Genomic DNA, 71,867 nt, shown 5'->3' on the forward strand with positions numbered 1-71,867 from the left:
AGAAGGGTGTCGGAGGTGGTTTGTCGGTCTGGCAGAGCAGACGATGCGGAGGCTGAGGTGGTGAGCCTCGCAGAGGCAGTAGTGGGGCCATTGTATTGGTGATAAGCTCCAGGAGGTTGGAGGAGCTGCTCCCAGTGGCTGGTGTGGAAGACATGGTGCTGGAGGGAAGAGGCACTATTGCTCCAGCACCATGGAGGTGATGGTGTGTCCTGGAGCAAGGAGGAGATAAGGGGTCACGTCTGGAGGGAGGTAGAGGTGCCCCTTATGTGGTCTGGCCGGGGCTCAATGAAGATGGCAGAGATGATGCCCTAGAGGGCAGTGGGAATGGAGACTGTCCTGAAGTGGAAGAGGTGTTGGCGGTCCTGGAAGGTTGAGTGATGCTCCCTGTGTTGAAGCAGGAGCTTGGGGTAGGTGGCATAGATGAGAAGGCCAGATGGCATGAGGAGGTGGTCCAAAGACCGAGGAAGTGGTCGTGATATTGAATATGATGTTTTTTTCATGGAGGTTGTCGGAGTTGGACTGCCAGGCTGTCGGAGCAATGGTGTGGAGGCAGAGTTGGTGAGCCCGGCATAGGCAGATGTGGGCCGCCCGGAATGGTGGTGAGCTCAAGGAGGGTTGAGAAGATGCTCCCAGTGTCTGGTGTGGACTACATGGTACTGGAGGGCGGAGGCACTATTGCTCCAGCACCATGGAGGAGATGTTGTGTCCTGGAGCATGGAGGAGATAAGGGGTTTCCCCTGGAGGGAGATGGAGTTGCCCCTGTTGTTGTTTGGTTGGGGCTCAATGATGCTGGGCTCAATGATGTTGGTGGTCCAGGAAGGTGATAGTGATGCTCCCTGTGGCGAAGCAGGAGCTTGGGGAGTCGGCATAGATGAGAAGGCCTGATGGCATGAGGAGGTGTTCCAAAAGTCGGAGGAGGTGTCTTTGATGGCGGATTTGATGTTTTTTTGTTTTTTGAGCATCTTTTTGGAGTTGACATGCCGGGGTGGCATACACGATGGTCTGGAGCCTGAGGTGGTGAGCCTCGCTGGGGTAGTTGTGGGGCCAACTGTATTGGTGATAAACTCCAGGAGGTTGGAGGAGATGCTCCCAGTGGCTGGTGTGGACGACATGGTGCTGGAGGGAGGAGGCACTATTGCTCCAGCACCATGGAGGAGATGTTGTGTCCTGGAGCATGGAGGAGATAAGGGTTTTCCCCTGGAGGGAGATGGAGTTGCCCCTGTTGTTGTTTGGTTGGGGCTCAATGATGCTGGCAGAGATGATGCCCTAGAGGGCAGTTGGAATGGAGACTGTCCTGAACAGGAGGAGGTGTTGGTGGTCCAGGGAGGTGATAGTGATGCTCCCTGTGGCGAAGCAGGAGCTTGGGGAGTCGGCATAGATGAGAAGGCCTGATGGCATGAGGAGGTGTTCCAAAAGTCGGAGGAGGTGTCTTTGATGGCGGATTTGATGTCTTTTTGTTATTTGAGCATCTTTTTGGAGTTGACATGCCGGGGTGGCGTACACGATGGTCTGGAGGCTGAGGTGGTGAGCCTCGCAGGGGCAGTTTTGGGGCCAACTGTATTGGTGATAAACTCCAGGAGGTTGGAGGAGATGCTCCCAGTGGCTGGTGTGGACGACATGGTGCTGGAGGGAGGAGGCACTATTGCTCCAGCACCATGGAGGTGATGGTGTGTCCTGGAGAGTGGAGGAGAAAAGAGGTTCCCCCTGGAGGGAGGTGGAGTTGGCCCTGATGTGGGCTCGTATGGGCTGAATGATGCTGGCAGAGATGATGCCCTAGAGAGCAGCAGGAATAGAGACTGTCCCTACAGGGAGGAGGCTATGGTGGTCCAGGAAGTTGTGAGTGATGCTCCTTTTGTTGAAGCAGGAGCTTGGGGAAGGCAGCATAGATGAATAGGCCTGATGGCATGAGGAGGTTTTCCAAAGTCAGAGGAGGTGGACTTGATGGTGGATTTGATGTTTTTTTCTTCGAGAAGGGTGTCGGAGGTGGCTTGTCGGTCTGGCAGAGCAGACGATGCGGAGGCTGAGGTAGTGATCCTTGCAGAGGCAGTAGTGGGGCCATTGTATTGGTGATAAGCTCCAGGAGGTTGGAGGAGCTGCTCCCAGTGGCTGGTGTGGAAGACATGGTGCTGGAGGGAGGAGGCACAATTGCTCCAGCACCATGGAGGTGATGGTGTGTCCTGGAGCGAGGAGGAGATAAGGGGTCACCTCTGGAGGGAGGTAGAGGTGCCCCTAATGTGGATTGGCCGGGGCTCAATGAAGCTGGCAGAGATGATGCCCTAGAGGGCAGTGGGAATGGAGACTGTCCTGAAGTGGAAGAGGTGTTGGCGGTCCAGGAAGTTTGAGTGATGCTCCCTGTGTTGAAGCAGGAGCTTGGGGTAGGTGGCATAGATGAGAAGGCCAGATGGCATGAGGAGGTGGTCCAAAGACCGAGGAAGTGGTCGTGATATTGAATATGGTGTTTTTTTCGTGGAGGTTGTCGGAGGTGGATTGCCGGGCTGTCGGAGCAATGGTGTGGAGTCAGAGTTGGTGAGCCCGGCATAGGCAGATGTGGGCCGCCCGGAATGGTGGTGAGCTCAAGGAGGGTTGAGAAGATGCTCCCAGTGTCTGGTGTGGACGACATGGTGCTGGAGGGAGGAGGCACTATTTCTCCAGCACCATGGAGGAGATGTTGTGTCCTTGAGCATGGAGGAGATAAGGGGTTTCCCCTGTAGGGAGATGGAGTTGCCCCTGTTGTTGTTTGGTTGGGGCTCAATGATGCTGGCAGAGATGATGCCCTAGAGGGCAGTTGGATTGGAGACTGTCCTGAACGGGAGGAGGTGCTGGTGGTCCAGGAAGGTGATAGTGATGCTCCCTGTGGCGAAGCAGGAGCTTGGGGAGTCGGCATAGATGAGAAGGCCTGATGGCATGAGGAGGTGTTCCAAAAGTCGGATGAGGTGTCTTTGATGGCGGATTTGATGTTTTTTTGTTTTTTGAGCATCTTTTTGGAGTTGACATGCCGGGGTGGCGTACACGATTGTCTGGAGGCTGAGGTGGTGAGCCTCGCAGAGGCAGTTTTGGGGCCAACTGTATTGGTGATAAACTCCAGGAGGTTGGAGGAGATGCTCCCAGTGGCTGGTGTGGACGACATGGTGCTGGAGGGAGGAGGCACTATTGCTCCAGCACCATGGAGGAGATGTTGTGTCCTGGAGCATGGAGGAGATAAGGGGTTTCCCCTGGAGGGAGATGGAGTTGCCCCTGTTGTTGTTTGGTTGGGGCTCAATGATGCTGGCAGAGATGATGCCCTAGAGGGCAGTTGGAATGGAGACTGTCCTGAACGGGAGGAGGTGTTGGTGGTCCAGGGAGGTGATAGTGATGCTCCCTGTGGCGAAGCAGGAGCTTGGGGAGTCGGCATAGATGAGAAGGCCTGATGGCATGAGGAGGTGTTCCAAAAGTCGGAGGAGGTGTCTTTGATGTTGGATTTGATGTTTTTTTGTTTTTTGAGCATCTTTTTGGAGTTGACATGCCGGGGTGGCGTACACGATGGTCTGGAGGCTGAGGTGGTGAGCCTCACAGGGGCAGTTTTGGGGCCAACTGTATTGGTGATAAACTCCAGGAGGTTGGAGGAGATGCTCCCAGTGGCTGGTGTTCACGACATGGTGCTGGAGGGAGGAGGCACTATTGCTCCAGCACCATGGAGGTGATGGTGTGTCCTGGAGGGTGGAGGAGAAAAGAGGTTCCCCCTGGAGGGAGGTGGAGTTGGCCCTGATGTGGGCTCGTATGGGCTGAATGATGCTGGCAGAGATGATGCCCTAGAGAGCAGCAGGAATAGAGACTGTCCCTACAGGGAGGAGGCTATGGTGGTCCAGGAATTTGTGAGTGATGCTCCTTTTGTTGAAGCAGGAGCTTGGGGAAGGCAGCATAGATGAATAGACCTGATGGCATGAGGAGGTTTTCCAAAGTCAGAGGAGGTGGACTTGATGGTGGATTTGATGTTTTTTTCTTCGAGAAGGGTGTCGGAGGTGGCTTGTCGGTCTGGCAGAGCAGACGATGCGGAGGCTGAGGTGGTGAGCCTCGCAGAGGCAGTAGTGGGGCCATTGTATTGGTGATAAGCTCCAGGAGGTTGGAAGAGCTGCTCCCAGTGGCTGGTGTGGAAGACATGGTGCTGGAGGGAGGAGGCACTATTGCTCCAGCACCATGGAGGTGATGGTGTGTCCTGGAGCGAGGAGGAGATAAGGGGTCATCTCTGGAGGGAGGTAGAGGTGTCCCTTACGTGGATTGGCCGGGGCTCAATGAAGCTGACAGAGATGATGCCCTAGAGGGCAGTGGGAATGGAGACTGTCCTGAAGTGGAAGAGGTGTTGGCGGTCCAGGAAGATTGAGTGATGCTCCCTGTGTTGAAGCAGGAGCTTGGGGTAGGTGGCATAGATGAGAAGGCCAGATGGCATGAGGAGGTGGTCCAAAGACCGAGGAAGTGGTCGTGATATTGAATATGATGTTTTTTTCGTGGAGGTTGTCGGAGGTGGATTGCCGGGCTGTCGGAGCAATGGTGTGGAGTCAGAGTTGGTGAGCCCGGCATAGGCAGATGTGGGCCGCCCGGAATGGTGGTGAGCTCAAGGAGGGTTGAGAAGATGCTCCCAGTGTCTGGTGTGGACGACATGGTGCTGGAGGGCGGAGGCACTATTTCTCCAGCACCATGGAGGAGATGTTGTGTCCTGGAGCATGGAGGAGATAAGGGGTTTCCCCTGGAGGGAGATGGAGTTGCCCCTGTTGTTGTTTGGTTGGGGCTCAATGATGCTGGCAGAGATGATGCCCTAGAGGGCAGTTGGATTGGAGAGTGTCCTGAACGGGAGGAGGTGTTGGTGGTCCAGGAAGGTGATAGTGATGCTCCCTGTGGCGAAGCAGGAGCTTGGGGAGTCGGCATAGATGAGAAGGCCTGATGGCATGAGGAGGTGTTCCAAAAGTCGGAGGAGGTGTCTTTGATGTTGGATTTGATGTTTTTTTGTTTTTTGAGCATCTTTTTGGAGGTGACATGCCGGGGTGGCTTACACGATGGTCTGGAGGCTGAGGTGGTGAGCCTCGCAGGGGCAGTTTTGGGGCCAACTGTATTGGTGATAAACTCCAGGATGTTGGAGGAGATGCTCCCAGTGGCTGGTGTGGACGACATGGTGCTGGAGGGAGGAGGCACTATTGCTCCAGCACCATGGAGGTGATGGTGTGTCCTGGAGGGTGGAGGAGAAAAGAGGTTCCCCCTGGAGGGAGGTGGAGTTGTCCCTGATGTGGGCTCTTATGGGCTGAATGATGCTGGCAGAGATGATGCCCTAGAGAGCAGCAGGAATAGAGACTGTCCCTACAGGGAGGAGGCTATGGTGGTCCAGGAAGTTGTGAGTGATGCTCCTTTTGTTGAAGCAGGAGCTTGGGGAAGGCAGCATAGATGAATAGGCCTGATGGCATGAGGAGGTTTTCCAAAGTCAGAGGAGGTGGACTTGATGGTGGATTTGATGTTTTTTTCTTCGAGAAGGGTGTCGGAGGTGGCTTGTCGGTCTGGCAGAGCAGACGATGCGGAGGCTGAGGTGGTGAGCCTCGCAGAGGCAGTAGTGGGGCCATTGTATTGGTGATAAGCTCCAGGAGGTTGGAGGAGCTGCTCCCAGTGGCTGGTGTGGAAGACATGGTGCTGGAGGGAGGAGGCACTATTGCTCCAGCACCATGGAGGTGATGGTGTGTCCTGGAGCGAGGAGGAGATAAGGGGTCACGTCTGGAGGGAGGTAGAGGTGCCCCTTATGTGGTCTGGCCGGGGCTCAATGAAGATGGCAGAGATGATGCCCTAGAGGGCAGTGGGAATGGAGACTGTCCTGAAGTGGAAGAGGTGTTGGCGGTCCAGGAAGTTTGAGTGATGCTCCCTGTGTTGAAGCAGGAGCTTGGGGTAGGTGGCATAGATGAGAAGGCCAGATGGCATGAGGAGGTGGTCCAAAGACCGAGGAAGTGGTCGTGATATTGAATATGGTGTTTTTTCGTGGAGGTTGTCGGAGGTGGATTGCCGGGCTGTCGGAGCAATGGTGTGGAGTCAGAGTTGGTGAGCCCGGCATAGGCAGATGTGGGCCGCCCGGAATGGTGGTGAGCTCAAGGAGGGTTGAGAAGATGCTCCCAGTGTCTGGTGTGGACGACATGGTGCTGGAGGGAGGAGGCACTATTTCTCCAGCACCATGGAGGAGATGTTGTGTCCTGGAGCATGGAGGAGATAAGGGGTTTCCCCTGGAGGGAGATGGAGTTGCCCCTGTTGTTGTTTGGTTGGGGCTCAATGATGCTGGCAGAGATGATGCCCTAGAGGGCAGTTGGATTGGAGACTGTCCTGAACGGGAGGAGGTGCTGGTGGTCCAGGAAGGTGATAGTGATGCTCCCTGTGGCGAAGCAGGAGCTTGGGGAGTCGGCATAGATGAGAAGGCCTGATGGCATGAGGAGGTGTTCCAAAAGTCGGAGGAGGTGTCTTTGATGGCGGATTTGATGTTTTTTTGTTTTTTGAGCATCTTTTTGGAGTTGACATGCCGGGGTGGCGTACACGATTGTCTGGAGGCTGAGGTGGTGAGCCTCGCAGAGGCAGTTTTGGGGCCAACTGTATTGGTGATAAACTCCAGGAGGTTGGAGGAGATGCTCCCAGTGGCTGGTGTGGACGACATGGTGCTGGAGGGAGGAGGCACTATTGCTCCAGCACCATGGAGGAGATGTTGTGTCCTGGAGCATGGAGGAGATAAGGGGTTTCCCCTGGAGGGAGATGGAGTTGCCCCTGTTGTTGTTTGGTTGGGGCTCAATGATGCTGGCAGAGATGATGCCCTAGAGGGCAGTTGGAATGGAGACTGTCCTGAACGGGAGGAGGTGTTGGTGGTCCAGGGAGGTGATAGTGATGCTCCCTGTGGCGAAGCAGGAGCTTGGGGAGTCGGCATAGATGAGAAGGCCTGATGGCATGAGGAGGTGTTCCAAAAGTCGGAGGAGGTGTCTTTGATGTTGGATTTGATGTTTTTTTGTTTTTTGAGCATCTTTTTGGAGTTGACATGCCGGGGTGGCGTACACGATGGTCTGGAGGCTGAGGTGGTGAGCCTCACAGGGGCAGTTTTGGGGCCAACTGTATTGGTGATAAACTCCAGGAGGTTGGAGGAGATGCTCCCAGTGGCTGGTGTTCACGACATGGTGCTGGAGGGAGGAGGCACTATTGCTCCAGCACCATGGAGGTGATGGTGTGTCCTGGAGGGTGGAGGAGAAAAGAGGTTCCCCCTGGAGGGAGGTGGAGTTGGCCCTGATGTGGGCTCGTATGGGCTGAATGATGCTGGCAGAGATGATGCCCTAGAGAGCAGCAGGAATAGAGACTGTCCCTACAGGGAGGAGGCTATGGTGGTCCAGGAATTTGTGAGTGATGCTCCTTTTGTTGAAGCAGGAGCTTGGGGAAGGCAGCATAGATGAATAGACCTGATGGCATGAGGAGGTTTTCCAAAGTCAGAGGAGGTGGACTTGATGGTGGATTTGATGTTTTTTTCTTCAAGAAGGGTGTCGGAGGTGGCTTGTCGGTCTGGCAGAGCAGACGATGCGGAGGCTGAGGTGGTGAGCCTCGCAGAGGCAGTAGTGGGGCCATTGTATTGGTGATAAGCTCCAGGAGGTTGGAAGAGCTGCTCCCAGTGGCTGGTGTGGAAGACATGGTGCTGGAGGGAGGAGGCACTATTGCTCCAGCACCATGGAGGTGATGGTGTGTCCTGGAGCGAGGAGGAGATAAGGGGTCATCTCTGGAGGGAGGTAGAGGTGTCCCTTACGTGGATTGGCCGGGGCTCAATGAAGCTGACAGAGATGATGCCCTAGAGGGCAGTGGGAATGGAGACTGTCCTGAAGTGGAAGAGGTGTTGGCGGTCCAGGAAGATTGAGTGATGCTCCCTGTGTTGAAGCAGGAGCTTGGGGTAGGTGGCATAGATGAGAAGGCCAGATGGCATGAGGAGGTGGTCCAAAGACCGAGGAAGTGGTCGTGATATTGAATATGATGTTTTTTTCGTGGAGGTTGTCGGAGGTGGATTGCCGGGCTGTCGGAGCAATGGTGTGGAGTCAGAGTTGGTGAGCCCGGCATAGGCAGATGTGGGCCGCCCGGAATGGTGGTGAGCTCAAGGAGGGTTGAGAAGATGCTCCCAGTGTCTGGTGTGGACGACATGGTGCTGGAGGGCGGAGGCACTATTTCTCCAGCACCATGGAGGAGATGTTGTGTCCTGGAGCATGGAGGAGATAAGGGGTTTCCCCTGGAGGGAGATGGAGTTGCCCCTGTTGTTGTTTGGTTGGGGCTCAATGATGCTGGCAGAGATGATGCCCTAGAGGGCAGTTGGATTGGAGAGTGTCCTGAACGGGAGGAGGTGTTGGTGGTCCAGGAAGGTGATAGTGATGCTCCCTGTGGCGAAGCAGGAGCTTGGGGAGTCGGCATAGATGAGAAGGCCTGATGGCATGAGGAGGTGTTCCAAAAGTCGGAGGAGGTGTCTTTGATGTTGGATTTGATGTTTTTTTGTTTTTTGAGCATCTTTTTGGAGGTGACATGCCGGGGTGGCTTACACGATGGTCTGGAGGCTGAGGTGGTGAGCCTCGCAGGGGCAGTTTTGGGACCAACTGTATTGGTGATAAACTCCAGGATGTTGGAGGAGATGCTCCCAGTGGCTGGTGTGGACGACATGGTGCTGGAGGGAGGAGGCACTATTGCTCCAGCACCATGGAGGTGATGGTGTGTCCTGGAGGGTGGAGGAGAAAAGAGGTTCCCCCTGGAGGGAGGTGGAGTTGTCCCTGATGTGGGCTCTTATGGGCTGAATGATGCTGGCAGAGATGATGCCCTAGAGAGCAGCAGGAATAGAGACTGTCCCTACAGGGAGGAGGCTATGGTGGTCCAGGAAGTTGTGAGTGATGCTCCTTTTGTTGAAGCAGGAGCTTGGGGAAGGCAGCATAGATGAATAGGCCTGATGGCATGAGGAGGTTTTCCAAAGTCAGAGGAGGTGGACTTGATGGTGGATTTGATGTTTTTTTCTTCGAGAAGGGTGTCGGAGGTGGCTTGTCGGTCTGGCAGAGCAGACGATGCGGAGGCTGAGGTGGTGAGCCTCGCAGAGGCAGTAGTGGGGCCATTGTATTGGTGATAAGCTCCAGGAGGTTGGAGGAGCTGCTCCCAGTGGCTGGTGTGGAAGACATGGTGCTGGAGGGAGGAGGCACTATTGCTCCAGCACCATGGAGGTGATGGTGTGTCCTGGAGCGAGGAGGAGATAAGGGGTCACGTCTGGAGGGAGGTAGAGGTGCCCCTTATGTGGTCTGGCCGGGGCTCAATGAAGATGGCAGAGATGATGCCCTAGAGGGCAGTGGGAATGGAGACTGTCCTGAAGTGGAAGAGGTGTTGGCGGTCCAGGAAGGTTGAGTGATGCTCCCTGTGTTGAAGCAGGAGCTTGGGGTAGGTGGCATAGATGAGAAGGCCAGATGGCATGAGGAGGTGGTCCAAAGACCGAGGAAGTGGTCGTGATATTGAATATGATGTTTTTTTCATGGAGGTTGTCGGAGTTGGACTGCCAGGCTGTCGGAGCAATGGTGTGGAGGCAGAGTTGGTGAGCCCGGCATAGGCAGATGTGGGCCGCCCGGAATGGTGGTGAGCTCAAGGAGGGTTGAGAAGATGCTCCCAGTGTCTGGTGTGGACTACATGGTACTGGAGGGCGGAGGCACTATTGCTCCAGCACCATGGAGGAGATGTTGTGTCCTGGAGCATGGAGGAGATAAGGGGTTTCCCCTGGAGGGAGATGGAGTTGCCCCTGTTGTTGTTTGGTTGGGGCTCAATGATGCTGGGCTCAATGATGTTGGTGGTCCAGGAAGGTGATAGTGATGCTCCCTGTGGCGAAGCAGGAGCTTGGGGAGTCGGCATAGATGAGAAGGCCTGATGGCATGAGGAGGTGTTCCAAAAGTCGGAGGAGGTGTCTTTGATGGCGGATTTGATGTTTTTTTGTTTTTTGAGCATCTTTTTGGAGTTGACATGCCGGGGTGGCATACACGATGGTCTGGAGCCTGAGGTGGTGAGCCTCGCTGGGGTAGTTGTGGGGCCAACTGTATTGGTGATAAACTCCAGGAGGTTGGAGGAGATGTTCCCAGTGGCTGGTGTGGACGACATGGTGCTGGAGGGAGGAGGCACTATTGCTCCAGCACCATGGAGGAGATGGTGTGTCCTGGAGCGTGGAGGAGAAAAGAGGTTCCCTTTGGAGGGAGGTGGAGGTGGCCATGATGTGGGTTGGTATGGGCTCAATGATGCTCGCAGAGATGATGTCCTAGAGAGAAGCAGGAATAGAGACTGTCCCTACAGGTAGGAGGTGATGGTGGTCCAGGAAGTTGTGAGTGATGCTCCTTTTGTTGAAGCAGGAGCTTGGGGAAGGCAGCATAGATGAATAGGCCTGATGGCATGAGGAGGTTTTCCAAAGTCAGAGGAGGTGGACTTGATGGTGGATTTGATGTTTTTTCTTCCAAAAGGGTGTTGGAGTTGATTGTCGGTCTGGCAGCTCAGATGATCCGGAGGCTGAGGTGGTGAGTGTAGCAGAGGCAGTAGTGGGGCCATTGTATTGGTGATAAGCTCCAGGAGGTTGGAGGAGCTGCTCCCTGTGGCTGGTGTGGAAGACATGGTGCTTGCTGGAGGAGGCACTATTGTTCCAGCACCATGGAGGAGATGTTGTGTCCTGGAGCATGGAGGAGATAAGGGGTTTCCCCTAGAGGGAGATGGAGGTGCCCCTGTTGTGGGTTGGTTGGGGCTCAATGATGCTGGCAGAGATGATGCCCTAGAGGGCAGTAGGAATGGAGACTGTCCTGAATGGGAGGAGGTGTTGGTGGTCCATGAAGGTGATAGTGATGCTCCCTGTGGCGAAGCAAGAGCTTGGGGAAGTCGGTATAGATAAGAAGGCCTGATGGCATGATGAGGTGTTTCAAAAGTCGGAGGAGGTTTCTTTGATGTTTTTTTTTTTGAGCATGTTGTCTGAGTTGCAATGCTGTGTGGCGTACACGATGGTCTGGAGGCTGAGGTGGTGAGCCTCGAAGGGGCAGTTTTGGGGCCAACTGTATTGGTGATAAGCTCCAGGAGGTTGGAGGAGATGCTCCCAGTGGCTGGTGTGGAAGACATGGCGCTGGAGGGAGGAGGCAGTATTGCTCCAGCACCATGGAGGTGATGGTGTGTCCTGGAGCCTGGAGGAGAAAAGAGGTTTCCCCTGGAGGGAGATGGAGTTGGCCCTGATGTGGGTTGGTATGGGCTCAATGATGCTGGCAGAGATGATGCCCTAGAGAGCAGCAGGAATAGAGACTGTCCTTACAGGGAGGAGGTGATGGTGGTCCAGGAAGTTGTGAGTTATTCTCCTTTTGTTGAAGCAGGAGCTTGGGGATGTCAGCATAGATGAATAGGCCTGATGGCATGAGGAGGTTTTCCAAAGTCAGAGGAGGTGGACTTTTGGTGGATTTTATGTTTTTTCTTCGAGAATTGTGTCGGAGGTGGCTTTTCGGTCTGGCAGAGCAGATGATCTGGAGGCTGAGGTGGTGAGCCTCGCAGAGGCAGTAGTGGGGCCATTGTATTGGTGATAAGCTCCAGCAGGTTGGTGGATATGCTCCCAGTGGCTGGTGTGGACGACATGGTGCTGGAGAGAGGAGGCACTATTACTCCATCACCATGGAGTTGATGGTGTGTCCTGGAGCGTGGAGGAGAAAAGGGGTTCCCTCTGGAGGGAGGTGGAGGTGCCACTGATGTGATCTTACAGGGGCTCACTGAAGCTGGCAGAGATGATGCCCTCTAGGGCAGTAGAAATGGAGACTGTCTTGAACTGGAAGAGGTGTTGGTGGTCCAGGAAGGTTGAGTGATGCTCCCCGTGTTGAAGAAGGATCTTGGGGTAGGTGGCATAGATGAGAAGGCCTGATGGCATGAGGATGTGGTCCAAAGACAGAGGAAGTGGTTGTGATATTGAATATGATGTTTTTTTCGTGGAGGTTGTCGGAAGTGTATTGCCAGGCTTTCGGAGCAATGGTGTGGAGGCGGAGTTGGTGAGCCCCGCACAGGGAGATGTTGGCCCCACGGGATTGGTGATAAGCTTCAGGATGATGGAGGAGATTCTCCCAGTGGCTGGTGTGGACGACATGGTGCTGGAGGGAGGAGGCACTATTCTTCCAGCACCATGGAGGAGATGGTGTGTCCTGTAGCATGGAGGAGATAAGGGGTTTCCCCTGGAGGGAGGTGGAGGTACTCCTGTTTTCGGTTGGTTGGGGCTCAATGGTGCTGGTAGAGATGATGCCCTAGAGGGCAGTAGGAATGGAGACTGTCCTGAACGGGAGGAGGTTTTTGTGCTCCAGGAAGGTGTGAGTGATGCTCCCTGTAGCGAAGCAGGTGCTTGGGGAAGGTGGCAATGATGAGAAGGCCTTATGGCATGAGGAGGTTTTCCAAAGTCAGAGGAGGTGGACTTGATGGTGGATTTGATGTTTTTTGTTTGAGATGGTTGTCGGAGGTGGATTACCAGGCTGGGTGAGCAGATGGTGTGGAAGCTGAGTTGTTGTTGTTTTGGAGGCCTGAGCCCTGCACAGGCAGATGTGGGCCCAACTGTATCCAGGAGGTTGGAGGAGTTGCTCCCAGTGTCTCGTTTGGATGACATGGTGCTGGAGGGAGGAGGCACTATTGCTCCAGCACCATGGAGGAGATGGTGCGTCCTGGAGCGTGGAGGAGAAAAGAGGTTCCCCCTGTGTGGAGGTGGAGGTGCCTCTGATGTGAGTTGGCCGGGTACAATGATTCTGGCCGAGATGATGCCCTGGAGGCAGCAGGAATAGATACTGTTCTGATTGGGAGGAGGTGTTGGTGGTCCAGGAAAGTCTTCTTGATGCTCCCTGTGGCGAAGTAGGAGCTTTGGGAAGTCAGCATTGATGAGAAGGCCTGATGGCATGAGGAGATTCCAGAATTCGGACAAAGTGTCCTTGATTGTGGATTTGATGTTTTTTTCCCAGAAGGTTGTCGGAGGTGGTTGACGGGCTGGAGGAGCAGATGGTCTGGAGGCTGAGGTGGTGAGTGTCGCACAGGCTGATGTAGGCCCCACTGGATTGGGGATAAGCTCCAGGAGGCTGGAGGAGTGCTCCCAGTGGCTGGTGTGGAAGACATGGTGCTGGAGGGAGGAGGCACTATTGCTCCAGCACCATGGAGGTGATGGTGTGTCCTGGAGGGTGGAGGAGAAAAGAGGTTCCCCCTGGAGGGAGGTGGAGTTGGCCCTGATGTGGGCTCGTATGGGCTGAATGATGCTGGCAGAGATGATGCCCTAGAGAGCAGCAGGAATAGAGACTGTCCCTACAGGGAGGAGGTGATGGTGGTCCAGGAAGTTGTGAGTGATGCCCCTTTTGTTGAAGCAGGAGCTTGGGGAAGGCAGCATAGATGAATAGGCCTGATGGCATGAGGAGGTTTTCCAAAGTCAGAGGAGGTGGACTTGATGGTGGATTTGATGTTTTTTTCTTCGAGAAGGGTGTCGGAGATGGCTTGTCGGTCTGGCAGAGCAGACGATGCGGAGGCTGAGGTGGTGAGCCTCGCAGAGGCAGTAGTGGGGCCATTGTATTGGTGATAAGCTCCAGGAGGTTGGAGGAGCTGCTCCCAGTGGCTGGTGTGGAAGACATGGTGCTGGAGGGAGGAGGCACAATTGCTCCAGCACCATGGAGGTGATGGTGTGTCTGGACCGAGGAGGAGAAAAGGGGTTCCCTCTGTAGGGAGCTGGAGGTTCCCCTGATGTGGCTTGACCGGGGCTCAATGATGCTGGCAGAAATGATGCCCTAGAGGGCAGTAGGAATGGAGACTGTCTTGAACGGGAGGAGGTGTTGGTGGTCCATGAAGTTGTGAGTGATACTCCCTGTGTTTAAGCAATAGTTTGTGGAACGTGGCATAGATGTGAAGGCCTCTTGGCATGAGGAGGTGTTCCAAAGTTAGAGGATGTGGCCGTGATGGAGGATTTGATGTTTTTTTCTAAGAGGTTGTCGGAGGTGGATTGCTGGGCTGGCGGAGCAGATTGTCTGGAGGCAACCTGGTGAGCCCTGCGTAGGTAGATGTGGGGCCCCCTAGAGTGGGGATAAGCCCTAGTAGGGTGGAGCAGATGCTCCCAGTGGCTGGTGTGGATGACATGGTGCTGGAGGGAGGAGGCACTATTGCTCCAGCTCCATGGAGGAGCTGGTGTGTCCTGGAGCGTGGAGGAGAAAGCAGTTCCCCCTGGAGGGAGGTGGAGGTGCCCCTGATGTCGATTGGCAGGGGCTCAATGAAGCTGGCAGAGATGATATCCTATAGGGCAGCAGGAATGGAGACTGCCCTGAACCGGAGGAGGTGTTGGTCTAGGAAGGTGTGAGTGATGCTCCCTGTGTTGAAGCAGGAGCTTAGGGAAGGTGTCGTAGATGAGAAGGTCTGATGGCATGAGGAGGTGTTCCAGAAGTCGGAGGAGATGACCGTGATGGTGGATTTTATTTTTTTCGAGAAGGTTGTGGGAGGTGGCTTTCCGGTCTTGCGGAGTAGATGGTCTGGAGTCTGAAGTGGTGAGCCCCGCACAGGCAGATGTGGGGCCCACTGGAGTGAGGATAACCTCCAGGAGGGTGGAGGAGATGCTTCCAATGACTGTACTGGAAGACATGGTGCTGATGGGAGGAGACACTATTGCTACAGCACCATGGAGGAGATGGTGTGATCTGGATTGTGGTGGAGAAAAGGGGTTCCCCCTGGAGGGAGGTGGAGGTTTACCTTTTGTGGCTTGGCCGGGACTCTATGAAGCTGGCAGAGATGATGCCCTAGAGGTCCGCAGGAATGGAGACTGTCCTGAAAGATAGGAAGTACTGGTGGTCCAGGAAGGCGTGAGTGGTGCTCCCTGAGTGGAGGCAGATGCTTGGGGAATGTGGCATAGATGAGAAGGCCTGATGGCATGAGGAGGTGTTCCAGAAGTCGGAGGAGGTAGCCGTGATGGTTGATCTCATGTTTTGTACTAGGAGTTTTCTATTCTGCCTTCCCCATGCTCCTTGTGTATGTAGCCATTCGGAATGACATGTTTCTGCCTCAGTGCCCCCCTACCGTGGGGGTGTAATTAAAGTTTAGAAGATTTACTGGATAGGAGGGGGAGAATTGAATGATGTGCATGTTCTGGAGAGCCTTCTTAACGTTCTCTAGTGCCAAGGAGGCTTCGTGGGTTAACATACACTTTGAGGAGGGCTGTTTGTTTCCTTTTAACAGATCTAAGAGTGGTTGCAGGCAGCTAGTAGACAGATAAATATACTGCCTAAGCCAATTCAAATTTTCACGGAGTATCACTAAAATTAATTTCTAAAATTTGTATAGCATTTAAATAAACCATTCAGTTTTTTTAAAGTTTTTAAAAAATATTTATTTATTCCCTTTTTGTTGCCCTTGTTGTTTTATTGTTGTAGTTATTATTATTGTTGTTACTGATGTCATCATTGGATAGGACAGAGAGAAACGGAGAGGAGGGGAAGACAGAGAGGGGGAGAGAAAGATAGACACCTGCAGACCTGCTTTGCTGCCTGTGAAGCGACTCCCCTGAAGATGGGGAGCGAGGTGCTCTAACCAGGATCCTTATACTAGTCCTTGCACTTTGCGCCTCCTGCATTTAACCCGATGCACTAAGCCCGACTCCCAAAACATTTAGTTTTTATGAAGTTATTCTATAGTTTTTTTTCTCTACTTAAATATTTATTAAAGGCTGATTAACCAGTGGACTTGTCCATGTTAAACTTTACTGGTTATGTATGACCTTCGCATTTTCAATGCTCTCTGTAGTCATGATTTTGGAAGACAGAGTCTTAGTTTCCTTTCAGTAACCCAGGGATTTTAACTTTTTTTTTTTACATGATCTTTCTGATTGTTTATAAGCCAGCAACACATTCTATCATGTGCAGTGCTCAGTTTTCTCTATTTCTTTCAATGACTGTTGAAAGAGTCCCTGGAACACGGCTCCCTAGGGCTGGTGGCTGGGGCCTCCCAAGGAGTATTCGGCATAGGCGGTCCCGCTGCAGCCGCAGGGCACAGTTCTGGAAGATGCACAATGGCTGTGTAGGTATCATAGGAACTGGATGGACAGCCAAGGTCTAAAATTCAGCCCTGTGCCTAGAGTGGGTGCATGAACTCCCCAAGAGCAGAACGGGGCCAGGAAATCCAGGCTGAGGCCAAACTGCACATGGAAATTCGGGTCAATGTCACGACTGCACCTGTGAAAAACCGTGATGGCAGAGGGTCGGTCAGTCTTCCTGGGAGGAGAGGAGGAGGCACCGCAGTGGGTGGAGCTGGTTCTAAGAAGGGGACGGGAGGAGGGAGGTCTGGGGGCTTCACGCTTTCTTCTCAAAGTCAGTAGCTGAGTGCAATTGGCTGAATTGTGAGTTCCTTCAAGTCTGGTGCTGGAGCCCAGACTTCCAAAGTGTGCTATTTGGAGGAAAGGGAGGCAGCTGGGTGAGGGCAGAGGAGGGGCTGTGCTGTTGGGGCCACGCTGGAGTGACAAGACTCTCTGGCCGCATGGTGAAAGCTCAGAGGGACATGGGCCACCTGTCAAGAGGAGGCTCCTTCCCAGATGCTAGCCCTGCAGACACCCTGCTGTTTTTTTTTTTTTGCCTCCAGGGCATGAATCCACTGCTCCTGGAGGCCATTTTCTCCATTTTTGTTGTAGTTGTTATTGTTTCCATTACTGCTGCTGCTGTTCGATAGGACAGACAGAAATTGAGAGAGGAGGGGACAACAGAGAAGGGAGAGAAAGAAACAGAACGGCTTCACAACCTGTGAAGCAACCTCCCTCCAGGTAGTGAGCTGGGGGCTTGAACTGGGATCCTTACGCCGGTCCTTATGCTTCACCATTTGCGCTTAACCAGCTGCACTACTGCCCGTCCCCTGGCACCCTGCTTCTGAACTTCCAGATTCCAAGATGGGGAGGTCCCCGTCCCCGTGCCTGTGGCAGAGTGCCACGGTGCCAGAGCTGACCCAGGAGCTGCTCTGAGGTCACCACTGCAGAGCATCAGTGAAGCCCACATGGACTACACAAGGGCGTCTGGCCCCAGCTAGGGGCCATCTCTCGTGACACACCACCACCGAGTGGTCTGTAGGAGTCCCTGCTCACTCCCACACCATCCTGCCATCATTTCTTTCCATCAAAGGGGAAAGAAAAGAAAGAGGATGTCAGAGAACAGGGGTATGGAGGATCCAGGGGTCTGCTGGCAACAGTCTCTTCTCAGCCATGCTGTGATTCACCTGTTCCACTTCTGGGGGGTAATCCTCACCACTTACCTACTTTCAGGGTATTGTGAAAATGTGTTAGAAATCATGATTCTGATCTTCTCTGATAAAGGGGCTGTGTTTGCACAAAACACTGTATTAGATCAATCACAGTCAAATTGGCTTTTGCTTTCAACAAGGCCAGAATCGTGGAGGGTAGAACAGTGAACGTGGACTGAATTATGCAATTAGGGCCTCTTAGCATGGCTGACAAGAACCCAATCCACGCCTCCAGCTAGGAGCAGAGGACTCTGGAAATGGATCCTGAGCCACGAGACACAGTTCTGTCCTTGTAGGGAGTGACCAAGTGCTCCGGACTTCCTGCACTCCATGTGCGTCTGTGGAAGGAGTAGTAGGGGGCCGGGCTGGACATACGCCCCCCTGCCTCACGGGGCCACTGACCCAGGACACTGATGGCAGAGGTCACTTAGTGGATCTCAGCTGCTCAGGTTGAGCTCAGGCAGACAGGAAGCTAAGGGAGCTCCTGGGGGAAACACCCCACGTGACCCACCTCAGCAACAGGCCCTCCCTGCTGTGCCCTGGGGGGCTCATCCTTGGTTAAGAGTGACATCTGCCCTCTAGGCCTCCTAATGGAGGCTGCTCTTCACCTGGGAAGACAGCATGGGACCTAGAGAGTTGGGGGGAGTCTTGGGGTGAGAGAGACTTCAAGGAGCATCTATGGAAGCAGGTCAGGTGTGTCAACCACAGGCTGCCGCCACGGGTGTTTCCGTGATCTCCTTCAGAGACTTCCTCTTCAGTGGTCTTCCTGGATGGGGTTGTGTGAGTAAAGCTTTACTCCGTATGTTTCTGGGGACTGGGGGGGGGGTCCCCAGATCAAGGCTCTGGGTCGTGTCCGGTTAGGACCCACTTCCTGGCTCACAGATGCATCCTCATAGTAAGTTCTGATAACTAGTAAAATCCCCCAAGTCTGCACTGAGTCTCTGAGTCTCTAATTGCCAGCATTTTAAATTCCAGATTCAAAGCCTTTTTGAATTTCATTTTGATCAGGATATCTTTAAATCATTAAAACAGTCCAACAACTCTTCAGAACAGTATTGTCTGCTCTTTCTAACAAAGGAAACACGAGGTCTCGTTTTGAAAAGCTGGGTCAAGAGAAAAATTAAAATGATATTTAGGGATCCCATAAATAATTCACAAACTTTAGTCTTTTTTAAAACGATCCAGCCTTTATGAAAATTAAATAACTTGGAAGTCAGATTGATGCTTAATTTGCTGTAGATTTATTTTTAGTAATTGTTTCATCTTCTGAAGCTTGTGCCAAAAATGGGGGAAAATGCATTTTCTAAATAAACTACATAGAAATCGGGTCTACTTGAATAATAGCTACACTCTGTGTTTTCTTGAGCAATTTATGCCAAAACTCAAGACTCTCACATATTGTCAAAAATTTGCCACGGCTGTCTGTCTGATGGAGTTTCGGTGCTTCTGAAATGTACCTTGATCACGGCTGTCTTTCAAGTGCACAGAAGTGCCCTGTGTGACCTGCCTCAGAATCAATAGGGTTGAACTGGGGGTCTGCAAGACTGAAGAACTGGCTGTGCCAAGCACGACGACAGATAGTGTTCATGGAGAAACAACGATTCTGACTCTCAAGAGTAGCACAGCAGAGAACAGTTAAAGCAGGATGAGATAGCGGCCTCTCCGTAAAGAGATGTAAGAACAAATGCTGCGCCAGCCAGACCAGAGGGTCTTGTACCCTGTATGCACAGGTCCCTGCCAGACAAGCCCTTTCTTCCTTTCTAGAATAGGTGTTTCATGTGTCAGGTGTCTAACATTCCCTTTCATTTATTATCCACTGCTCTCAGGATCTGTGGATCTTATGTCAGTCTCAGCCTCCATGTTTTGTCTGCACAGACTTGTTTTGAGTCACGAGGGCAAACAGTGATATGTTAAATGTTCAGACATGGGGCCAGAGAGGGAGCCCACTGGGTAGGGTGTCTGCACTGCTATGTGAGCCACTCAGGTCTGAGCTTGGGCAGCACATGGCAGGTCCTATGGCGATGGGGGAAGCTTCTGTGTTGTGGCACGTCTACACCCCCCCTTGTCTCCACTTAACATCTGAATGAAAAAAAGTGGCCCAGAGTGATGAAATATGTGTAAAGTCCTCCCAGCACATAAATAAATAAATATGTACTCAGCAGTGGCTATACAGCCATCAAGACAGAGGCCAGAGGCTTCCCACACACTCCTGGGACTCTCCCCAAAACCCCACAAGGGACATGTGGTGAGCTCTGGGCATGGAAAGGCTATCAGAAGAGGAACGTGGAGCTCTGAGAATGGGTGAGACCACCGCTGTGGGACGGGGGGATATACAGAGGCCAAGTCTTCATTCTGACAGAGGGCCCTTGGTTTGGGGGATTACAGAGGGGAATGCCACAGCCTCGGAGGAGGGGAGGTTCACAGCACAGCAAGCACGAGCCAGAGACCTCTAACAGGGGCTGGGCAGTAGCACAGCGGTCCCGCCCAGCCCCTGTAAGTACACACAGTGCAAAGCTCAAGGACCAGTCTAAGGATCCCGGTTTGAGCCCCCAGTTCCCCACCTACAGGGGGGTCGCTTCACAAGCAGTGAAGCAGGTCTGCAGGTGTCTATCTTTCTCTCCCCCTCTGTCTTCCCCTCCTCTCTTAGTTTCTCTCTCTCCTATCTAACAACAGCAGCAGCAGCAACAACAAACTGTAGCAACAACAGCAGCAATGGAAAAAAGATAGCCTCTAGGATCAGTGGATTCGTAGTGCAGGCAAGGAACCCCATCGATAACCCTGGAGGCAAAAAACAAAAGCAAAACAACAACAACAAAACACCTTTCACAAATATGGGTGATGCCAGGCTTGGGGTTCCCTGGAGTCTCTGGTCCACGGAAACAGGAAGCAGGATGATGGGTGCCAGGTCTGGAGGTGGGAGAGGCAGTGCTGAAGGGGGACAGAGTTTCAGCTTCGCAGGATAAAGGGGTTCTAGAGACTCGCTGTCCAACGATGCAGTTAGTTAACACAACTTCCCCGCACACTTCACATTGTCCTGATGCCAAGTTTAGGTTTTTATCGCTCACAGAGATTTAAAGAGACTCTCCTCCTAAGGAAACAAACCAACTTAAAAGCAAGAGCTCAAACCATCCTGCTCCTTCCCCTGCCAAGCTGGTCACTGTGTAGCCTCTAAACAGCAGCCCTAGAGAAGCCATCCATCGCCCACCGGTGGGAAGAGCCTCACTTCCTCTGCCCTGAGCTGCTATCCCGGAGAAGAACCATCCACAGAGCCCTTTGTCCATCCTAGTTCCGCAGCTGCACGTGGTGCCAAGCTTCGGGGTTTGTTCCTGAGAACAATGCTGACTGGGCTCCTTGGTCACACCTGTACCACCTGCTGGCCTGTGTCCCTGCCAGGTGCTCCCTGGTGGTCTGGCCTCTTTCCCTGGGGCTCCACTCAATCCTCCCAGGAGCACTGCTGCGGCTTTCCTCCTGGGGTGGGGGTGGGGGATCAGGTCTGTGTGGGGGTGCAGCTGCTGCATCTAGTAACATTTGTTTCTTGAATGTCCAGCAAGTATGTTGACTCCAAGGGACCAAAGGGGTACAGCTGGGTCAGCAAAGTAAAGCTGGGGACAGCCCCACATGCTTGGCTTTTGCCCCCATGTTAGAGTTGACGGCATCAGAGTGCTTGGCTGACTCCAGGCCTGTCTTCACTGGCACTGACACCCTCTGTCACCCAGATCAGGACTGCGGTTCTGGAGCCTTCATGTCTTTATCTACCACCAACCCCTGCTGTTGGGAGCCCAGAAATCTGAGACCTCACAGGGGGCTTGGATTAGGCTTTGCCAGGAACATCTGACTTGAGTCTTTAAAGGGAAAAATTCTGTTCTCCAAAAGACAAAAACAAAGACAGACAAGTTGGGGTGGGGGAAGTTCTCTCCCTCCCTTATTTCCTTCCTTCCTTCCTTCCTTTTTTTTTTTTTTTTTTTTTTTTTCCCCCAGAGCACTGCTCAACTCTGATTTATGGTGATACTTGGGATTGAACCCAAGACCTGTCAGAGCCTCAGGCACAAAGAGCCTTTTGCATAACTATTATGCTATCTCTCCGACCCCGAGGGAAAACTTTAAGAGCCTTTCTAGAAAAGTATGATATTCTGTACATAGGACCAAGAGCTAGCTCAGCAGGTAGGGTGCCTGCCTTGCTATTCGTGCAGCCTGGGTTAGGATCCTGTACCACAAAGGAGTCTCATAGCACTGGGGGAAAGTCTGGTGACTCCATGAAAAAGCCACCAGTGCATATGTGAGGCCTCAGCACCAGCAGAAAAGCAAGAGTCTGCATATAAATTCATGGCTTATTCTTTCCTGAACATTCTGGAGGGATGCTGTGTGCTGTATGTTAATATCTGTTAACACTTCAAGTGCTTCCCCTTAGCATTTATTGGGATGAACACCTTGCTGGACTTGGGGCCCATGTGGGAGCTGCCTCTTTCTCTGCACTGAGGTCCTGACTCCCCAGCCCACCTCCCCCACCCCCACCCACACACACATAGTCTGGGCTCCTCTTTCTGGCTCTTCCAGGATGCCTGTGTCTTTTCATGGCTTGAGATTCATGGTGACTCATTAAGCTTGCTCTTAAAGGCTCTGCATCCCCAGGGCGAGTTCACTAAGAGTACCACTCTGGTTCACAGAGGGACCTTTTCCTTTGTGTTTGATTCTGGGATGTGCCCAGGCCACAGAGCCTCAGCAGGCTGGTGTAGGAGCCCAGCAGGACAGGGACTGCAGGTGATCTCAGGCTAGACAGAGCCTGGGGGAGAGGAGTCCAGGACCACCCATTGTGCAGAGCTGCTGGTCCACACCTCTGGCCAGCCTGTACCCACCTCCCCTCCCTAAGAGTCACCTTTAAAAAAATTTTTTTTTAATCTTTATTTATTGGATAGAGACAGCCAGAAATTGAGAGGAAGGGGGAGTCAGGGAGACAGAGAGACACCTGCAGCCCTGCTTCACCACTTGTGAAGCTATCCCCTTGCAGGTGGGGACCAGGGGCTTGAACCTGGGTCCTTGCGCACTATAACATGTATGCTCAACCAGGTGCCCCACCACCCCACCACCTGGCCCCCCAACAATCACCTTCTACCCTCTTTCTTTTTTTTTTTTAGGGGCAGGTTCAGCTCCTAAGGTTTTTTTTTTATATTTTATTTTATTTTATTTTATTTATTTATTCCCTTTTGTTGCCCTTGTTGTTTTATTGTTGTAGTTATTATTGTTGTTGTCATTGTTGGATAGGACAGAGAGAAATGGAGAGAGGAGGGGAAGACAGAGAGGAGAGAAAGATAGACACCTGCAGACCTGCTTCACCGCCTGTGAAGCGACTCCCCTGCAGGTGGGGAGCCGGGGTTCGAACCGGGATCCTTATGCCGGTCCTTATGCTTTGCGCCACCTGTGCTTAACCCGCTGCGCTACAGCCCGACTCCCTTCTACCCTCTTTCTGAGCCTCCTACTCTCTCACTCCACTCAGAAGTGAGCTTCTTTAGTTTAACACCTCCAGGTCCAGCCTTAATGACATCCCCAACACTTCCTTCTTTTCTAGCCTTTATGAAACTTGAAGATTAAGAAATGAGAGGCTGGGAGAGGGAGAAGAATAATTACCTTGAGTCTGACTGATTTTTATAGACTGTCAGTATCTTTAATCGAACTGCACATACTGCTTTGTAAGGTGGCTAGTCTTTTTTAAATTTCTTTTTTTACAATTTTAATTTTTTATTATTGTCATTTATTTATTGGATAGAGACAGAAATTGAGAGGGAAAGGTGGGATAGAGAGGGTGAGAGACAGAGACACCTGCAGCCCTGTTTCACTACTTGTGAAGCTTTCCCCCCGCAGGTGGGGACTGGGGCCTTGAACCTGGGTCCTTGCGCATTGTAACATGTGCGCTCAACCAGGTGTGCCATCACCTGCCCCCCCCATTTTAAAATTTCTTTATTGGGGAATTAATGTTTTACATTAGACAGTAAATACAATAGTTTGTACATGCATAACATATCTCAGTTTTCCATATAACAATACAGCCCCCATTAGGTCCTCTGTCATCCTTTTTGGACCTGTGTTCTCCTCCCACCCCCACCCACGCCAGAGTCTTTTACTTTGGTGTAATACACTAATCCCAGTTCAGGGTCTATTTGTGTTTTCTCTTCTAATCTTGTTTTTCAACTTCTGCCTGAGAGTGAGATCATTCCATATTCATCCTTCTGTTTCTGACTTATTTCACATGTGGTTAGTCTTTTATACTTGCTTTAGAAATAATTACATAGCCAAGGGAAGTTGCAAAACTAGTCCACAGGTGCCCTAGACTTACCTTCCCCCATGCTGTCATTTTACACAGGGCAGACCACGCTCAAAACCAGCCCATGACGCTGGGATCAGACCTCATGAACCTGAACTGACCTCTATGACCAGCAAGTAGTCAGAGACTTGACGTGAACTTGCATTCACATTGAAAAAGCAATTGGTTGAAAATATTCACAGTTAGAAAAGGGGGAAAGGTGCATAAATATTGTTGAATGTAAACCCCATCGATTTGATGTGATCTGGGGCCCATATTCACCTTAGGAGCCTGTGTAATCTCTGCATCCCTGTAGATCTGAGCAGCTCACTTCTGTGGTCATGAGTAGGAAAGTTCTAGCTGCCCCAATTTCAGGACCCATCTTCCTGAGGTGGGACATAGAGTATGTATGTTGTCCAGCCTCCCTATGGAGGATGGAACATTCTCTACCATTGTTGATCCAAGTTGAGGGCAAGGTCCTATAGGGGCCCACAAAGGGGTCTATTGTGTTGTTGAGATGGCTGGTAATATTGGGGAGAGGGATTTATTCGAGATCTAGGCCCATCATGTCTGTTTGGGAATCTCAGGACTTCCTGAATAGGGCCCCACCTGATGGGGTAGCCTGATAGTGACTAAAGAGTCATCATTAAAGTATGCTAGTCTTTTGCCCTTATTCAGCTTTTGTAGTCCTTACTTTGATAAGGTTAGCTTTGGAGTGAGTGAGGGAAGTGTAACAGGATCTACTCTCTTCCCTGATCCAGCTTTCTGGTCCTTTTTGCAGCCATGACATCATCTCCCCAGACAATAACTTGGATCCACCTGCATATCAGGTTTCAGGCTTAGGGAAAAAAACAACTAGTATAGTCATGGGCCCTTTGGAATATAACTAAAATAGGCCGACTAGCTATCTACAAAATGGAGACCCCCTAACACTTCATCTGCATTATTCCAGCCTTTAGGTTCATGATTAGTCAACAATTTGTTTGGCTTTATATGTAAACTCTCTTTTTAGCCACCAGGTTCCAGATGCTACCATGATGCCAACCAGACTTCTCTGGACAGACAACCCCACCAAATGTGTCCTGGAGCTCCACTTCCCCAGAGCCCTGCTCCACTAGGGAAAGAGAGAGGCAGGCTGGGAGTATGGATCCACCTGCCAACGCCCATGTTCAGCGGGGAAGCAATGACAGAAGCCAGACCTTCCACCTTCTGCACCCCACAATGACCTTGGGTCCATACTCCCAGAGGGATAAAGAATAGGGAAGCTACCAGGGGAGGGGATGGGATATAGAGATCTAGTGGTGGGAATTGTGTGGAGTTGTACCCCTCTTATCCTATGGTTTTGTCAGTGTTTCCTTTTTATAAATAAATAATAAAAAAAGAAAAGGAGGGAAAAGGAGGGAATCGGTGCCTATATAGGGGTAGCTATAACCCTCCTCTTCTCCAGATAAATCCTGAATCATAGTCCTACCAATTGCCAAATACAATCTTCTGGAGTAAAATTTGATCTTAAAACTAACACAGTTGAGCCATTTGGTATTCGAGGGAAGTTATGATCCTAGAGCGGGGTTTGGAAATGAAGAGATTCACTCATGGAGAACAAGTGAAGAGACCTGAGGTCTGGAATCAGTCCACTTGGGTCTGAACTCAGGCTTTGTGATTTCTTTGGTCTGTCATAAGTCTCTTTACTTATTGCTATTACCACTAGTCCTGTCATTCCAAAATGTGTTGAGAGCTGTTGAAATACGGGAAGACAATCAGATCCCATAGTTCTTATCACCCCCTTGAGCTCTCCCTTGAGGCTCTAGAACGTTCACAGGTTTCTTTCCCCACTAAGATAGAGCCACTTTGATTTCCTCATTCCTACTCCATAGTCCTGAAATATAAGTTTATGTTCTCATTTAACTACACGCTGTGAATATTTTCTGTTGTCATGAGGATGTTGAGTGTAAACACGGGAGGGTAGTATCTGCAGGTATGTCATGTTGTGGGCAAGGAACCAGGAGCTGCAGAGAGAACAGAGGCTGTGGAGGTAAAATATAACAGGAAACACTGCCCCCAAGGTCTTGCAAAGAATCCTGAAGGCTGTGCTCAGGTGTAAGACACACACACACACACACACACACACACACACACACACACACACACACACACACACACACACACACACACAGGTGTGGATCAACTATTTAAAAAGGGAGAGGAGGACAAGAGGAGCCCAAGAGTCTTAGCTGAGAAGAAAGTGTTATGAAGAGTAATTAATCATGACTGGTGAGGATGGCAGTGCTAGTCCTGGTTGCTTCTAATACCATTCAGAGTGGGGTCTGTGGAGGGAGTCGGTCAGCCTTCCAATGCTTCCAGACCTGTGACTAGTCTGAGTAACTGATACTCTGAATCAATTATTTCCCTGTCAGGAAATAGACTCACACGGAGGTGTCTGGGCTGTGGAGACGTATATACACTGTGCAAACAGGCTAGGTCTTGAGCTGTGGGGTTTTCCACTTGGATCAGCAGGGAGCCAGCCCTGTGTGTCTCAGTGACTTTCTCTAGGTCACATGTCTGTGACACCCACTCCACCCTTCTGGTCACTGATCAGTAGTGTTTCTCCTTTGCTTAAGAAACAATGGGGGGCTAGGCAAAGCATAGGGACTGGTGCAAGGATACTGGTTTGAGCCCCCGGACCCCACCTGTAGGGAGGTTGCTTCACAAGTGGTGAAGCAGGTCTTCAGGTGTCTTTCTCTCCACCTCTCTGTTTCCCCCTCTTCTCTCAATTTATCGCTGTCCTGTTCAACAACAATAGCAACAACAATAACAGCAACAATAATAGCAGCAGCAGCAGCAACAAAAGAAAAAAGATGGCCTCCAGGAGCAGTGGACTCAGTGTAGGCACCCTGCCCCAGCTATAACCCTGGAGGCAAAAAGAAAGGAAGGAAGGGAGAATGGGTCAGCTAGAAAGACTTGCATTTCCATAGACAGTTGGATTCCCTTAAGTAATTTTGTAGAACAACATTAAAACTTTCCAGTCTTGTATAATCACTGCTTTTACCTATTTTAAAAAAAGCCATAGGGGTTGATTGGGTGGTGGTAGGGTGCACGTTATCATTTGGAAGACCTGGGTTGAAGTCTCGTGTCTCTACCTGTGGGGGTAGGGTGGAGTGGAGGGGAGCTTCCTGAGTAGCACAGCAGCACTACAGGTGTCTCTCATTTTCTTTGTCTCTCTCCCTATCTCTGTCTCTAACAAAGAAAAAAAAAAGAAAAGAAAGAGTAAAAAAGCAGCATCTGCAGAGCATTGTGTTTCTGCCCACTGCTAGGTCCTGGCGTGCTGGGTGGATGTGGACAAGGCCACGGGTGAGCAGGGCAGTGATGCTGGATTCACCAGTGAGGCCGTGACCCCGTGCTCAGTGCCCGCCAGCCTCTCCAGCCACTGCACAGCCTCGTTTTATTTAATCCCCACTCTGGCTGTGGTCGGAAGCCCACCATTTTCTCCTGGAGATACATTAGTTGCCATGGAAACTAGATGTCCCCTGGGCAGATAAGGTCTAATGACAGCTACAATTGCAGAGCTCGGGCCTGCGGGCAGAGTGTGTTGGCTGGAGAAGCACCAGGAAGCCAGGAGGAGAGGACACGATACTCAGCACCAATGCCGGGGACTGGTCATCAGACCCCAAGTTCTAGAAACCAGAATGGTTTCTAGAACTCACTCACAGATTCTGGCAGCTCTATTTCAGAAAGTAAACACGAGGCCTGTGTTCCATGCTGGTGATGTCTGCATGTAGAGACATGAGAAGAAGTACAAGCATTTCATTTCAACCAAATCTTGTTTGTTGGTTTTTTAAATTTTTTCAATGATTAAAAATCTCTTTATTGGGGAATTAATGCTTTACATTAGACAATGAATACAGTAGTGTGTATATGCATAACATTTTCCAGTTTTCCATATAACAATGCAACCCCCACTAGGTCCTCTGTCATCCTTCTTGGATCTGTACTCTCTCCCCCACTCCCACCCCAGAGTCTTTTACTTTGCTGCACTACGCCAACTCCAGTTCAGGTTCACCTTGTGTTTTCTCTTCTGCCAAATCTTGTTTTTTGTTGCTTTGTTTGTTTCCGCAGTGGTACGGGCTGTGATGGTAGACGTGCCTGAGACTTGCAGGGGACTTGCATGTGAACTTGCTTTGTCAGAAAACAACTGATGAAAGCTGGCAGAAGTGAGAGGGTCCCTAAGTTCAGACCCGAGTCCTTCAGTGTCACTGCTGGTTTCTTGAGCAAAGGGTCCTACAGGGATCAGGCAGAGACCCTTGGTCTCTTTTCTGTGGCTCAATCTGCTGATCCCCAGCCCCTCCCCTGAACTCTAGCTCCCCAAACCCTAACCCACTGGAGTGCAGGCAGGTGAGCACACAAGACCCAGTGAGTGAACCCCGGTCTATACTGCCTCTCCTCCTGAGCCATCCGCTTCACACACTGCGTGCTATTTATTCCTTTAAATTTGTCAGTGTGCAATAAAGCAGCTACTCCATCACTTTCCTGTCTTCACGTGATGCTGGTTTTATGAGCAATTATGTGTGCTCCTTCATGCACTCTTTGTTCCTTGATACTCGGCAATGCACAATAAAACCATCGCTGTCACCATCGCTGTCATCGCAATCAAGGTCCCATCTGGGGCTTGATTGACCATTTCCTGCAGGACAGAAGGCTAAGACTTCTCCTTTTAATTCTCAGTAGGGATCTTGGTCTGAGAGATATACTCACTTTTCATTGACTGACTGAAAAGCCTTTTTCCTGGGACCCCAACCATTTGACCTGTCTCTCTGCGCTGCTCTCCTGACAGCAAGGCAGTTGGTCACACTGCACAGAATGTTGAGCATCTGTTAGTAGCATTATCTCTGTGTCCTGGACTCTGAAAAGTGCTTTACATAAAACATCCCATTGACTGTGTCCAACTGTACTCTGAGGAAGCTAGCTAGATACTCCTTCTTTTTCAAGTTCAGCAACTGAGAAGAGAGGGTTTGAATTGGTAGTAAGTGTCTGCCTGTCCTGCCAGACCAACAGTCTTTTCTCCAAAGCTATGGCTATCAGTCCTGTCTTTGTATGCTTCCACAGGAGTAGGTCCAAGGCCATACCCGCCCTGTTGTCTTCACCCATTACCCAACCAACTCATGTTTAGCCTGTTCACTCCCTGGAATGGGGTAGGAGGTCAGTCCCAAATTGCTAGTGAGTAACCACAGCCCCAAAGCACTGCAGCTGGCATCATATTTCTCTTTCTTCTGGCTCCTTGCTTTGGGGGACTCCTGACAGGGTTTCAGGGTGATGGCAAACCAAGAGAGGTGTGACATACATCCATTGAGAAAACTGAATTCAGGCCAGAGAGTGTGGAGAAGCATTTTGCCTTTCTCTGGTGTTTAATTACAATGTAGTGGATCCACAGCTGGACAACAACTTACTGGTTGGAGATAAAAGTAAAATCTATAAACACCCACTTTGGTCTATAAGGGGGAAACTCCAGCTGCCGATCCCTGTGACAAGGGTCTGCTGTTGGGTCTGGTGCTTTGTTACTGGAGTCGTGGGTCTCTGGCCAGGATTTGCATATAAAATGCAGTTAAGAAGAGACTTCATTGTATGAGTGGTGACGTGAGGAAGAAGGGAGACCATGGACTGTTCAGGATAGAGACAGACTCAGCCAGGGTCCCAACTGGTCCAGTTCACTGGAACAGCACATTTGCACACACAGCTGTGGGATGGAAATGGTATCCCCACAAATATAATACTGTGTTGTTAATAAATTAGTTGGTGAAATAGTTAAGCGAAATGGACCTAACTAGGGTCCATAATTTTTTTTTTCTTTTATAGAAGACTACTTAAAAATGTAAAATGTATCTGAGTTTCCTTCACTTGGCCTTTTTAAACAGGGAGATTTTGGCAGACAGAGCTGTTGGTGAGGGTCCAGGCTCAGAGACGTATTTAGGAACTTGATTACAAAGGCAAGGGTAACAAAATAAAAGATAAATACATGGATGACACCAAATTGAAAAACGTTTGTATAATGTAAGAAACCACCAGACAATGAAAAGGCGACCTGAGTGGGAAAAGATATTTTTTCCCATCATACACAGCAGATCTGAAAAGACACCCTTTCTAGAGAGGACACACGGATGGTCCACAGGAATGTGGAACATGTTCAGCATCACTGACTGTTAGGGAAATTCAAATCCAGACTACAAGGAGCTAGCACCTCACACCTGCAAGAATGATCCATGTCAAAGAGACTGGAAACTGCAAGTGCTGGTGAGGCTGAGGAAGGGGACTTCTGATGTACAGTAGGTGGGGATGGGAATCAGTGCAGCCTCCTTCCTTTCCCAGTTGAAAAATGGCATGGAGGTTCCTTTAAAAAATAAAATAAGAATAGAAATACCAGTTGGTATGATATGAGAGAAGCATGCAGGAAAGTGAACCCCACCCTAGAGGTTCCAGGACTGAGAGATGTATGGGCTTTACAGAGAAAGGAGAAGTTTCCTGCTATAACTAAAGTATTTGGCAGCTGGGTTAACTTGGAAAATCCCATTGTTAGGATTTGCTGTATCATACAAGACCTCACCATAACTTATATCCTTTTTATGCTATTTATATATAGCTGTATCTTATAAAGTAATATCACCAGTTGCTTCTATTCTCCCTGGCCTAAGCTTTTTGGAGACAATATTTCCAAGAACAAGTCATTATTAGAAATGTCTTGGAGCCCTGCCTCCCCAGATCCCTGACTCACTAGGGATCTTCTTCAGTGGAGAAGATACCAAGGGAGGGGATTGGATACAAAGCTCTGGGGGTGGGCACTGTGTGGAAATGTACCCCTCTTATCCTGTAGTCTTGTCAATATTTCCGTTTAATAATAAAAAAAGAATAGAAATACCATATGATCTAGCGACTTCAGTCCTGGGCCTTTAACTGTAACATTATACAAATGCTTCTTTGAAAACGATATGCACCTCTGTGCTCACTGGAGCCAAGGCATGAAAACAACTGGAGTCTCCACTGACAGATGACTGGGTGAAGAACTTATAGCCCAGGCACACCAGGGAAGACCATGCAACTATAAAATGATGAGCTCTTGTGCTTTCACAAGGCTGCAGGTTGGGGTGACTATGGCAAGGAGAATAAGAAGGTGAAATTCATATATTGGAAGCTTTCATGTGTGGAAGGTAAACAGACAAGGCAAATTAACTGACAAATGACAACAAAAACAACTCTCTGACTGAGAGAAATATGGTGGTGACCAGAGGGGCAGGAGGCTGCATGGGGAGGAGGGGGAGAAGGGTCATTTTGATCGTGGTAAACAGCACTAGAAATACAGTGGTGGGTACAGTGTGGGCAGGTGCACACAGAGGTAAGTGAAGCTGTACTCGCGAAACCTCAAGTATTGCAAACCAACGGTAAATCAGTGCACAGTCTATTAGAAAAAGAAAGCAAACAGTAATCCACCTATTCCAGGTCCACCCACAACTAACAGTATGTTAGCCTTCAGACGTCACTCCTGTCAGTGTTCAGGGATTTTAAGTGCAAAACACAGAATTAACTTCAAACTGCAAGTCTTACGGAGTCTGTTGGCCTTGGCCCAGGCCTGGGGGTGGGGGTGGGCAGAGCTGTGGCCTATCTCCACCCAGGGGGCAAAGGGTGTGGGGTGCCACTACCCAAACCCTGAGTAGTAATGCCCCAGATGGAGCTCCGACGCTCCTCCCGCCCTTGCTCACGCCACTTCCCTGCGCCTACAGCTTTACTGAACATCTGTACAGACGCTTCTCCCATGTGAGGTTGCACATAAATGTTAGTACCTTGGAGACCAACTGAGGCACAGACTTCCAACACTGACTCCTGCAATTCATTTGACAAGGCATATTTTATCTATGTTTGAAGATGATTGAATCATTCAGAATAATTTAACAAGACATGACCCAAGATTTTACAGCACAATTGGATACATGTGTGAGCAATGGCTTAAATGTCTGTAGAGCTATGCAGATATCTAGAGGGAGGACATCTGTGGCCCAATATTCGGGGCTCACTCATTGCCCAGTAGACTGCCAGGGTAATGGTTTAAGCAGATGAAGTGCCTCGCCCACAAGGCCAGGCTCGCCCCAGTTAACTCCTCCTGGCTAACAAGCACGGTGAGCGCTCACACAATTGATGTGGATTTGTCAAAAGATGCAAAGTGACAGGTAGTTGAGTCTGAATTAGACTGAACCAAAGATGAAAATGTTATTATGACAGGTTGCTGAAACTGTTTACTGTGGAAAATTGGCATTTCAAGGGTGATTTATAATGTTCTACGAAACCGACCTTAGAGGTTGAGGCAGTTTAGAAATGCCAGAGCAGGCCTTCCCCAAGAGGCCCTCAGGGCAGTTGAGCGCAGGAAGGTGTGAGGGCCTCTGACCCACACACACTGCCTTCTGAAAATACGGGGGAGTCCCACCTGCACAGAAGGGGTTGCTCCTGACTGCAAGGAGCAAAGTCAAGGAAGGGGACAGGGAAAAGGAAACCATAGGCCTAGTGAGCTCATCACTGGAACACATAATTGATACGGAACTACCCTGCATCCCTTCATCCCTGGAGCAGGTCTCCAGCACAAGCTCCAAGTCCCCACACCCAGACCCTGTGGGACGCCAGGAGCCTGTCCTGAGGTGACTTGCGGGGCTTTGCCTCATGCCCACCGCCTCACACCCTGACCCTCACAATCTCTGCATCTCCATCACACCTGCGGCATTTGCCCAGGCCTGCACTTTGGGAAGCCACAGACACTGGGTGGGTGCAGGACACTGAGTGCAGGGCGCATCCTCTGGCCCACTGTGTCCCTTTGCTCTCTGAACATAAATGTGATATTTGCTCTCAGACTCCAGCCACCAAAGTGTCTCCTCAGGGGTGGTGGTGGGGGCACTCTCCTTTCTATCACATGCCCCTGCTGTGACTCTGCTGGGCTGCCAGAGTGGCAGAGGGAGGAAGGCCAGACTCTGTCCTGTGCTGTCTATTCTGCTTTCCCAACAATAAGGCCTGCACTCACAGAAGCCTCCACCCCCTAACAGTCAGGCGTGGCATGCAGGGACAGTGGTGTCTGCAACTCTCCACACTTGCTTCCACTCACAAAGCCACCCCCACAGCCAAGAGCTGTTTTCCAGGGTAACTCCCTCAGTGGAACTTAAACCAGGAGAGGCCGCTTCAGTGAGGAGCGTGGAGATGACCTTCCTGAGGGACGAGGAAGAGGACAGAGGCAACCTCACATGATAGAAGGCGCTGGAAGTTTCCTGAAAAGATCCTCTCTGCCCCAGAAGAAAAACAATGAGGTTGCTAAACGTGAACATGCAGAGAAAGCAGCAGCAGAAAGGTAGACTGACTCAGATCCTGGTGTGTAGTCTCTAGGAAGGGGTACACCCCCCCAGCCTTTCCTTCAGTCAGACCTGTGCTTCTCCTTGGAAGGCTGCGACCACATGCAGGGGACTGCACCTATCCAGGAAGCTGGTAGGTGCCCCACCCCCAAAGGGCCCTGCTCTTAGCAGGTGGGGAGGCAGTCTGCCTGTGTTGCCCTAAGCACCTCTGGCAATAATAGTAAAGATGCACACAGCTAGGCTCTTTTAGTGATTGTTGCTTACAAATGACAGCATTTGACTTTAGCTCATGACTCAAGCTAAAAGGACCAACCATGTCAAAACTTAGAGGGGGCTGGCGGGTAGCTACCATGTTTGAGGACCTGGTGTCAGAACCCTGTGCTGTACAACAGACAGAGAAACACCTGCATCAGGGAAGCTCTGCGAGTGGCGGAGCAGTGATGCAGTCTGTCTGTCTGTCTGTCTCTCTCTGGGAAAAGAAAACTGGGCCGCAGTGAACGGTGGAGTTGTGCAGGCACTGAGCCCAGTGATAACCCTGGTGACCCCAAACAAAAGCAACTTACAGCACTGTCACAGGCTGTGCAGGCAGACACTAAATTGTGTGTGTGGGGGGAAGTGAGGGTTGAGGGGTCCTCCCTGGAATGGACTTTGCTTTTTTAATATTTATTTATTCCCTTTTGTTACCCTTGTTGTTTTATTGTAGTTATTATTGATGTCGTTGTTGTTGGATAGGACAGAGAGAAATGGAGAGAGGCGGGGAAGACAGAGGGGGGAGAGAAAGACAGACACTGGCAGACTTGCCTCACTGCTTGTGAAGTGACTCCCCTGTAGGTGGAAAGCTGGGGGCTCGAACCAGGATCCTTATGCTGGTCCTTACTTTGTGCCACCTGCGTTTAATCCACTGCGCTACCACCTGACTCCCTGTACTTTGCTTCTTTGGGGGCTCTCTCACCCGAGGTGTATCTGGACAGGGAAGTCTGCTTATGTGGTCTGGGGTGTGGCTTTTGCACGGTGCTTGATGCCCATCAAGCTTTTTGATGCAGTGCAGGAACTCTTGGTGTCAGAAACCCAGAGTTCTAGTCCCATGTGGGTGGGAACTAGTCATGCCCTCTTGGGCACATCTCTCACTCATGTCAACCACACTTACGAGCAGGAGACACTGCAGCCAGTATTCTCTGTTGGGGACAGAGTCTGATGACACAACAGAGCAAACTGAGGCCACCAGGAGATACTGTCTTTTGGTAAACAAAATATAAAGGTTGCTGAGGATATGGAGAAATAGTAAGAGAAGAGAATAAATTACACATAGCTAAGAATGCTCAAGATTTTAAATTGAACTGCTTTGGGCAATTTCTCCCTGAATCAAATTTTTGCCTATGAGGAGTGTCATTTTTTTATTTAAAAACTTGTTATTAATAGTTTGTTATAAAGATTATAATGTATAATCCCACACCACACCTACCACCAAAGTTCAGTATCCCTTCCCTTCCACCTCCCAAAGATAACCACCATAATTCTCATAAGCTTTACAGTTTGCTTGTTTTTGTTTTGTTTGGATTTTTTTTTTTTTTGGCAAGTTAATGTAAGCCAGACTGAAGGGTGTCATTTGTGTGGCCATGTTCTTGGACTTTGCTACCTATTTCATTTTGGGTTGAAGGCTTTTTCTGTTAATATTTTATTTTAATGAGAGATGCAGATAGACAGACATACAGGGGGACAGAGAGAGAGAGAGAGGAGGCCAGGCCACACTTTTCAGCTCTGGCTTCTGGTGGTGCCAAGGATTACTGTTGAAGTCCTCATAGAATTAAGAATTAATAAAGCTCTTAGTACTACTGACTAAGCCTGAGTTAAAGTCCTAAGAGTCATCTTCTCCACGGGGTTTGACCTTGGCCTTGATCTTGGCTGTGGGGTGCAGTCAAGCAGGAATCCTGCTGGTTCTGTCTATGAAGAATTCCCCAACCTTGTCATCTGGTCAGATTTCTCTGCTACCTGCCTGCCTTCAGCACGAATCCCCTTGAGTTGGCGCGGCAGGAGGGCCCAGACCTGATTCTTCACAAGAAGGCTTGGAGCTGTGTGGCCAGAGGGGCCTAAGGGAGGGTGTGGTGTCTGTGGTTTCCAGTTAAGACTCCTGGACACCTGTGGTCCCCAAAAAGGCCACTGTCCCCTGGGGTAATGTGAGGATCTCAGCAAGAGTGTAAGAACACTCACAGGATTGGGCTTCTGTTGGGTGGTGTGGAGGTGTTGAAGGAAGTGGGAAGGACCCTCTGGACTGGGTGCTGTCAGGAAGGGGGACAGCTCCATGACTGGGTGTCTTTGTGAATCTTTTCTAGGAGGAGGGCAGATCAAACTCATGGCTAATGAGAGCATGACTACCTCCCTCTCGACCAGATAGCGGCATACCTGGACATTTTTGTGGCTTGTACATTGTCCAGATTTTGTCTGTGTTCAGGAATAATGACACTGAGGGCTTGTTTTTGTCTCAATCCATCCAGCAGTCCTGGAGTAGAGTGGCCCTGCTGGATGGCGGCATTTGAAGGAGATTAGCAAGGCCTAAAAGGCCGCACGAGGTTAAGGGCACAGGACTGGCTTTCTTGCTTACCGGGGACGAGCGAGGGTTCAACCAACAGCTCCCCCTTGTGATTCAGACGGTGGCCCAGAAAGCAAAGCAGGAGGAGCACTGGAGAAAGCACCATCAACTCTTCCCTCCTTCACAGTGAGATTAAAAACATGTCCCTAGAGGGGAAGCCACACGGAACACAACAGAGCAAAGGGAGCTGCTGGGGGCGGCTGCCAGCAAAACGCAGGTCCCTGTGTGTTGGCAGCTAACGAGGAAGGTTCTGTTGGAGTCAGTCACGTGACTGGTGCCGTGGGGCTGAGACCAGGAAGTGCCAGCTTAAGGACACACTTTTCAAGAGGCCTGATCTCTTATCAAGACTCCAGGCTCGTTTTCGAGAAGTCGCAACGATGTGATAGCATCTTTGTCTTTCTTTCAGTGGAATTTTCCATTTGGCCCAGGTGACTGGTTCTCGTGACCTGCTCTGCCCAGTTGGCTCTTGATGAAGCTGGAATCTAACATTCTTGCTTATGCTCAGACTCACAGAGGCTCTGCCAACCGTCCTGGCAAAAACGGGCCTCATGCTTTCAAGAACTTCCCAGGCATGATTTTCTCAGCCCAGAGTCTCGAAGTTCCTACAAGTGTCATGGTTACTGCTCTTTCTCGGGTGCCTGCTCCTGTCTTTGCACGGGGTGGGAACCTGGCTCTTCCCTTGCACGGGACCCCCTTCCACCCTGAGTGCACCCCCCCCTTTGCTCCATCCTGTATCCTGCCCCCTCTCAGGCCCTAACACATAATGCACAGGACCGTCTGTCTGTTCCTGCACTTGCTGGGGTGGTGAGAAACCTGGTCTCTCGGCCCCTTCTGTCCCCTGGGAGACCCCAGGGTGCCCCACTGTGGGTGAACTCGGAGAGGAAAGTGCAGAGAGGGCAACCTGGCACAGAGCAGGGGCTGCCTCTGGGTCGGGTCCCAGCCGCCTTCTGGGTCCCTTTCCCCTGGGAAAAGCCTGCTGGGGAATGTGCCATGGGGGGTGTTTTCAGACCAGGGCTCTCGCGCTTTCTTTGATGGACCCATTAGTTCTGCTCATTTTGATGTAGCATTTGAAGTGTGAAGACAGTAAGCACAGGACTGCCATAATGGAGCTATTGTGGCCCCGTTTCTTTAGACCAATAGAGACGGAGGCCTGTGGCCCTCCGGCTGGGCCCATGCCAGCAACACCCTCAGCCCCTCCTCGGCGGGTGTCCAAGAGACAGGAGCACAGGGGCCGGGCGCTTGGAGTCCTGCACCCAGCCAGGATGGTCTGTGTGGATTAGGAAGCAGGCCTGGAGCCTCCCAGATATTCCCAGGGCACAGACCACAATTGTCATTGAAACGAGGGCTTTTCGTGACCCCCCACTGATCTGAGCCCACAAGCCGCGTGCTTCTTCCAGCCCGGTGCACGCTTGCTGCAGGGCCAGACTCACAGGTCACTTGTCAGCTACTGACACAGCTAAGCAAGGACTTGCATATGTCATGAGAAATGGCTACAGGCTGCTCACACGCATGTCAGCTGGCTCCATTTCCTGTCCCCATGGCCATAGGCAGAGGAACTTTTGAGTTCTGCTGGGTAACTGGCCCTAGATTTAAACATGTGGGCAGGAACAAGCTAGTTACCATCAGTAGACTCGCCTAGTCCATGGATTTCCACACGGGTGACAATCAGGGCCGTCCTGGCACCTGCTGCCAGCAAGCTAAGGGGGTGCTCTCAGGGCCCCCGAGAAGGCAGCCTGGTGTGACTCACAGTGTGTCTGCAGACCCTTCTAGGGCTGCTTTGGTTTTTACTCTTCAAACGCCTCCAGGCTCACTGCTTCTCTTTGGAGAGTTCCATTCAGATCCAGCAGGTGGAGAAAACGTGTTCATGTTATGTGTTAGGGAGACTCGTGTTGCAATATGTCCACATTAACAAAGACAGGCATTCATTCAGACACAGGGGTGTTCATTCTAGGAGACGATGCATTCCTGAACGTGAAGTTCAGGTCTGCCATGCGAGGTCAGCGTTACTAAGTGCAAACCCCACAACCAGACAAAGGAAGGGACGGTGTGTGGGGAGAGAGAGAAACAGCCATGAGAGTAGAGGCCTGCAGCTTCTCTCTCCGTTTCCCCTGCTCCCCTTAGTGGTTTGCAATTTCCTGTTTAAAGGCTATTCTCTCCGTACTTGTACTCCCCTAACACCACAACTTGAAGGCGTCCCAACAGATACCAATTCTAGAGGAGATCATCTGGCATTCAAAGTGGGGGACCCAGCACCAGTTGGTATCAGAAGAACCCCGGGAAGTCTGTAAATGACCCACAGAGAAACTCCAGAAAAAACCATTTCCCCAGACTTTATCTTTAGCCCACCTGCATGTTAGCTGTCAGGTTCAGGCAAAAATTAGTAAAGTCACCGGCCACTTAGTATATACCTAAAATAGACCTACTAACCTCTTCCAAAATGGAGACCCCCCAATTTCATCTGCTATAGTCTTACCTTTAGATTCCTGATTAAAACAATTTGATCTGCTTTATATCTTAATGCTTTTTCAGCCACCAAGTTGCAGATGCTACCATGAAACCAACCAGACTTCCCTGAGCAGAGGCTTCACCAATGTGTCCTGGAACCCCCACCTCTCCAGAGCCCCGCCCCACTAGGGAAAGACAGAAAGAGGCTGGGAGTATGGATTCACCTGCCAACACCCATATCCAGCAGAGAAATAACTACAGAAGCCAGATATTCCACCATCTGCACCCCATAGTGATCCTGAGTCCATACTCCCAGAGGGATAAAGAATAGGGAAACTTCCAGTGGAGGGGAGGGGATATGGGAGTCTGGTGGTGGGAACTGTGTGGAATTGTATCCCTCTTAACCTATCGTGTTGTCGATCATTATTAAATCAGTAAAAGATAAAAATAAATATATTCTGTGAATGCAGTACTGTACCTTTTCTCTCATTTTACCTGTAAATTCTGTTTTAGAATTACACATTTTAAAGTAACGTTTAGGGATAGAGCCTGCTTGAGCACACACATTACCATACAGAAGCACAGGTTCAGGCCTCTGATGGGGAGTAGAGCTGAGGGGTGGGGTAAGAGACAATTCACTAGCAGTGGAGTAGGTCAGCAGGTGTCTCTCTGTGGCCACTGTGGGTGTTCATCTCTGTACTTGGGGATAGAAAAGATCACTGACTCGAAGGAAATAGAAGAAGCCAGCACATTCACCCCTCTGGCTTCAGCTATCGTTTGCCTGCCCCCCATCCTCCCTCTTTTCTTCTTTCTCTCTTTCTCTGTTACTATCTTCTGCCATTTCTTTCTTTGCAGAGCACCAGTCAACTCTGTCTATTGGTCATGCTGGGGCTAGAACCTGGAACCTCTTGTATGCCAGTACTGTGCACTACCAGTGTGTTATCATCTCCCCAACCCTAGCCTCAACTATTATTGAATGGCTACAAAGGTCACATGCTGAAGTTGAAAAGTAATTAGATTTTTTTCTTCTGGTTTCAGGAGCATACAGAATACTGCAGGCCCTTATTAAGTATTTGATTAGAAATGAAGAAAAAACATGAGTGTATGACTAAATTAATACCCATGTTTTGGAACCCTGATTAATTAATTAAACTCAGCCCCTGTCTTAAGAAATTTGCAATATGAAAAGAAAGATAGATTCTTTGCAATTTTCTTCAGTGCCAAACAGAACAATCACAATATCCTAAATAATCCTGAAGTTGGCAGGAGGGAAAGACTAAGTATGACTGCCTCAGAGAAGCTCTGTAAAGAAGAGAGGACTTGAGTCCGTTTTGAAAAAAGCTGAGAGTGAAGCAGTCTTGAAATATTCCAGAAAACTGGGCTTGGCGGATACAGGTACCAGACAGAATGGCAGAGATGAAGGGCTGGGGGTTTCTCCTCCCACCAGTAGGCCAAGCTGACGGGACCAGCTCTGTGTGCAGCTGTGCTCAGGGTGGTGGGTCAGGGCCAACAGCATTGGGGACAGGTCTCAAACAACAGGTCTCAGACACTTGTTTCAGGAGCACAGGGCACAATGCAGTGGGAGGGCAAGTCTGGCACTGTGACACACACCTCAGTCTAGGTTATCAACAACAGGACTTTATGCTCACAAGCTTGGAGCTGGAAACCCAAGGTCGAGATACGGGCAAGCTCCTCAGCACACTTTGGTTATATCATATTCGGGAAGCAGCCTGGGAGACAGATCACCTGGTGGGGTGCATCTTACCAAGCATGAAGCCCTGGCTTTGAGCCCCAGGTCCCCACCAGGGGAAGCTCCAGAGACTGGCACAGTCAGTGTCAGTCACAGTCTCTCTCTGCCTCAAATAAAAGTATTAAAAAAATGGCCAAGGTGCATGGGACCCCACCACGGTGAAGAACACATTTGGGAGGGTAATTCTTGGATGCCTGTGTGACCAGGACCTCAGGAGGAGTGACAGTAATCTAGTGGCACCAATCAGATTTTCAGAGACCCAGCAGAACGTGTCCACTCTGGTGTGTGGGCTTTCCTAAACCAGGAGACCGTTTCAGCAAGCGGCTCTTCTCAGGAGGGGGACAAAAGGAATGTTGCTTTTTTTTTATTAAAATTAAAAAAAAATATTTACTTCCTTTTGTTGCCCTTTTTTATTGTTGTTGTTGCTATTGATGTCATTATTGTTGGATAGGACAGAGGGAAATGGAGAGAGGAGAGAAGACAGAGGGGGGAGAGAAAGATAGACACCTGCAGACCTGTTTCACTGCCTGTGAAGTGACTCCCCTGCAGGTGGGGAACCGGGGGCTTGAACTGGGATCCTTATGCTGGTCCTTGCACTTTGCGCCACCTGCGCTTAACCCGCTGCACTACCGCCTGACTCCCGGAATGCTGCTTTTTAATGTAACCATGCCAGGACTTCCAACTTACACAGAATGTTGTTAAAACCAGACATCTATTTTTTTATTACCTGCGTTCCAGCCACTATAGCGCTGGGTCCCTTCTGTCACAGACAGGGGAGGTGCACCCAGTCTGACGGAACAACTTCACCAGCTCGAGAATTCCTGCCAACCCAGGGCACCTTCCTCTGCTGCTCTCCCACCATCTGACCCTTCCCAGAAAAGGAGACCTGAGAGGCTTCTCAGGAACCAGACTCCATGCACAGCATCAGCGCACCATTTCAAGCACCCGGCTCAATGGCATCAAGTACATGAACAGCTCTGTTCAAACCCCACCACCGGGCACCTCCAGAACTTTTCTCCCCCCCACACAGAAGTTTTACCTCCATTAAATAATAGGCCCCCCACCCCCCAATTCCACTTTCTCTGTCTGCATTCGACTCATCTAGGGAACTCCCATGAGTGGAATCAGGCAGCACTGCCCTTGTGACTGGTGACTTGGCCTGGGCCATGTCCTCGGGGTATAGCCATGTCGCTGTGTCAGACGTCCCTCCCTCCCTGTGTGAGCAGCCGCTCTGAGCTCCTTACCTGCAGGCAGGCACCTGGGCACGTCCAGCCTCGGCTCTGTGAACAGTGCTCCTCTGATTACAGTACTGCTAGCATCTGCTTGAGACTCTGGTTTGGTTCACTGGGGCTTTTACCTGAAATTGAAATGTCTGGATTACAGGAGAGTACCACTTTTAAATCTGTGAAGAATCCCCACGCCATTTTCCATGGAGGCTGCACTACTCTGCAGTCCCACCCACAACACTCAAGGTCCCGAGTTTCTCTGTGTCCTGGCTAACGCTCACCTTCCTTCTGTGTTGAGTGAGAGTGGCTGTCTTTCCAGGCATGACGGTGTGGCTTCGGTTTGCATTTCATGGTGACTCCTTTTCACGTGTCAGGAGACTACTAAGTTCACGTTCCTTTTGGGTGGAAAGCAGTATTCTGAGGCTGGCTCACACCCCACAAGGGCAGGTGTTCACAGGCTGTAGTGCCAGGACACAACACTGGGCTCTGAGTCCCCTGCTGTGGGCTCGCCCTTCTTAGGGTTCTCTGACTCTCTCCTCCCATGGGAAGGGGGCTCTAAGAATTCTACTCGGGACCATGGCAGCAAAGTGATGTCACAATGCAAGATCCCCACCAGGCTCTGAGACCCAGGAGCGCCCCCTTACACAGCACATTTCTAAATGTGTGGCAGTGAGGAGAGAGTCAATGGCAGCTGCTCACTGCCTGCTGGGCCAGGGCAAGGTCCAAGCCTCCACACAGGAAAGGGGGGGGGGCACTTCTGGGACTTGAGAGCTGGACCAACCCTGCAGAGTGGAGGCTGACTTGAGACTTCCCCTCAGTGACAGAGGGAGGACAGGGGCCTTGCTTCTTGCCTAGCACTGGCCTGCTCTGGTGGCCGTGTCAAAGAAAGACAAAGGTCGAGTAAAGAGGCTTCAGTGCTCAGGCACCTGGCCATGGTTTAAAAGAAGTCACCATTCAGCCTCGGAGACCCTGCTATGATGCCCGCACCTCCCAGCACACACTGCTGGGTGTTTCCCTCCTCCCTGTGGGCAGCGGCTCCTCTGGGCTCTCTCTGCAATCTGGCGAATATTAGATTGTTAAGGCAACAGGGCTTCTCCCACTGCATTTTATTTACTGCCACGCTCGGGGTGGTAACCTTCACTTACAGCCTGGGTCTAGTTGGCCACATGTCAGACTCCTCCAGCTCCATCCTGGGCTCCTGCGTCAAACACGCAGTGGGCTGGGGATGGAGCGCGTGGGCTTCTGTCCTGTTTCTGGAGGAGGCAGTTCTCTGCTATTCGGCCAGTGCCCCAGCAGCTGTTCTATCAGTGCCACTGTGGTGGCTGGGTGTCCAGTTTGTCACCAAAGGGCACACCCGAGTGCCACACTGGCCATGCTTCATCCCAGACAGCCAATACCCCCTTGAAGCACCTGTCCTGGCCGCCTGCGCCTCCCCACCTGCTGTCCGGGTCCATCCCTTTCCAACACAAGCCAGCCGCTCATAGCCCATCCCCCCCCCCCATACCCTTTCCCAGCCTGAGTCACACGGTCCCCAGGGCAAGTCACACAGAACAAGGGGCCAGAACACCAGGGATGGCCCCATGCCCAAGACCCCGAGGCTTTCCATCCACCCTGCAGAAGCTGGCCACGCCCGCCTTGCCCTTCCTTCCCCACTACTGGAGCCCCGTAAAGGTTCTTGTCATAGTCTCTCTGTGTGTCCCTCTGCCTGCTGAGGACGCTGGTGCTTTCCCATGTGGTGTGAACCCCAGATAGCTGGCCGCCAGCTCCTCTGGTTACATGGACCAGCCAGTGTCTCTATGCTCAGTTCTGTTCTGGGCTCCAGGAGTGTAGAGGAGCCACAGTCAGCCTGTCAGGGATATCGTATCAGGAAGGCAGACTGAGTGAATCAAATGAGAGAAATGGCATAAACACATTTGGGAGGAAATCTGCTATCTGTGTTAGATCATACCAAGTTCACCTACCAGCTACCTGATATTAGAGAGAAAGTCCATGTAAAGGGTCACTTAGGGTAGAAAAGTGAACAGAACCTAGACGGTGTGAATATCTACAGACAGACTGAACATGGCTTACTTTCTTCCCCAAAGCAATTGTCAGGCCAGCAAAAGGGGGAGGGGGAGGAAGTGAGAGAAACTGAGAGGGAGAAACTGAGAAGGGACAGAGACACAGCTGGTGACTTCATGAGCTGAGAACTCCCTGGTCACCCCTCACACCAGAGACACTCGAAGGCTGTCAAGGATGACCACATTGACTTTCTCTGTGCCCCTCAGATCCAGCACTTTCTTGTGGGAACAGAAGAGGATAGAGACTCATACATAGAACTGACTTGTCCACTAATGAAAAGCCAGAGTCTCAGAGCCCTGAGAACTCCAACAAGTCAGTGGAGTTTACCACAACTTAACCGCTGAGTCCCCCATATCCAAAAAGTATTATCGCTCACAGCCTTCACAATCTCTATTGTCTAGTAAGTTTAAAATGACTCTGCCCACAGTGGCTTCTGCGCAGAGGGAGAGGCCCAGGCCTGCCAAGCCTCTACAGAGGAAGAAGAAACCACCTTCTATAATTCACTAGAGGTGTCTGGCCGTCCCAGTGAAGGAGTGAATGAGTGGGTGGATGAGTATGAGTGAATGTGTGAGTGTGTGAGTGTGAGAGACAGTGACTAAACTAAGACACGAATAGAACCCACGCCCAGCCAGCCAGCCAGCCAGCCCTGTTGTACCCGTGGTTTGGCGGCTGAAAGCAGGTAGGAAATCAACTTCAGTTGTACAGTTGGAGGGCACAATGTTTTTATTTTAAGAAAATCAGGGATGGGTATTTTCTTGGGTTGAATCAAGATTACTCAGTTTATTCTTCCTGCCCTGGAATTAAGAGAAGGACCCAGTCAAGAGCCCCAGCAGCCCAGACGAGTCACCTTTTGGAAACTCCAGGTGGGCAGGGGCCAGGTCAGTGCAAGTTCACCCTAACCTTGCTGGGTTCCTCCTCCCTCTCTTGGCGGGGCCAGAGCTGCTCCCTTGTCACAGCCAACACCACTAACTCCTTTATGGCAACTCGTCTCTGACCGCAGAGCTTTCTGTCTCCTGTCACCTTTACTGGGTCTACTCTGGCAGAATGTCCCAAAGAGCTAATCCTCCCCACTGTGGACATGCCAGCCAGCCCTACCTGACAGAGAGACTAAGGAAAGATCAGACATTGAAAAAACAGGAAATAGAAGTATCATTGTGCTCCACCATATGATAAAACGGACACGGAGTAGATTTCATCTCAAAATGTCGTCTCCAGAGAATACTGCAACGAGGATGATATTATGTTAGGGCAGCTGAAATTCAGGCTTACAGGTCACCAGTGAATACGCAAGCCTGTGTCTTCACAGCGGTTCAGCGAGACCCCAGGTGTGGTATGTTAGCACCAATTTCCCTCCTCCTAGCACACACTGTCTCCCCTCATAAAGTCTCCTGAACAGTGGGGCAGCTATTAAGCTCATGAAAGAGAAATAACCTGGAGATGACTATTATTTCCAGTCCCTGAATCATTTCAAAGGCTTTTTCCAGAGCAAACAGACGATGGAGCTGTGTCCTCTCAATAACACACCTGCAAGGTAAGTCACGTGACTTCCCGGATCATCTGAAGTCTGCAAACAGTCACTCACTCACACACACTGCTGTCAAAGACCCATACGGTTCAGCTTCCATGGGACAAGCATTGGCCCGAGTTTAGAGCTAAAAGTGGTGCTTGTGCTAAGGAAACATCCCTGGTTTTACTTTACCAAAGCTGTTAGTATTGCAAACTTCCCACACATAAAATGCTCTAGTAAAAATTCTTTTGGTAAACGGCAGTCTGCATGACATAAAACCGATAAAAACAGATTAAAAATTAAACATTTATAACCCAAAGAGCTGCTGAGCAGACGATGCTGATGGGAGCATCAGGGACCAGAAAGCCCTGGGTCCTGACGCTGTTAAGTATGTGCCTATTGCATATACTTAATTACCATGCATGGAAGGGTGGCTACAGGCCCCTGATGGGACAGTGATTCAGTCATGAAGATACTGCTCCCTAGGCAGGTTTCCTGTGCAAATTGGGGGGGGGGGAGACCACAATCAAATACCCCAGGCTGAGTCCCATGACTATTAAAGGCAGCCACTTGTACAGATAATGAAGTCTAAGGAAAAGGTAAGACAGCTGTTACCTCCTCTTATGTACCTTGGGGAGTCATCTTAAATGTCTAATTCCTTCCTTCCTTCCTTCCTTCTTTTTTTTTTTTTCTTTCCTCCAGTGTTATCTCTGGGGCTTGGTGTTTATTCAACGAATCCACTGCTCCTGTGATGATTTTTTTTTTTTTTGGATAGGACAGAGAGAAATTGAGAGAGGAGGGGGAGATAGAGAGGGAGGAGACAGAGAAATACCTGTAACCTGCTTCATTACTTGTGAAGCGACCTCCCCCCCCCCCCTGAGGTGGGGAGCCAGGGGCTCAAACCAGGATCCTTGACCGGGCCCTTGCACTTTGTATATGTGCACTTAATCCATTGCACCATCGCCTGGCCCCCAATGTCTAACTGTCTAATTCCTTAATTTCTTCCTCTCTCTCTCTCTCTCTGTATGTGTGTGCCTAATAAGTAAACAATGCAGCTTTTGTTCATAGGAAAGGGGATTTAGGGTATGATGGTCAGCTGGGCCTTTCTCTTCCTCAGAGCCTGACCCCTGGACTCTGGACTGCAAGTGTCTAGCAATTAAGAACCACATTCCCCTTATCGCAGAAGCAGCAGATTCACAACACAGCAGGTCTCTAATAATGTCATTTCATCCAATGCTGTGTTCTTAAAATGCTGCTGTAAATGAAAGAGAGAGAAAAAGAATGCCCTGACTTTGAATGCAAAGAAATGGTTTGAGGACCTGCTTTTTTATGTTGTTTTACTTGAAGTCATTATTATTATTATTATTTGCCTCCAGCATTATTGCTGGGGCTTGGTGCCTGCACTACAGATCCACTGCTCCTGAAGGCTTTTTTTCCCCTTTTGTTGCCCTTGTTGTTTTTATTGTTGTTGCTGTTGTTGGATAGGACAGAGAGAAATGGAGAGAGTAGGGGAAGACAGAGAGGAGGAGAGAAAGACAAACACCTGCAGACCTGCTTCACTGCCTGTGAAGCGACACCCCTGCAGGTGCAGAGTCAGGGCTTGAACCAGGATCCTTACACCGGTCCTTGAGCTTTGCGCCACGTGCGCTTAACCCACTGCGCTACCGCCTGGCCCCCTGAAATCATCATTTTAAACAGGTGATCCATGAGGCACGCTGAGGACCACTGCCACACTTACTCAAGTGAGCTGTGGTGAGCTACACAGGTTTTGCCCGATTCTGTCCACATGTTTGTGATTTCACTTCCGAGTGGCAAATTCAAGATATTCCTGTTTCGAAACTACCGAGTTCAGCATGGTTCTTAATGAAAGACTGTTGCTCATGTGTGCTGAGCTTCTGGGTCTCTGGGCTCAGAAGGACAAAGAGTGCCTTTCTGAAGTAGAGGCAGCTCTCAGCTCCAGTGCTGGCACCAAACATCTGTGTGTCTCCTTATAATTCTCACCGTTGTAACTCATCATTTGTCATCCTGGGAGGATGTCATGAGGATGAAGATGAGAGGTGTGAGACTGTTCTCTAGGTCCGGTGTGCGCTACACAAGAGTGTTACATCTGTCCCATTTGGATCAAGAAGCATTTCCATGCTGCTGAATTATGCAAGGATTATAGGAAAATGCATCAGATGGAATGAATCTCAACCAGAGGTTGGGGATGACAGGCAAATTCTTCTCCTAGATTTGTTCCCCAAACAAACACAACTCCACAAATATTAATGCAGTACGTAATAACGTGCCACACCAATATGGTGACACAGGGCCACTACGGCACATCAGTCTCGGGTGTGAGGATAATGAAGACCATCATGAAGTGACAGGAGGTAAGTTACTGGAATCATATCCGGAGATGGATCTAGCACATTATTAAATGTCTTGGTGTGTGCCCTCTCACTCCATCGAGAAAGCAGCGCTGCCCTGTGCAAGGTACAATTTGGAGACGGATGCTTCTGTCCCCTCATCAGTTGAAAAATAACAACCTAACATCGGTGCTTGGCAGAGTGATTCTTGGCTCACCTGAGGTCTCCAGTTGATTGGGTTGGCTTATTTCTCCACCCTGCTCCCTGAGTAGAGAAACTGTCAGATATTCCATAGGGTTGAATAATTTCAACTCAATTGCACAACGGTAATCTGAATTTTGGCCTCATCCAAGCACTTATGAAATCTGAGACTAGGAAAGAACAGTGGGCAACTGTATCCAACAAGCCTGAAAGAAAGCGTCTCTGGTTGTGAGAGAGCTGAACACAGTATAGGGGCCGCAGGATTCACAGGAGGCCAGACCCCTGCCTGTGGGGGGATAGGTTCAGCCAGGCATGCTACTCGGGGCTACTTATGTTTGTCACAAAGGGCTGGACCAGTCCCAGGAAAACTCAGACACTATGGCCAGTGTGGTGGGCTGTTCAGCTGCTCCAGCCCCAGGACGCAGGTCACAGTGAACACAGGTGTGCTGACACCTTCTTCCAGCCCCCAGAGCTGGGAGATGAATGTCTGTTGTTTCAGGCCCCTGTCCATGGTACTCAGTTACAGCAGCCAGGACAGACTAAGGTAATCGGTTCTACAGTCATTATTCACAGATGAGCCTGCTTGTTCTTAATCTTTATAAGGTGAGAATAAAATTACCGCTTAATCTTCCACTTCAAAAAGTAAAATGCATGGACAGTGCCAGCATGCATATGAAGTATATACTTTATAGACACATTGATCCTCTAAATCCTTATAGAAGAAATGATTTAAACCAGCCCTTTCAAAACATTTTTACATATTGATTTGCATTTTATCAAGTCATCAGATTTGCAAAGATTTTTATTAATGGAAAGGAAATGGGAGTGACCATATTTTCTGTAAATCAATCTCTTTGATGATTGAGACATAATGAAGACACATATGTGGTGTTTATTTTACTGGCTCTGAAAATATTTGCACACCCCCCCACACCTCCCAAGCTCTCTCTACTGACATATTCCCATAGCTTTGTCTGACTTCAGTTAGTCTTTAGCATTTTTTTTTTTTTTTGCCATCCGGGTGTTGCTGGGGCTCAGTGCATTCTTGTGGCTATTTCCCTTCTCTCTCTTTTCAAAACTTCTTTTTTTGTTACAGGATGAGATACAAAGAGGTAAAGGTGGGGGAGAGAGAGAAAGAGAGAGAGAGAGGAAGAGAGAGAGAAATTAGAAGAAGAAAAAAGAAGAAAAAAGAAGGAGAAAGAGGAGAAGAAGAAGAAAAAGACGAAGGTAGGGGAGGAGACCGCTGCACTGCTTATTCACCTCCTCCTGCAGGCGGCACTGGGGGCTTGGCCCAGCTCCTTATTCAGGGTCCTGTGTGCACTGTACCAGGGGAACCACCACCTGCCCTCAAGTTCACAGCGTGTTTAACAGGTGGATCTAAATAATTTTTTGTCTTTCATGTGTAAGTTGAAAAATACATGTTTATGTATTGAGTCAAGGCAATGCTTGGATGTTCCCCATGTCTCCACTGACCTCAGTACAGAGACTCAGTATCCTCAAGAAATACGAGCAACAAAAGGAAGGAATTTTCAGGAAATGGAGGTGATACCCACAGTCAGGAAGAGGATGGCCGTCTAATGAGAAGAAACATCTAGTCATTTACGGAAACGCGTGCTATGTAAAACAGAACACTTGCGTCTGAATCATACACCTTGGCTTCCGCTTTCATCACTGCACCAGCCTTTGCTATCTAACATCAGCACAGAGACATCGGGTCACGTGAGCCCCCTTTGGAGGACTTAGGGAGACAAGGGGTAGGAGGGGGTGGGCGGAGAATGCCTCTCCCTGCACCCACTGCTTCTCAGTGTTTGGTGAGTTGGGACACGCTGTGTGGGCCCTGGGCCCCAGCATCACATTGGGGGGTGGGTACATCCCAGATTCCAACAATCAAGTTTGCGGGGCACAGGCTCTAAACTTCCACATTTCTTCCTCAGTTCCATCACCTCACAAATGACCACTGCATTAAATGGCATAAAGCAACTCCCTCCACACTCCCCCACATAAACGTATTTCAAAGGCATTATTCCACCAAACAGTAAGTTCATATTTCTTAAATTTTCAGGTAAATTTGGAGCATGTTAGGGAAGAAAACATAAGTAAACCACTCTGATGACTGATTCATGATAAAAATATCTCCAGTGTCTTCTATTTTTAGAAGTGGTCCAAAATTAAAAGAGAAACACGATTCTGTGTTTGTTTTTTTCTGTGATAGCTCACAATGAAGTAGGAGTATTCACTTTTTTAAAAAAAAATTTAAATAAATGGGAAAAAATTATCTCTTCCCTAAAAAGTATCCACACTCCCAGGTTGAAGTATTTTCACACCAAGCTCATCCTCAGCTGGTCCAGTGCTGCTGAAAATTGACTGAGTTGTGTTTGGAAGGACATTCCACTGTTCCAGCCATGTGTGAAGCTGGTAAGCACAGTGGGCATCATAGCACGCCCCCATTGCCACCTGTATGGGATGGGGAGGAGGTCCTGGGACAGAGCAATCACAGACAGTCGCTGCAGGAGGAATGAGCAGTTTGGGGACATTCCCTAAGTATGTCACCAGTGACCTTTAGCCAGCCCAGCTGTTTCCACAGAGATGAGAAGTCAGTTGTAGGTACTAAATTGCCATCAATCGCCATAGGTACTCCCACACTGTAGCACAACCCCACAAAGCATTACTCCACCTTGTTAAGGGCACTCAGATAACAGTACTCTGCTGTTTTGTGTGGGCTTTCCGAATTGAGAAACTCCTTATGATTTATTATGCAGTCCATTATTAGGCTGAACCAATCGATATCCTATTAATTACTAGTCTCTGTTCTACACACATGCTAAAAATATCTGAACCCAGAAAGTTGTTATCTCACCCAGCGGTCAAAATTATACACATTTTTCATAAATACAAAGGGCTCATTTCATCTAAAGAGGAAGCCATTATGCCAAGAAAAATTGAATGCAATTTATCCAGGAGCAGACAGATTACTCTGCGTGAAAGGAAAAAATCATTCAATTTGTTGATCATATCCTGTTCTTGAGGAGCAGGGAAAGAGACTGTTTGTGAGACCAGCATTAACTCCCTGGTAGATAATATTTCATAAGAATGAGCATGGCCCACTCTTTTTCAAGATGTCATCATTCAATTGAGCACCAGTCTTCAATGGATAAAATCAAACTTCCAGCACAGTGGGATTTGCGGGTACCCGCACTCATACGTCATGGAGATTTGGACACGTACACCCCGTGGGTAAGTCGGGTCTACCCTGATAGATAGGAGTGATTTAAGCCTTAGGGCTTCTAAAATAAATTGCTTCCAAGACCAACAATTCCCCTAATGAGGCTGGCAAGAGTGATGGGGAGAACGGCTTTGGTTGCTGCTAGTATCTGGCTTGCATTCAATTAAGCTGAGTGTTACGCTGGGTCGGACGTGGACTGGGTGTCAGTGTGTGTTTGGATCTGGACATGAACTCTTCTCCCCCCAATAAGAGAGGAAGTGCATTCAGGGAGTCCTAAGTCCTTGTGGCAGAGACTGAAGAGGAGGGAAAAGGGAGAGGAAAATGTACTCTGATTATCCTGTGGGTGAAGATGCCCTTCTGCTCGCTCAGGCTTTTACCCAGTAACCAGGAAAGGCACTTTGTTCCTTGGTTCAAATTTCTCAGGGGACCTGTAAGCCAAGCCTGCCATTGGATGGAGGGAAACGATGGTCAGGGTGTCTCGATGGGAGATTACCATCTCCGCTGAGTCAGAGTGGCCACCCAGGACCAAGTGCCTCCCGGAGCCTGGAAGAATGAGAAGGTGACTGTGGGAGGTGAGAGCTCATGATGGGATCCCTGTCCTCACAGAGAGACCCCATCCAGCCCCCTGTCTTTCCCCAGGTGAGGACATAGAGATCCAGGATTTCTTTACCGGGTGTTCTATTGTAGCCACTTGAATGGACAAAGGCGGCAGGGGCAGAGAAGAAGAGAACTTCCAGGATTTGGAGAGACAGGCTGCTCCTTGTGGGTGAGCTGTCTACAGCACTGGCTCTTATCAAGCAGATGCAAAGTGCCTAATATCTGACACAGAGAAGGAGGGAGAAATGGAGGGAAGAATGGAAGAGAAAAGATAAAACAAAGAGCCAAGCTGATCCCCAAGCTCTCCTCAGCCCCCACCCCTCAACAGTGACCATCTCCACTGAAGCACAACGTGGGTAGGATGTGTGCTTGCCAGTCTGTCATCAGATCACTCTGACAGGAATCTTGTAAGCTTCCAAGAGGAAAAGCGAGCAGAGTCAATATTTCTCCCACTTTGCTTTACGTGGCTACAATGTAAACAGACATTTGTAAAGGAGGGAGGAGAAGCGAATACTAAATATTGCTCATTAATCTGGAGATGGAGTGGGAGAGATGATAACACCAGATTTAGGAAGGCTCTTCAGTGCCTCTGATTTACCCTACCCAGAAGTGTAGGGACAAAAGGCAGGTGATTAAATGAGAAGCCAGCTCACTGAAAACAGATAATAGGAACATGATACTGTTTACTCACACATAATTATCTTGTAAAAGTCTTCACTACAGGGTATTACTGTCACACCTAAGTTCATTTCCCACGTCTACGCTCGACCGGACTTGCCAATATACGCGGATATCTTCGCCCACCCTGTCCAACGCTTGACGTCTCGTCATCCAATCTGGTCCCCTACGCCTACACTGAACTTCTCTGTTCCAGACTCTTGGAAACAGAGTTGGCAGTCAGCTGAGGTAAAGAACAAACACCTCATCACAGACCCCTGCAAGCGTCAACCCGGCTTTGACCTGGCACGTTATGATCGGGCCCTCCTCAATCACTATCGAACAGGCCATGGCCGGTGCGCCGCTATGTTCCATCGCTGGGGAGCCAGAGACGACCCGAACTGCCCCTGCGGCTCCAGACAGACTATGACCCACATAGTCAATGACTGCCACCTCTCCAGATTCAAAGGAGGTCTCGAAACTTTACATCAGGCTCAACCTGACACTGTTGACTGGCTACGGAAGAATGGCAAACGCTAGAAGAACTGTGACAAACAGTTTCAGCTAAGGATTAGGCATTTGCAACAGTAAGAGCACATGTAGACACAGTGGTCAAACCAAATTATAAGCTTCCCAAGCCTCAGCCTGAGGAGGCCACAGGGAGCTGGAAGAAGTGGAGAAAGCTCCCCACGCAGTGCCCTCCAACACACGTAGCCTCAGTTTGGGTGTAAAACTAGCATTTTGCTTTGCTTGTGAGTCTTGTTATTTTCTGTCCTGAGTCAATTCTATTATTTTTTGAATAGATTAAAAACACAGAATTTCATCCAGTTTCATGTTCCCCCATGGTTTTTGACTAAATTAACTAAGGCATAGAGAAATGACAGCAGACAGGCCCTGTGGTGGTGCACCTGGTTGAGTGCACATGCTACAATGTACAGGGACTGGGGTTAGTCCCTAGTCCCAACCTGCAAGGGGAAAGTTTTGCGAGTGGGGAAGTAGTGCTAGGTCTCTCTCTCTCTCTCTCTCTCTCCCTCTCACCTCCAGGGTTGTTGCTGGGGCTCTGTGTCTACACTATGAATCCACTGCTCCTGGTGGCCATTTTTCCCATTTTTTGTTGCCCTTGTTGTTATTACTATTATTGTTGCTATAGATGTTGTTGGATAGGACAGAGAGAAATCAAGAGAAGAGGGGAAGACAGAGAGGGGGAGAGAAAGATAGACACCTGTGGACCTGCCTCACTGCGTGTGAAGCGACTCCCGTGCTGGTGGGGGGCCAAGGGCTCAAACCAGGATCCTTAGTCAACCCTTGTGCTTCATGCCATGTGCGCTTAACCTACTGCGCTCGTGCCAGGCCCCTTCCCCCTCTCTATCACCTCCTTCCCTCTCAATTTCTGTCTCTATCCAATAAATAAATAAATAAATAAATAAATAAATAAATATAATAAAAAATTTGAAAAAGAGAATTGACAGCAGACAGTACACTGGGCATTTTAGATGGTCCAACATAGCAGCACTGGCCATAAAATTGTATAATTTGTTCTCCTAAATTCTTTGTGATAATTTCAGGTTGATTGTCTACACTGAGAAAATGTCTCTGATGATTACTAAACTGTGGTTTTTCATCATTTCATGTGATTATACTCCAAAGAATTTTTTTTTTTTGCGTCCAGGGTTATCACTGGGGCTCGGTGCCTGCACTATGAGTCCACTGCTCCTGGAGGCCATTTTTCTCATCTTGTTCCCCCTGTTGTTGCCCTTGTTGTGGTTGTTATAGCTGTTGTTGCTTCTGGATAGGACAGAGAGAAATCGAGAGAGAGGAGGGAAGACAGAGAGGAGGACAGAAAGACAGACACCTGCAGACCTGCTTCACCGCTTGTGAAACAACCCCCCTGCAGGTGGGGAGCCGGGGGCTTGAACCGGGATCTTTATGCCGGTCCTTGCGCTTTGTGCCATGTGTCATGTGTGCTTAACCCGCTGTGCTACTGCCCAGCCCCCAAAGAAATGTTTTATCTCCAAGACGTTGTCCTCTGAGTGGCTCTAAATTTTGTAGGGACACCTGCCCTGGCTTGCATACAGCTAGAACAGTCCCCCCATCTTCAAAGTCTGGGTATAACAAATGCTAAACCAGTCAAACTTTAGTCAAACCAGTTGCTTGGCATTATAAAAACCACAGAAGCAACAAGCAAGATCCCAGATATTTGTTTTTATAGTACTCAAATCTGTTATACTCAATCAATTTAGTTAAAGCCCTTTGTATATTTGGCTCCAACCTCACTAAGCCTGGTTTGCAGAAATTCTATGTCGAGCTATAAAATTTACCTTATTCAGAGTGTGTGTATGTATATACTTATGAGGGGAAACGAAATGCACATATCTAAACATGTCTGTTACGGAGCATAATTTGGCATGGCTCCTCTAAATCTACCTTTAATGTTAACCAGATGCAACAGAAAATAGCGTTTTTTTTTTCCTTGAAGTTCACCATGCCTTCCATTGCTCCTTGAATGTGTTACTGCTTCTTCTGTTGATCTGAATATAAAGGAAATAAAGTCACAGAACTAGCCCAGGGAACCTGGGAAGTGAGCGAGCAAGGCCGATGACAATCGCAAAAACGACCACAAGAGAAGCAACAGCAGCTGCGAAGTGCCGAGGGCCAAGCTGCGGAGCTGTGAGTGGCAGGGAGGGAGGGCTGAAGCCAAGCACCTGCCCTGACTCCCGGAGCTCAGGAGTGTGTGTAGCTTAGCACGAGTCTGCAGCCACACACTGGCCAGGATGGGGATCTTATCTGCAGACTCCACTAGGGAAGTTCCCACTTCCTCGCTCCTGTTCTCATTTACCAGCAGAATTCATGCCCCAGGGCTGGTAGCCTCAGGGCCTCTGTTTCCACTGGTCCTGGGCTGCAGGGCCCCTCTGTTCTGTGCCAGGTGGAGGCAGGACAGGGCAGGCACTGGGAATAGTTAGAGACCTCATCACAGAACACACCACCAGACACATTTGGAGCATGTTACTAAGGTCATAAGCATCAGGGCCCAGGTCACTGCAGCAAGTCTGTGCTCTGTCATCCTGGCTTCCTGGACATGCACGCCTATGATTCCCTTATAACCATCCCTCTGAGGGTGGAGACACTGGGTACAAGGTCAGGAACCAGAACTAAAGCTGTCTCAGGGGGCCGGGATCGGGTGCGAAGTGTCCTGGCAGCTCACGCACACGTTTGGCTAGTGCCTGGCTCAGCCACACATGGGTGTTGCCGGCTCCCTTGAGGCTCTTGCTGCGGCATCTCTGGCTCTTGGGTCAGGTGTGTGCTGAGTTCTGTGTTGTGGGGACACCCCCGTCCTGGACAGCAGGGGGCAGAGAGAACAAGGAGGCTTCCATAGTCCTGCAAGGTTGCAGCCTGAACTCGGGGTCCCCTCTTGTAGGTCTTCCCCAACCACAGCAGCTGTGGCCACATGCTGGGGCTGCTCCCCTGGCCGGGGCTGTGCCTCTCTCTGTCTGCTCCCGGGTGGTCACTCCTCACTACCTTCCTGCACGCGGATTTGGATCCTCCACTTGTACTGAGGGTTCAGGACATGCTTTCCCCAGACAGAACACCTCTGCATACTGAATATTTCCAGCTGGAGGACTCTGACCCCTGACCTGGCTTCATAGACCTGGAGGGATGGAAGGATGAAGGGATGGAGGGATGGAGGGATAGAGGACTAGAAGAATTAGAAGTAGGTTTGTGCATCATTCTGTTTCCACATGAGCTCTCCCTGCAACCTGTCTGTTCCCCACAACTTTCTCCTCTTAGTCCGATCTGACATCCAATGCCAGGCCTGACCTTTCTTGAGCTTTTCATTTCTGTAGGGGCCTTCTGAGCCCAGAGACTCTAGTTTGGGCACTTCATCTGCTCTGTCACAGGGTCCCAGTAGAGAAAACAGACATGTGAAGGCAGATGCCCGCCAACAATCCGCCCACATCTTCTCCTCTGCCCTTCTCCCCTCCGGTCCCTCCATGCTGGAGTTTGGGGAGCAGCCGCTCCCCTTCGAGGTCATTGTATGAGCAGGTGAAACACTTCCTGAGAGGACACGCCTTCTACCTTCTTAGGGTCCCGTGGGGGGCCATGGAGTCGACTGTGCACAGGTGCACAGGAGAACGCAGGTTTTACTCATGGGTGAGCACTCAGTGGTGAAGGACCCCTGCCCTCTGTGCTGAAGGGTAACTGACTGATCTCCTGCAGGTGGTTGTCAGCCTCTTCCAGGCAGGGAGGCCCAGCTCTCAACTCTGCTGGAGGTTAAGTACAGATGGGCTTTCTTCCCCGGGGCTATGGATTGTGAGCTACTTGCGCAGAAAGTGACCTTGACCCTTCATTCATCCCCACTCCCCTGAGCTGAACAGCTTGGTCAGACACTTGGACTCTCTGGGTGGAAAGGGACTGTAAGAGGACACTGCTGACCTGGGGCAGTCATTAAATGACGATGCCCCAAAGTGACTAGGGTGCCAGCACTCCCCAAAGACTGGGAAAGCCCCCTGGGAAGCTGTGTGGATGCAAGGTGGCACAGGCTGCTGCTGCCCAGAAGGCCACACTGAGCTCCCTCAGCAAAGCCTCCGCACAGCAAAGCCCTAGTGCTACAGTGAGTTCTGGGGTTGATGAAGGGAGCAGGGTGGAGGCACCTTCCAGAGACTTCCTGTCTGTGAATCCAGCTGCATGGATGTTCCTGACTGCAGGGCCCACTGTGCAGACTGAGGGCACAGAGGACAATCCCGGAATTCTGTTCTGAGAATGGGAGAATGAGAGCACATCATGAAAGGGAATTCTTTCTCTTTCAGTGAAACAGTTGACACCCGTGTAAAGGGCTCATTCAAACACATGTCATTACATCACCTCGAAAACATTTCTGTACAGCAAGCAGAGCCGGTGGCCATGAACTATTGTGTGTTCTAAACAAAGCTATTTCCTCTGCCCCCATTCAGAACTTGTGTGACCAGAGAGACTGCTGCCCAATCAGAGCCATGCCAGCCTAAAAGGAGGTGGGGGTGGGGTTCAGTGTTGGGAGCTTAGAGCACTTGGGAGAATTCCGCCTGCATTTTAGTTTGGTTTTTCTGGGTTGGGAGGTTTTGCATGAGTACAGTGGCAGCAGCCAGAAACGTGTTTGCACAGCCCCTGATCTGCTCCTGGAGAGGAGGAAAACCAGAGGACTGCCCTCCTGTGGCCAGCTGATTCAGTGGGCTACCTGTCCTGGGGACAGCAGCTCCTCTCACCCCTGCATTTTGTGTCTGCATGAGCTGACCAATGGAGACACGCCGTTTCACAAGGACATGCAGGGGATGGTCCCCACTGGGTTTGTCCTCACTGACAGTTATGGCTCAGACCCCTGAGTGGGTGATGTAATGTCTCCTCCCAAACTCTTCACAACAAAGACCTCTGTAAGAGCTGGAATGTGGCTCACACCAATGCACAGTCTACTATTCTTATCATTATTTTCATACAGAAATAGCATCTGAGATAAAAAACCATCTTTGGAAGACGTGTAGGAGGCTCTCTTGGGGGAAAGTTAGGTTCACAAGTGTCCCTCATTCTCGGCTTCAGGCAGAGCTGACCTCTGCCCTGAGGGTGTGGGGTGTGACTCATAAGTGGGAGCCCAAGTCTCTAGTTCTGTGATTTCGGACCCTCCAATTACACTTTTAAAATCTTTATTATTATTATTATTATTATTATCATTATTATTTCAGTGTATGTTAACACTATTCCCACCACCAAAGGTCTGTGTTCTTACCCCCAACCCCTACAGTAGAGCTGAAAATCTATACTCACACTCCTCCCAGAGTTTTACTTTGGTGCAATACTTCAAACTAGGTCAAATTCTGCTTTGTGTTTCCCTTTCTGTTCTTCTTTCTCAACTTGTTTACTGGTGGTATCATCCCATACTTGTCTTTGTCTTTCTGACTTATCTCATCGAACATAATTCCTTCTAGCTCCATTCATCTCGCTCAGCTCGATTACATTTCTTTTATAGCCTTCCTCTACCCATTATGAATTCTGTCTCAGACACTGCTGGGAGGATTCACTACAAAATCATGTCTGACATTATACTTTTACACCCTGTAGAGGCTATACAATTTGTCTCCCTTCCTTCCTTCCTTCCTTCCTTCCTTCCTTCCTTCCTTCCTTCCTTCTTTCCCTCCTTCCCTCTCTCCCTCCCTTCTATCAGAGCGCCAATCAGCCCTGGCTATTGGTGGTGACAAGGATGGGATCTGGATCTCTCAAAAACAAGTCCTATACTCTGCCTCTGTGTTATCTTTCTGCTCCCAGGTTGCAAAATTTGAGCACACAAATCCTGAACTAGTCTAACAAATGAAACATAGTATTGCAGAGGAGGGTGACACATTAGGGACCTGCAGAGTGTTCCTCTAGAGGAAATTTCAGATTCTCTTGGCTCCTCACCCCTGTGAGAGCACGTGGGAAGAAATTCAGGCATGGGATCTTCTAAAGAGATCTCCTTGCTGTAATTCTTTATGCCACAAAATAATGGGGGTGATTCTGGATGGATTTTTTTTTTTAAAGGAGACATCCTGTCTGGGTAAGAAAAGTGCTTCATGAGTTTAACTAGAAAAACCCCAGGCAGAAAACCTCTGCAGCAGCATCAAGTGTCTCTTCAGGGTCCTTTCTGAACAGTTTCCTGGAGAGGTCCTTTAGGCTGCCAATGCGTCAGGTGAGCAGGTAAAGGGACACGCCTCTTCCTGTGCTAAGAAGGCCATGGTTTAGCACCTATGAAGTCCTAGGAGATGAGAAGCACCATAGAAACGCAGACCTCTATTCCATTAGGAGACACCATCAACAGGCGCCAAGTGAAATGCTCTTTGATGGATGTCCAGTTCTGTTGAACAGAAGCCTCTGTCCCAGAAATTCAAGATACTTAACTGCTGCCCAGAATCGCCTGCCCTCCTGTTCCATTTCATCTGGATCCCTTAAGAATGATTTCTGCGAGCACCCCTTTAGGGATACCCCTCCTCTGTGTCTGCCAGTGCCCAGCAAATGGAATGAAATCAGTCACCATAAACCCCCAAAGGGAGCAATGCCTCTTCATTACAGGAACTGCTTCATGTTGCAGGCTTCATCAGAAAGAGAACTAGGTATCAACGTTTTTAAATTAAGTTCAAAAGACGGTCACTTGCTGGTGGCGATGACTTTGGCTGAAGACCTGTTATTCAAGGGGGAACCGAGGGCACTCTCCCTGAGCCTCCAGGAGAGGAGGCTGGTCCTTCTTCACCTCTGCAGACAGGATTAAAACCCTGAAATGCAGTTCGCCCTGCCCCAGGAGGGGGAGGGACTAATCCCATGCATGGGTTTAGTTTAGTGACTCCTCCTCCCGGGGCCCTCACCCCTTCTGTTCCACCCAGCTGACTAGGGATGCCCCCTGCTGGCCCCAGCTGTACTGCAGCCCCAGCGTGGGCAGCCTGTCACCCAGATGGGGAGAAGCCCCTAAAGTTTTATCCACCTCAGGAGTGTGGGCAATGGGTAGGACCCTGGGAAGTCCCTCATTCTCATCACTCCTGTGGTTAGTGACCATATCTTTTTAGCCCAAACCTTAATGGTGGCCTGAAAAAAAAAAAAAAAAAAAAACCTTAGGCCACCCAGGAAAAAGAACACAGGTTTAAAAGTTACATCTTCTGCATTCTTTTGGTTTATTTGGAAAGTAAGGAAATGCTGAGTTGTAAGATTCTTTTTGGGAAAAACAGACAAACTGATAGGAGGCATTTAGGGGGAGTAAAATGGGGGCGGTTCTGACAAGCCAACGGACCAGCACACGAGCCCTGGTCCCTGAGGCTGTTACAGAAGTGCAGCAGGCACTGCCTGGTTGACAGATGAGAGATGCCTGTCCCACACACAGCTCTGGAAGCCAGAATCCCGGGTGCCAGTATGACCAGCTTCCTGGGTGCTGAAGGTCCTTGTGTCCTCACATCCTAGAGAACCCTCTGGTGGAAGGTCTCCTTAGTGAGGATATTAAAGCACAGGTCCCCCCCACCCCACCCCACAAGACCTAATCATGTCCCAGACTCCACTTCCTTGAGGAGAGGACTGGGCATGGAGTTATGGGGGACACAGGCATGCAGCCCACTGCACAGGTGCTGTGTCACTCTGTGTGAACTAATACTATGGGAAGCGTCTACTTAGTTCTAGTCTGAGGGTCACATAGGGCTTGGCAAGCCAGAGACTCTGTTCCCTTCAGCAGACCTTCACATGTGCACTCACAGGGGTGGCTGGAACCCAGAAGGTGTTTCCTAAGTGATACTCTTCTCTCCCATCTCCTCCACCAGCTCTCGGACAAAGAGACTCGCAGACATTGCTGAATGGCCTGTGAGTTATGTTAATGGGAGATGTTGAAATGGAGAGCTGGGCAATTCGCCAAGTGGCAGGCCCCAGAGCATCTCTCACAGGCACTGCTGAAGGTGGGCTTATGCTCATCCAGAGAAGTAGTTGTTAACATCACAGCCAGCTGGGCGCTTCACTTAGGAAAGGGAGTTGTTGAACTCCTGCCGCTCATAATCCGTAGGTGCTCTGAAAGATGGACCTTTCTACTTAGCATTCTAGAATGATCCCTAATTTGGGTCTTTTCTATCCAAAATACAAAACATAGCTAGAAACACCTTGCAGCGGTGTGATTTTTACATTTGCAAACTGCTTTGCTGAAATGACTTGTTTTACCCTTACAGTGACTTGGAAAGAGGAGGTTTTTAAAAATTTTAATTTATTATCTTTCTTTTTTTATATTTATTTATTACCTTTTGTTGCCCTTGTTGTTTTTTCTGTTGTAGTTGTTGTTGTTACTGATGTTGTTGTTGTTGGATAGGACAAAGAGAAATGGAGAGAGGAGGGGAAGACAGAGAGGTGGAGAGAAAGACAGACACCTGCAGACCTGCTTCACCACTTGTGAAGCAACTACCCTGCAGGTGGGGAGCTGGAGGCTCAAATCCAGATCTGTATGCGGGTCCTTCAGTCTTTGTGCTTTGTGCCACATGCGCTCAACCCTCTGTGCTACCGCCCGACTCCCGGAAAGGGGAGTTTTATTCTCTCGTGTTGTGGCACTGCCTCCAGGGACTGAAGTGCTTGTGGGGTCAGCCCAGGGTCAGCCCAAGGTCAGGAGCACAGATCCTGGAGGAAGGGGTGCACACATGACAGGTGTCCTAGGACATGTGTGCACGCGAGTGTGTGAGCGTCGCTCCACCAGCCTGCTTCCCTCCCTGAGGACACTGAGGAAGGTGGGTGTGTACAGCTGACAGCAGCGAGCCCAAGGCAGGGCTGATAGGTCTGGACCCTGCTCAGCCTTTCCAGTGTGAGCCAGGATTATTAGCCAAACAGTGAGTGGACCTGCTTTCTTTGCATGTTGGTCATGTCACCGGGTCTCACAATATCAGACTTCAGGGAGGACTTTTCCCTATTATTACAACCCACCTCACTTGTCCTGTTTCTGAGTCGCCGGTTTTTAAGGTATGTAATGATGCCTCTCCCGGGGTGGAAGCTGAAGCACTCCACACAACAGCCCCAGCACGCCTCACTAAGCCTGCCTTCATCCACAGGGCTGGCACGGGTCGGTGAGAAGCCAGATTCCAGACAGTGGGTGTGGACTGGGGCTCCAGTTCCACCTGGACTTTGGGGAGTACAAGTGGGCCAGCTCCCCTCTGCTCTCCCCTGAGACAGGGGAATGATGGGGAACAGCATGGCCATCAGAGGCTGGCTCAGGGCCCCTGGCCTCCCTGAGCCCAGCAAACACCAGCCCAACAGCGGAGGTGTGATCTACCAAGACGATATTCTTGCCAGGTACTCTGAGGCCAGTCCCCTAGCTTTCTGCCTCCAGGTAGAGGGGGCAATTCTAAGCAAGGAGTGAGGCCAGCATGCCCTTGTGCTCTGTTCCTTCTGGAGGTTCTGAGGTCCTCCAGAAACCATGTGGGTGGAGCATGGCGCATCAACAATAGAACACTATCCACTGATACAAGGAAATGGGCTCTCCGGCTATGAAAATGGGCACTTAGAATGCACATTAGCAAGTGGAAAACAATTCCATCCGAAAAGGCTACACACTGCTTCACTCCAGCTCTGTGAGAAGGAAACTAGGGAGACGGCGAAAGATCAGATTGCCGGGGCTGGGAAGTGGGGGCCCGCAGGTGAGCACAGGGGTGCTGAAGATGAATGGCTCTCTTTGGGCCGTTCTCCGATGGCGAACATGTGTCACTACACATGTGTCTACATCCACAGCAGTCCATGTGCTGCTCTTCCATGTGCCTCACTCCCTGTGTGTCTTCCTGTGCACCCTGCTGAATGTTCCTTAGCCAGGAGACGGACCCGACCTCCTCCCGCTCACCAGAGGGTCTCTGTGGGATGTGCACATCACGCTGAAGATGCGGGGACACCCCTTTGGGTCATCTGCAAACTCCCAGAAGCACTCTGACGGTGAGTGCTGTGTGCACTCTACCTCCTGTCACCTCTGGCATGTCCCTCAGAACAGGAGCTGTGAGCAGCCCCACATCCATTATCCACTATCCAGCCCCCAAGGAGACAGAGAGTACTGTAGTCCACTTGGGAACAAACATACTGACCAGAGTCAGGAAATGCATTTTTCTCTTTCCTCCTGTGAGTGGAATTGCTAGTGAGATCAACATGAAACTAAAATGAGTCTAAGACGGAACCACATGGGGAAGGCACTCATGGATTCCGTTTTTCATCACTGAGCTGAGACTAAATCGTGCTGTAAAAACACCTTTTATTTCAAATTAGCCAAATTAATTAATTTAGTTCAATCCTGGGCGGTATTAATCACCAACTTTAGGATTTGATCAGAGAAAGGATGTGACTTCTTGTCTCAGCCCGTGTGGAAGGACCTCAGGACAGGTGGCTTTTCCTTGGCTCAGAGCAGGGCTGGTAGCTCTGTGGAAGCAGAGCCCGGCCCAGCCCCAGCACACTCAAATGAAGCCTCACCTTTCCTGAATTTATTTTGTTGGCTTTTGAAAATATTTACCTTCTTGCTTGTGAGGCTGCTAGGAGGAAGTGGTGTTCTCTTTCATTCTTGAGCACTTGGATCTGTCCAGGAGGCTGGCTTGTGGACACCTCAGGTTGCTAAGACAGTTCTCCTTTAAGCACCAGGAATCCCCAGACATGTGACAGGCAGCGTGAGGTTTCTGTTGAACTTATGCTCAGGCTGCAGAAATTCTAATGCTCCAGAAAGTGCTGGAAATTGAGTGGGGACATTGGGGTCCTTGCCAACCCCGTCTGAACTGCTTCCTTGTTCCAACTGAGCCCATGGACTCTTCGGCTCATGTGATTCTTCTTCTAGTGTTTGCCCTTCTTCCGTAGCCAGTCAACAGCATAAGGTTGAGCCTGATGTAAAGTTTCGAGACCTCCTTTGAATCTGGAGAGGTGGCAGTCATTGACTATGTGGGTCATAGTCTGTCTGGAGCCGCAGGGGCAGTTCGGGTCGTCTCTGGCTCCCCAGCGATGGAACATAGCGGCGCACCGGCCATGGCCTGTTCGATAGCGATTGAGGAGGGCCCGATCATAACGTGCTAGGTCAAAGCCGGGTTGACGCTTGCAGGGGTCTGTGATGAGGTGTTTGTTCTTTACCCCAGCTGACTGCCAGCTCTGTTTCCAAGAGTCTGGAACAGAGAAGTTCAGTGTAGGCGTAGGGGACCAGATTGGGTGATGAGGCTCATGTGATGATCATATGCAATGCACCGGAGGTCTGCCTTCTTCCTCGCGGCTTATGAGACAGTGTTTTCAGGTAAACTACTTGTGAGTTATAACAATGGTCTCCTATGAACGTGGTGTGGGCAGGTGCAGTTCTAAGTTCTTACCTGTGTGAGTTCAGGGTGCAGACAGCGTACCCCATCACCCTCCCTGCCAGGCCCTGGGACTGCAGGGCTGTGATGTGGGGCCCACGCTTGCAGGAGTTAGCAGCTTATGGTGGGGTCTCAGAAGGAGAGGTTGGGCCAACCGCAGTCCATGTCACTGGGAGGAGCAGGACTGGGCTGGGCACAGAGTTGGAGCCTTGCTAGCTCACTCCGTGTGAGCCTTGGACCTGGGTGCACTGGGCATTGGAGTGGTGACAGTCTCAGGCCTCAGTGTACGGGGTGAGTGCTCAGATGCAGAAGCCGCCGGCCTGAGCTGGACCCTGAGGAGGGAGGGACTGCAGGCAGTGTGCTCTCTGCTGTCATGGGTGGGTCTCAGTCACCCTCTCTCATAGGATGTGGTGACAGGAAGTGTGGCAGGACTGTCATCTTTGTGGGTTGGTGGAGCTAAGGAGGACAGCTTGGGCTCCTGTGATGTGCTTCCTGGAAGGGAGGCAGCATTATCATCTCTGCTTACTGTTGCACTTCTCTGTCCTGGCTGAGACCCAGCAAGCAGTGGAAAAGTACTGAGAGAAAGGTGGCCCTTGTGGAGTTTTACTCCACTGGGTCCAGGATGTACAGTGGTCTTGAGAAAAAACATGTTTGCATACTTTCTGGGCATGTGCCCATACGGCTCTCAGAGGTGAGCTGGTGGCTAACTGGAAGGCTTGCCTGCAGCTACTGACCCCTTCTAGGTCTCCCCACACTGGCTCAGGCACCACCCAGGTGGCTCCCACCGGATTTCGGCAGCAGGACCAGCCTGCTGTCCAGTCCCTGGGACCACAAGGAAGGCATTCCTGGGTGCTGGTGGCTGGAATGCAACCTGGCAAAGTCCCACTGAGAAGCAGAGTCATTTTCCCCATGAGTGGTTGATGTTTGTTTGGGCAGCGACCATGTCATGCAGTCTGGAGATTTTGCTTGGCAGATGTCAGAGAGGGTCTGAGGACAGGAGGGACTCAGGGGGGCCATCAAGAAGGGATCCTAACAGAAGTAGTGCCTCCTTCCTTTCCCTTTAACGAGGGGACCCTCCAGGCATATTATATTTGCCCAGAACTTCTGAGACCTACCCCACAGCCAAGGAGGCTACTGATGTCCTTTACTCTGACCCTGACAAATGGGCGACTCTCTAGACCACGCTCACTTGCCTTTATCCCAGGGATACTTTTGATGAAAACATGGCTTACAAGGTGGCTCTGCTCTGACATCTCTGTTCAACCAGCCAAGCAAACACTCAGGGGCAGGCACACAGTACTTGCTTCCTCAAGAAATGATAACCCATGATAGATTTTTGTGAGGTAGTGCTTTTCCTAGAATTATAACGTCATCAGTATTTTATAAAGTTTTTAGACTCAAATATGCCACCGATTAAAATGCTCTTTAGAAGACCAGAGCCCTCATCCAGACTGTTAAGCTCAGGGATAAGAACAGCTGAAATAAAGCTTGTCTTTACCCATCACACATTTTATAAGATGCTGTTGCTCTGCTGGAGTAAAGTTGCATATTCACTGGCTTCAGGAATCCAATTCCTATATCTCTCACAGATTTCCCCAGCAAATCACTTCATAGGATCTGGTTAAGGGCCTGGAGAGCTGGTGTGCCTGCCACCAGATTGCCACAGTGACTGCTCTGCTTTCAGATGACAACGTCCCTGCTGACTAGAAGGTCTATTGGGTCAGACACACACACACACACACACACACACACACATACACACACACACACACACACACACACACACACACACACACACCACACACAACACACACACACACACAACACACACACTCCAGCACATATAAGCAGTGGAATTTGACTGTCCAAGACTTTGACTCCTGCCCATGACCAGAGACTCCCCAAACAGGAGAAAGCTGCCTTTCCTTAAAACCTCTATGCCAAGAGTTGGGCAGTAGCACAGTGAGTTAAGCGCACATGGTGCAAAGCAAGCCCCTGGCTCTCCACCTGCAGGGGAGTCGCTTCACAGGCGGTGAAGCAGGTTTGCAGGTGTTTATCTTTCTCTCTTCCTTTCTGTCTTCCCCTCCTCTCTCAATCTCTCTCTGTCCTATCTAACAATGATGACATCAATAACAACAATAACTACAACAACAATAAAAAGGGAAACAAAAGGGAAAATAAATAAATTTTTAAAAAAGATTAAAAAAAAGCCTCCATGCCTTGATCCACCCTCTCTCCACTGGACCCTACCCAGAGCAGGGACTAGACACGCCGTGCTGGACACTGTGCATGGGGACACGTGGGGTGGCTGAGTCATAAGCTGCAGTCCTAGCCTTCCAAGTCTTAGGAGGGGGCCTTATTTGGAGAAAGAGTTTTTACTGGAGGGGGGATCATATAAAATGAGGCAGCCAGAGTTTAATAACAGCTCAGTGAGTGAGCCTGGATGTCAGATGTCAGTTTCCATGCCTGGGTGTTGCTTACAGACACTGATTCTATCTTTATGGTAGAAGATGGTCTAATACAGTCGTCAGGGAAGCCCTGAAACCAGAGGGAAAGTGGCCTTAGCAAGGCACTGTGACTGGTCCCTGCAGGACAGCTTCCAGCGGCCATACCATCCTGGCGGTAAGCTCCTTGACATCAGCCTTCTCGGTCTGCAGCCCACTCAGACAGTCTTTTTGAAAGTTGACTATGCCATCCAGCGTCAAATGCATTTAACTTGGGGGCATTTTGTGGAAAGAAACTGTACATCAAAACCCTGTGGTGAGGGGTAGACATGCAGCTTCCTGGGCCAGTGGGTGTGGGAGTGGGTAGGAGGGATGGGTCACAGTCTTCTGGTGGTGGGAATGGTGTTTATGTACACTCCTAGCAAAATGTAGACATATAAATCACTAGTTAATTAATTTGAGAGGGGGAAAATCAATTGTATGTCTCAAAGTTTTTCAAAACACAAACTGAATCTTTTTAATATATAGGCTGTGTATTTGATATGCGGACTCTCTCAAAAGCCTAGACCAAGTAGATCAGAAGCATCCAATAGCACAGCTATATACAAGATACTGGGTACTGTACAGCAAACCATAACAAAAGGACTTTTCAAAGTTAACCCAATTACCAAATAATGTGATGATAACATTAACTATCCATTGTCTTTTGGAACCCTAAGATAGCAGGAACCTCACATCTCCACTATAGAGCCCCTACTTCCCCGAGTCCTGGAACCCTTGGATAGGGCCCACTTTCCCGTATGCCTCTCCCAATCCATATCAAATAATATTGCATCCGCCGATCACAACCTAACCAACACAACAATTGCCACCTCAACATGCTTCACTTCAGACTGTGTCCAGAGACTTCACATGTGGAATGACAACCCTTCAGCTTCATTACTCGGGTGAGACCTTTCCTTTCATAGTATACTCTAATTTCATCTCAGGTGGTTCACTTTCTAACAAAGTCCCAAAACCTAGATATACACCAGTTTCTGTGAGAGAGAGCATATCTTCACATGTATCTATAAACTACTGCAAAATATATACCTGAAAGCAGAAGTACACTAGAGTTTGCAGTGAGTACCTCCCTAACACTTCCTCTGCACTATTCCAAGCTTTGGGTCCATGATTGCTCAACAATTTGTTTGGCTTCGTATGTTAACTCTCTTTTCAGTCACCAGGTTCCAGATGCCATCAGGATGCCGGCCAGGCTTCCCTGGATTGAAGACCCCACCAATGTGTGCTGGAGCTCAGCTTCCCCAGAGACCCACCCTACTAGGGAAAGAGAGAGGCAGACTGGGAGTATGGCCGACCAGTCAACGCCCATGTTCAGCGGGGAAGCAATTACAGAAGCCAGACCTTCTACCTTCTGCAACCCACAATGACCCTGGGTCCATGCTCCCAGAGGGATAGAGAATGGGAAAGCTGTCAGGGGAGGGGGTGGGATATGGAGATTGGGTGGTGGGAATTGTGCAGAATTGTACCCCTCCTACCCTATGGTTTTGTTAATTAATCTTTTCTTAAATAAAAAGAAACTGTACATCATGTGCTGTGTGTTCTAACCCCCAGTAGCTCTCGAGTCCCACAAGAGCATGTCCTTACAGGCATGTTCCAGGCAGGTTCTTGTGTGTCATTTTTCATCCTTGGGGCCTATTTTTGAAGTAAAGTGCCTAACTTGAGCACTTATATTAACTTACAGAAGGGATCACAAGAATGGCAGCATGAGGAGGAAAGCTTGGAGTTGGCTGTAGGGAACAACCTCCCCCCAGTCTCTGTCCAGACCCAGACCCTCCCTAAACCTGTCACCCTGTGACAGCATTGGGGAGCTACTCCAGGCCAGATACCCAAGGAGGTGGCTTCCTGAAGCTGCAGCACAGATGGAAATGGACCGCTGGCTTTCAGGCCTTGGAGCCCTCCCTGCAGCCCCAAGAGAAAATACATTTCCATCCAAATCTTATGAGCTCCCTTGACAGAAGAGGGAGAGGTCTGAGCAGGTCACCCTCAACCCTGAGTCCTATATACCTGGACCCAGTTCTGTCCCAGCAGCAACTGGGGCCACGCCCTGCTGTAGAGTCCTCCATGCTGGTGACAGTTCCTTGCTGGTTACTCAAAGCAGGCATATCAGCTGAGTGTGCCATGATAAGAACTCTTTACTTGGGTCTTTGTCCTTGGCTCTGGGGAGAAGATCCTAACACCCTTGTAATTTCCTAAATGAGGAGAATGTCTTTTGCTACAATATTTGCCTCTTGCACCCAGATGCTGCCAGGTGACTTCATAGCAGATGCCCCTGAGGCTAGATGTGGGGTCCAGCCACAGCTTGGAGGGATGGACTTTCAGCCCCAGCCCTGGAATTCTGAATGGCCACTCCATGGCATTCGAATTATGGAACCACCACAAAAGCTTACGAAGGGATCCAGAGAACTTTGGGCTGAGTGGGCACATGCCACTTGGCAGGGTGGAACAGCTCTGCCCCCAGCTTCTGAAATAGCAACTGACCCATGATTCATCTCTGTCCATTGCCTGTCCTTCCTAGGAAGCTGGTAAATGTCACTGGACAGACTTGTGCCCCAGACTAGGCTTGGGTGGCCCTGCAGACACCAGCCTGCTGGCTGGGCTTCCCATCATGATCAAGGAGGCCACAGGAGGTTGCTGTTACTAAACTCTCTCTCCCTCCTTCCTTCTCCCCCCTTCCTTCTCTTGGACTGTTGTCAGCTGTGAAGATCAACCACATGGATGGAAAGAGTCTCATATGGTTCCTGACATAATGGCCCTTTAAGTATTTATGCTTATCTTTATATCAGAAGTGAGTGACAATCAACGTTTAAGACCAGTGATAGTATTTCAAATACTGACAGACCTGGGTGGGGGATGGGGGTGGGATTTCATTTTGATTACTTGGACCCAGGGGCTGGCAAAATAAAAGCTGTCATAACAGAATACAACACACACACACACACACACACACACACACACACACACACACACACACACACACACACACAGGTGTGTCGTGCCACGAGCAGCTGAAGCAGAGAAGCTTAGAACGAGGAAGCCAAGGAAATGTTAGAAGAGTGTGCAGCGGGGGGGGGGGGGCTGCCACTGAGAATTCAGGTTTATTTCAAATCCCTCAAGACTGGGAAGAGAGAAAGAACAGACAGCTGGAGAGTTCTCTGCTCTCCACCTCAGTAAGCACTCTCTCCATGACCCCCTGCCATCCTCTAGACTGTCTATATGAGTTATAAACTAAGATTCTAGAATCTAATTTTAGCACTCTCTTCATCGTTCCCATCCTGAAAAATCAAGTATACATACTCCTTTAGCTTAGCAAAGTTTGTTGTGATCATACTGTCTTAACGACTTCCCTTTGGGGATTCTGTATGAAGTGAACTGAATTATTTAAGCTTCCTTCTTTAACTTTTTTTAAAAATTTATTTTCTATGCCTCCAGGGTTATCGCTGGGGCTCAGTGCTGGCACGTGAATCCAAATCCACTGCTCCTGGTGGCCATTTATTCCTCTTTTATCTTGCACACACACCCCTGCCCCCCCCCCCCCCCCCACGCAGGTGCGGAGCAGGGGCTGGAATCCAGGTCCCGGTGCTTGGTAACATGTACGCATAACCAGGTGCGCCACCATCCAGCTTCTCTCTAAGCTTCTAGCATTCATAGTGCCTGCCTTCTGCTCTGAGCTCATGACATTGGCTCAGCCTGGAAGGCATCATCTTCCCCGCTCCTCCTCACACCTCTGGACTTTCTCAACTGATGAGCTCAAATACTTCCTCTTCTAGAAACACTACTTGATTCTCCTGAGTAGATGGGAGAGATTTTTTTTTCTACCAAAACACTGTATAATTATCTTGTATCATGCTAATCACTCACGATCGATTAGCTTTTAAGGTCGTTGTTTCTATAAATCCCTCGAGAGCTGGAGGACTGGAGTTTTTAGTATGCGATAAAACATATCACACACAGGAGATGCTCACTGAAGGTCATAAATACCCTGGTCAGTTGCTTATGGTAAATACTCATATACAGTCAAGTGGATCTTTAAAATCTGACTTAATAGCATATGAGAGGCTATGAAGTCAAAGCATAGCTAACACTTAAACATAACTGAATATGTATTCCACCAGAGAGGATTTAGAAACAGCCAGCAGGCACATGTCAGCCTTCTCCTCTCATCGGTCATCAGGGAAGAGAGGAGGACACCAGTGCACAGACACGAGGGTAACTATCACCAGGAGACAGGAGCAGACGTCACAGAGAATGCAGGGAAATTTGAACCTCTTAGAGGCCACTAAGAGGAATATCAATTTATTGCCACTCTGAAAAACAGTTTCCTAAAAAGTTAAACATAAATTAATCATAAGTCTCAGCAATTCTAACCCCATGAATCTGCCCTAGAGAAATAAAATATGTTTTTACACGATGACATGCATACAAATGCTCACTACAGCTTCCTTCACAGCAGCCAGCAAGTGGAGCTATCCAAGTGCCCATCAAGTGGAGACTAGATAAGCAAAATGCACTATGTCCATAACACAGAAGAGCACTGCAGTGGAAAAGCAAAGAATGACATACAGGCTGAGGCTTGGATGAGCCCTGAAAACATCATGCCAACACAGAGGAGTCGCGACTAAAAACCACACGGCATACGGTCCCCTGTATGAAATATCCAAGAAAAGTAAAATCAATAAGGGCAGAAAATAGATTCCTACTTCTTGAGGCTGGGACAGGGATGAGGAATGACTGTAAATGGGCAATGAAATCCTTCCATGGTTCTAAAATTGGATTGTGCTGCTGGTTTCACAACTCTGTAAATTTACTAAAAATCACTGAATGTTTCACTAAGAACAGGGGAATTTTATAGTATGTAAATTAGATCTCTATAGAGCTGTTAAACTTAATTGAACTTCTTGATCACATACCCTTTATCCACTGAAAGAATAAAATAAACCCTAGCTTCTTTTAAACACTATTGTAGTATAAAAATGGCCTAGTACCACACAGGAATAAAGATGCAGAATATGTCTAATTTTAGGTTGCTGTGTTTTGGTAGAATAGTTGTTTGGACTAATGCAACAAAATAGAATGTCTTCTTTCTATATGCTATTGAAACACAAATAAAAATGTAAAGATAAGTGACTATTATTATTAATCAACAGTTTCACGTATCTTTATTTTCAGAAACCAGAAAGGATTGCTTTACTAAGATTTTATTGGATTTGATCTGTTAGTGTGCTCACATAAATTGTCAGCTCATAACTGTCTTGTGCTAATTGATTATCCACTCCTAGTCTATCAGTAAATATTTACCATTTACATCCTAATTAAAATTGAGCCCAAAGATATAATTAAATAGAGGTCATTCTAAATAACTTCTCAAGAGAAATATTGGTTGTTTATAGAAGAATTGTCAAGAAAGCCAAACTCAGAGGGTAGTTGCTCTTAAGAGTAAGAAATTTAGAGGCATGAGTGGTGTTCAGCTAACAGACCCATTACTGTTTATCACAGTCATGTTTGGGGATCGCCAACAGTGGGTGACAGCACAGATCTCAACAGTAGGGAGGAAGTCAACTGCTGCCTCACACAATAGAGCTACTGCAAGTATAAGAAGTGCCTTTACCGTTGAGGAGGGAGTTTCCTCTCCTCCTGCAGAGGGGACCATCCCAGGTGCTGTTCTCTCATCTCTGGAGAAGAGATTTAATTCTACTGTGTCCACTTCTATGCATTTCTGCCCAGGCTTTGTCATTACTTTTCCCTCTCCCTCTCTCTCTCCCTCTCCCCCTCCTTCCCACCTCTAACACATAGGTACAATGGGTGTAGACCTTTTCTTGGCAGGATTGTTTTATTCCCCTCAACAAATCAATGCTAGAGTAAAGAATGTCAATGTTTACAGAAAAGAAAAGACTTTAATTATTTTCTGGGTCAGACACTGAGCATGCCTTTAAATGTGTGTTGTCAGTTCCCTTAAGGCAATCCTTTGGAGTATGGTAATTGATCCCGCTAGGCCTGTCTCCCAGGGTGTGCAAAGCTCTTCTGTCCCTGGGTCTCTC

The sequence above is a fragment of the Erinaceus europaeus genome, chromosome 6 (assembly GCF_950295315.1).
Source record: "Erinaceus europaeus chromosome 6, mEriEur2.1, whole genome shotgun sequence".
In the NCBI taxonomy this organism is placed as follows: domain Eukaryota; kingdom Metazoa; phylum Chordata; class Mammalia; order Eulipotyphla; family Erinaceidae; genus Erinaceus; species Erinaceus europaeus.